The 68,576-nt window shown below is 35.6% G+C and overlaps 11 protein-coding genes, 1 long non-coding RNA gene and 2 other non-coding genes across 26 annotated transcripts in view; 7 read left to right on the top strand and 7 right to left on the bottom strand.

Moving 5' to 3' along the window:
- Window positions 1–300, bottom strand: part of LOC131025510 (uncharacterized) — a 1,947-nt gene extending 1,647 nt beyond the window's left edge. Inside the window, exon 1 of the mRNA XM_057955304.1 lies at window positions 1–300. This exon is cut by the window's left edge and continues 189 nt beyond it. Coding sequence (XP_057811287.1) covers window positions 1–300 — 300 coding nt within the window.
- Window positions 301–5,595: 5,295 nt separating this feature from the next.
- Window positions 5,596–8,451, top strand: LOC130986011 (phosphoglycerate kinase, chloroplastic). Its single transcript, XM_057909266.1, has 6 exons — window positions 5,596–6,253; window positions 6,706–6,783; window positions 6,958–7,218; window positions 7,321–7,638; window positions 7,718–7,876; window positions 8,066–8,451. Exons 1-6 carry the CDS (start codon window positions 5,852–5,854, stop codon window positions 8,273–8,275), a joined length of 1,428 nt encoding a protein of 475 aa, XP_057765249.1. The 5' UTR covers window positions 5,596–5,851; the 3' UTR covers window positions 8,276–8,451.
- A 2,145-nt stretch (window positions 8,452–10,596) lies between these two features.
- On the bottom strand, window positions 10,597–16,216 carry LOC130986014 (uncharacterized). The gene is made up of 3 exons (XR_009089138.1): window positions 15,613–16,216; window positions 10,768–11,939; window positions 10,597–10,733 (listed from the first exon to the last, which is right to left on the bottom strand). It is a non-coding gene; the product is annotated as an uncharacterized LOC130986014 (long non-coding RNA).
- Window positions 10,709–15,338, top strand: LOC130986012 (guanine nucleotide-binding protein-like NSN1). Of its 10 annotated transcripts, none has more exons than XM_057909270.1 (5): window positions 10,953–11,092; window positions 12,429–12,904; window positions 12,997–13,214; window positions 13,835–14,046; window positions 14,263–14,722. In XM_057909270.1, the coding sequence occupies exons 4-5, from the start codon at window positions 13,855–13,857 to the stop codon at window positions 14,602–14,604; spliced, it is 534 nt and encodes a 177-aa protein (XP_057765253.1). In that variant the 5' UTR covers window positions 10,953–11,092; window positions 12,429–12,904; window positions 12,997–13,214; window positions 13,835–13,854; the 3' UTR covers window positions 14,605–14,722. The 10 variants fall into 10 exon arrangements, 9 of the variants coding, with proteins under 9 accessions (XP_057765256.1, XP_057765253.1, XP_057765255.1 ...); XM_057909272.1 differs by having other exon boundaries at window positions 12,429–12,725; XM_057909275.1 differs by having other exon boundaries at window positions 10,974–11,092; window positions 12,353–12,725.
- Window positions 16,217–21,056: 4,840 nt separating the features above from the next.
- LOC130986015 (phosphoglycerate kinase, cytosolic) lies at window positions 21,057–23,905 on the top strand. Its single transcript, XM_057909277.1, has 7 exons — window positions 21,057–21,236; window positions 21,342–21,551; window positions 22,098–22,175; window positions 22,269–22,529; window positions 22,783–23,100; window positions 23,285–23,443; window positions 23,546–23,905. The coding sequence occupies exons 2-7, from the start codon at window positions 21,357–21,359 to the stop codon at window positions 23,738–23,740; spliced, it is 1,206 nt and encodes a 401-aa protein (XP_057765260.1). The 5' UTR covers window positions 21,057–21,236; window positions 21,342–21,356; the 3' UTR covers window positions 23,741–23,905.
- Window positions 23,906–24,498: 593 nt separating this feature from the next.
- LOC130986016 (uncharacterized) lies at window positions 24,499–26,642 on the top strand. The gene is made up of 6 exons (XM_057909278.1): window positions 24,499–25,022; window positions 25,112–25,175; window positions 25,248–25,440; window positions 26,077–26,150; window positions 26,242–26,397; window positions 26,465–26,642. The coding sequence occupies exons 1-6, from the start codon at window positions 24,806–24,808 to the stop codon at window positions 26,586–26,588; spliced, it is 828 nt and encodes a 275-aa protein (XP_057765261.1). The 5' UTR covers window positions 24,499–24,805; the 3' UTR covers window positions 26,589–26,642.
- Window positions 26,643–27,371: 729 nt separating this feature from the next.
- TRNAR-CCG (transfer RNA arginine (anticodon CCG)) lies at window positions 27,372–27,444 on the bottom strand. Its single transcript has one exon. It is a non-coding gene; the product is annotated as a tRNA-Arg (tRNA).
- Window positions 27,445–28,084: 640 nt separating this feature from the next.
- LOC130986017 (thiosulfate/3-mercaptopyruvate sulfurtransferase 1, mitochondrial-like) lies at window positions 28,085–33,979 on the bottom strand. 4 transcript variants are annotated; one of them, XM_057909279.1, is made up of 12 exons: window positions 33,785–33,979; window positions 32,531–32,720; window positions 32,031–32,090; window positions 31,766–31,828; window positions 31,269–31,393; window positions 31,002–31,164; window positions 30,802–30,861; window positions 29,786–29,844; window positions 29,162–29,243; window positions 28,893–28,956; window positions 28,650–28,717; window positions 28,085–28,523 (listed from the first exon to the last, which is right to left on the bottom strand). In XM_057909279.1, the coding sequence occupies exons 2-12, from the start codon at window positions 32,645–32,647 to the stop codon at window positions 28,413–28,415; spliced, it is 972 nt and encodes a 323-aa protein (XP_057765262.1). In that variant the 5' UTR covers window positions 32,648–32,720; window positions 33,785–33,979; the 3' UTR covers window positions 28,085–28,412. The 4 variants fall into 4 exon arrangements, with proteins under 4 accessions (XP_057765262.1, XP_057765263.1, XP_057765265.1 ...); XM_057909280.1 differs by lacking the exon at window positions 31,766–31,828 and having other exon boundaries at window positions 33,785–33,945; XM_057909282.1 differs by lacking the exon at window positions 33,785–33,979 and having other exon boundaries at window positions 32,031–32,100; window positions 32,531–32,671.
- Window positions 33,980–41,629: 7,650 nt separating this feature from the next.
- LOC131025511 (uncharacterized) lies at window positions 41,630–42,079 on the top strand. The gene has a single exon (XM_057955305.1). It carries the CDS (start codon window positions 41,630–41,632, stop codon window positions 42,077–42,079), a length of 450 nt encoding a protein of 149 aa, XP_057811288.1.
- A 1,044-nt stretch (window positions 42,080–43,123) lies between these two features.
- On the top strand, window positions 43,124–49,372 carry LOC130986018 (proteasome subunit alpha type-2-A). Its single transcript, XM_057909283.1, is given in 13 exon segments — window positions 43,124–43,274; window positions 43,621–43,700; window positions 43,802–43,854; window positions 43,857–43,877; window positions 44,335–44,399; window positions 45,037–45,083; window positions 45,432–45,507; window positions 46,205–46,272; window positions 47,671–47,740; window positions 48,073–48,158; window positions 48,680–48,742; window positions 49,018–49,083; window positions 49,154–49,372. Coding segments are annotated over 12 exon segments (705 nt in total). The 5' UTR covers window positions 43,124–43,274; window positions 43,621–43,659; the 3' UTR covers window positions 49,203–49,372.
- Window positions 49,373–50,208: 836 nt separating this feature from the next.
- On the top strand, window positions 50,209–50,282 carry TRNAT-AGU (transfer RNA threonine (anticodon AGU)). Its single transcript has one exon. It is a non-coding gene; the product is annotated as a tRNA-Thr (tRNA).
- A 562-nt stretch (window positions 50,283–50,844) lies between these two features.
- Window positions 50,845–54,113, bottom strand: LOC130986019 (pentatricopeptide repeat-containing protein At3g24000, mitochondrial). Its single transcript, XM_057909284.1, has one exon. The coding sequence runs from the start codon at window positions 53,991–53,993 to the stop codon at window positions 50,907–50,909; it is 3,087 nt and encodes a 1,028-aa protein (XP_057765267.1). The 5' UTR covers window positions 53,994–54,113; the 3' UTR covers window positions 50,845–50,906.
- Window positions 54,114–54,874: 761 nt separating this feature from the next.
- Window positions 54,875–56,274, bottom strand: LOC130986021 (style cell-cycle inhibitor 1-B). Its single transcript, XM_057909287.1, has 4 exons — window positions 55,881–56,274; window positions 55,688–55,798; window positions 55,365–55,420; window positions 54,875–55,207 (listed from the first exon to the last, which is right to left on the bottom strand). Exons 1-4 carry the CDS (start codon window positions 55,933–55,935, stop codon window positions 54,974–54,976), a joined length of 456 nt encoding a protein of 151 aa, XP_057765270.1. The 5' UTR covers window positions 55,936–56,274; the 3' UTR covers window positions 54,875–54,973.
- A 1,842-nt stretch (window positions 56,275–58,116) lies between these two features.
- Window positions 58,117–60,346, bottom strand: LOC130986020 (transcription factor MYB58). Its single transcript, XM_057909286.1, has 3 exons — window positions 59,798–60,346; window positions 59,034–59,163; window positions 58,117–58,839 (listed from the first exon to the last, which is right to left on the bottom strand). Exons 1-3 carry the CDS (start codon window positions 59,934–59,936, stop codon window positions 58,455–58,457), a joined length of 654 nt encoding a protein of 217 aa, XP_057765269.1. The 5' UTR covers window positions 59,937–60,346; the 3' UTR covers window positions 58,117–58,454.
- Between the last annotated feature and the right edge of the window lie 8,230 nt (window positions 60,347–68,576).

Genomic DNA, 68,576 nt, shown 5'->3' on the forward strand with positions numbered 1-68,576 from the left:
CAAGAAACACCCGTCAAGACCAATAATTGGTCTACACCCCTCTAAAAAACCCCTCTTCAATGCAGAAAACCCAATGTATAACCCCTGAAATATACTACCATCACCACACAACAGTTCAAATCTACCTCCCCTATCCACCCTCATCAACTCAAGAATATAACTTCTCAACTTGTTATAGTGACCCTGCACAGTACCTCTTAGCAACTGCAATGAATGTGCCTTAGCTCTATACAACCTCCCATTAGGAATAGCTATGTTAAATCTCCTTTTAACATCATTCCTAAACTCTTCAATACACATCTGAGGTCTAACTCTGAAAACCTCTGTGTATTGTTCCCCAATCCACTTATAACTAGCCTGTTTATTACCCACTGCAAATGAACAAGTGTGCTCCTCCTGTAGAATTTTGACCACCAAAGAACTCTATTTCTTCAGCATACTAGCAAACATTCTCCAGGGACAAGGATCCTCACAAAAAGCCTCACATTGCTCCTTGTTCACTCTCCTGAAATGAATAGGATAACCCTTTACAATGCTCCATGAAATCAGTGCCTTCTTGCATTGAAATCCATCCTCGAAACGCATACCCAACACTAATTTAAACTCAGACATATCTCCCCTAGGATCATACACTGACCTACACTGTTTACTCCTAACAATTTGCCCATCCGAGTCACTACTATCAGAACCATCCCTGTCAGAATCACCATATTCAGATAATCTATCTTCTACAGTCTCCTTCCCCACTTCCATGTCACCTATAACACCTAAGCTCTCCCTTATGTTAGTTCTTGCCTCTTCATACTCTTCATCTCCTGATCCTAACTCTTTATCCCCTAGTGAATCATCTGATTCAACATGTTCTTCTTCAATATATTCAGGAAGAAAATCATCAGCATCCTCATCTGCAGTATCAACCTCCTCCACTGCCATCACAGGCTCCTCCCTACGCAACACCTTCTCTTTCCCCTTCCCCTGCCCACAGCTACTCTTAGTGGTAGTCACAGTCTTTGTAATTGTCTTAGTAACAGTTTCACTGACAGCCTTCACCTTCCCCAATTTGCCCTTCTTTCCATCATCCACATAGACACTAATAGACCTGATTGAAGATGTCATGCATCGAATCATCTGCATGACTTCTTTATCTTCGCGCACATCCATGAACACTAAACTTCGAGGAACCTTAAAAGCTAAACACCTCCAGGAAGTATAACCAAGCTTCTGGATTTCCTCCTCTAAGTCCAAATACCCGAACCTATCCTTATCTAGCCCGAATCTACTCTGCACTTCGCCACCTGAATACAACCTTCCTGAGCCTAAATTGACGAACTTACCTCCATGGTGTATGTACAACCCAAATTCGTCGCTGCAAACGAATGAAGTACCAAAATTCAATGCAATGTTCAAAGAAAATGAAATTTTTTGGCGCAAAAGAACTACTATCTGAACCCTAGAACGGGAAAATTTTTAGTGAAGCTTAGGGCACCAAAAACCCATGGGCGAAAACTCGAAAACAGTGGTAAATCGATATACCTGTCCCCCATTTTTGCAAAATCTCGTCGCCAATATCTCGTGTCTTCTTCGCGCGCAATATGTCGTCTTCTCCGCAGGTCAACTTCTCTCCACAGTTTCAGTCAATATAGTGAAAATTAGTGAGTGTGAAAATGGTGGGTGTGAAAATGGGACGGTGAAAATGGCGATTTAACCCTAACATTGACAATAGATGATAAGAAATGAAACGACGTCGTTTCAGCAGCTACCACGTAAGATCAGTTTCTGCCACGTAGGAGCCAGGTCAGACCGGAGTATTACCGGAGCTGAAATTCATGGAAAAATTGTTCCCGCCTTTAAGTTCAGGGAAAATTTGATAAAAATCAAAGTTCATGGAAAATTTGGAAATGGGCCCAAAGTTCATGGTTTTTGGCGTAATTAACCCATTCTAAAATCGATATGCATTTGGGCTTTGTTGGTGTTGATGGGATTAATGGGCTAGATTTACAAATTGGGCTTTCTTGTACTTGGGCCTTCGACGGCAGAATGGAATAGGCTTCTTACTATAGGCGCACGAGCACTATACGATATTCTCCTTTATTAACAAAATATTTTACTCCCTCCGTCCCAAATGAAATGTCCCATTTCTTTTCGGCACGAAGATTAAAAAATGTGTATAATATAGATAAAGTGGGTTGATGAAAATTATTTAAATATTAAGTATAGAGAGAGAGTGTATTGCCAAAAAAGGAAACATGACATTTCGTTTGTGACAGCCCAAAAAGGAAAACAGGACATTTCGTTTGGGAGGAAGGGAGTATTAATTTTCATTTTGGTACTTCCACGAAATATTTTTCATATATTTACACATATTATCATTAATAGATCTACTATTTTTAAAAATAATTTTATTAACTAGGATTATTTTTTAAAAAATTTGTGAGACTCTCATTTCATTCATCAAATACACAATTTATTTTTGAAAAAACTCGTCTTCATTTTCTTTAGAAATAGGAGTATATTTCGTGGATGAATGGAGTAACAATACAAACAAATGCAGAATGCATTGTTCTTCAATATAGAGTTGGATTATATTTAATATGTATGTAAATAAAATATCGATTGAGATTAAAACAAATAGTCGTCCTATACTTCTTAGCTCTTTCTAACCGTATTTTACATATTTTTGGGACTTGGTATAAATAAAGAAACACCACGACCTTCCATAAAGATATAATGTTTTTATCCGCTATTACCAATACACACTTGTTACTCTCATGTATTTTTATTTAGACGGAAGACTAAAACTTTTATTAATCAATATTGTCCTCGTGAATAATATTCCTCAACCAATGGGCAAAATCATCCCACTCAAAAAAGAGAAAAAGGAAATCATCAACCGCCAACTGGTATCACTAATATGTTTGATCAGCTCATTTGATGTAGATCAATTTAATAAATGTTAAACTTATTTAATATTCGTATAAATATGTTTTAACTATGAGTAGTGCTTGTAAGCTGATTATTTAGACAGATAATTGACTTGTACGAAATGTGGTAGTTGGTTACTCGCTTTATAAAATCTTTTTAATACAACTTTTCAGATTAGTCAGTATTCAGTTTAAGATCAAAAACTGAAATTAAATTTCTATGTTGATACTAATACAATGTATAACTTGTTAGAATGCAGATAAAATAAGCATATAATTAAGCATACAATACTTAAAGTAAATACAAAAAGTAAGTATGGAATTGATTTATATAAAAAAGGGAAATGCTCAATTGGTTAGCTAAGATAAAAAAAAAGTCAATCGCCAGATTAATTTCCAGCCATTTAGATGTGTTTTTAGTTTGGAAATTAGTTTTCAATGCTAGAAAACATTTTTTATACTTATTCCCTTAAAAAATATAAGATGTTTTAAACTTTTACACTAAAATGAAGAAGAATTCATTAACACCAATTTTTAAGAGCTCATTCTCTTTTCTCATACTCTAAATTTAATGTATCTATTCCTCCACAGCATGTTTTAGTAAACTTAAATGAAAGATTGATAGTCATTTCCTTTTAAAGACTGTTGTGAAAAATGAAGAGATAAATGAATTTAATTAATAAACAATTCGGCCCTATTCAACATACAACATCAAATTTTGTCCACCATTTGAAAAAACATAAATTTTGGCCATTTTTTGTATTTCATGACTATTCTACCCTTCTCTCGCTCTCCTCTCTCTTTCCGAATATCCCCATCCCCCTCTCTCTCTCCAGCGGCTCCTCTCTCTTTCTCATCTCCCCCTCTCTCTGCTCCAGCGGCTCTCTCTCTTTCTCATCTCCCTCCTCTCTCTCTCTCTCTCTCTCTCTTTCCAGCGGCTGCGCGGCAGCGGCGCCGAGCTTGGAGAATTCGTCGGAGCTCTCGCAGCGGTGGTGGAGGAGATCCTCCCTCTCTCTCTCCAGCGGCTGTCGCTCTCCCCTCTCTCTTTCTCATCTCCCTCTCTCTCTCTCCAGCGCGCGGCGGCGGCAGATCTAGTCTGATGAGGCGGCGGCGGTGGATCTGATCTGATCGTTGAGCCGCCTCCTCCATCGGCAGATATGATCTCCGCCTCCTTCGATTTCAGCCATGGCAGATCTGATCTGATCTGTGTGTTGCACGTATGGCACTTATAGTGCCATAAGTGCACACTTCTCCCTAGGGTTTAGATATTCTGGCCATTTAGGGTTTAGATTATCCATTTGAGGTTTAGATGTTCCATTTAGGGTTTAGATGTTCCATTTAGGGTTTAAATGATGTTGTTGTTTCTGTATTTGTTGTGCTGCACGTATGGCACTTATGACACTATTAGTGCCACAAGTGCCCAAAATGATTATTTTACTTTATTTTATTTTGGATTTCCGTTGGCACTTATGGCACTAATAAGTGCCAACGGAAATCCAAAATAAAACCAAAGTAAAATCTTGGCACTTATGGCACTAATAGTGCCATAAGTGCCTAACCCGACCCGGCACGTGACCCGCGTGCCTGATCCTACCTGGTCCGCCTCATTAAGGGTAAAAACGTCCAAATCAATAAAAATGGCCAAAATTTGTGTTTTTTCAATGTGTGACCATAAATTGTGTTTTATGTTTCATTTTGGCTACTTCAAAATTTTACTCTTTAATTAATATCTTAATAAGGGGGTTGAAAAGTAAAAAATTTAATAGGGTAAAAGATAATTAATCTTGGTCTAAGGAAAACTATTATATTGTTAAACAAGATCAAAAGTCTAAAACATCTTATATTTTGAAAAAGGAGGGAGTATTTGCTTATACCATTTATTCGACATTTTACTGGTAGATCGATGCATAAAGTTTTTTTTTTTTAGAGGGAAAACGTACGACTTTATTACTCCATATCATGACGTACAATGTCCCTAAGCCACTGTGGATAAAGTTTTAACTTAAAAATAAAATATCAAATCATTTATTTTTTTAAAATTTATTTATACATTTAGCTAAAAAGTACTATAATTTAATGATCATTCAATATTTTTTGCACAATTACACTTTAGTAAAAAATGTGTAAAACTTTTCACATAAAATAAAACAAATTTATCACTAAATTTAGAGTAAATATCACGTTAAACTTCAAACTGTTTTTGCAATATCAATTATATCATGAACTATTTAAAATATTCTTTTGAACTTTGAACTATCAATTTTGTATCAATTGTACCATTCGTCCATTTGTTTTGCTCTGAAAATTTGATGTGGCTTACCGAATGCCACGATGTATTTAAAATTATTATTTTCTTAATCTACATTATATAAAACGATGTCATTATATGGCTTACTAATTACTAAAAATTTGAATGATGAAAAATGAATGAAGGGTATAATTGAACCCAAGACCTTTGGCTTTGGACATTAACAATTTATTGCTTGGCCAACACACGCACGCTAAAATGATATTTGCCCTTAAATAATTCGTGGAGTATAAAACTTTTCAAATCAAACAAATCAATTAGTGGATTTAGACATAGAATACGTCTATAAAAATGAGCATTTTTTGTAAAATAAAAAATAAAAATTAAGAAAATGGCAATTTTTACCCATTTACGCAACATTTATGGCTAAAAAGAAACCAAAAAATGGTGGGAAGAAACTATACGGCGAAAGATGAATAAAAAAGTTGGAAAGGCAAAGAAAACAGGACAAGAAGAGAGTGAACCTGAAAATCATCGAACATCTTCAACCTCAACCTCAACTCGACGATAAGAGAAATCTCAATCCCATACCACAAACACCCACACCCACCCACCACTTCACTTTCTCACTCCAAATACACCCCCCACTTTCTCACTCTCACCACACAATTACTCTCCGATAATGGCCTCCACCGCTGCATCACCGGCCTTCTGCGCCATCCCCAAGGCCTCCACCGCCGCCCGGGCCTCTCTCAACCCCCCCACCACCCGCTTCCTCGCCAAGACCCCTCTCCGCCGCCTGGCCTTCGCCGCCGCCGACCCACTCCTCGCCCACCACGTCGCCACCAAGCTGCGATCATTCTCCGCCAAGCCCGTCAGAGGTGTCGCCACCATGGCCAAGAGGAGCGTTGGCGACCTGTCCGCCGCCGAGCTCAAGGGCAAGAAGGTCTTTGTCAGGGCTGACCTCAATGTGCCTCTCGACGACAATCAGAACATCACTGATGATACTAGGATTAGGGCTGCCATTCCCACAATTAAGCATCTCATTAACAATGGCGCTAAAGTCATTCTTTCTACTCACTTGGTCAGTTCATCTTTCTCTCCCGATTAAACGGATGCTGATTTACTTCTTCTATCACTTCCATATCTGGGATTTTGCTTTGCTCTGCATTCTTCTTATGACTCTGATTTGCTTTATTATATTTAGATTCTTGTTTTCGCTTAGTTTATGTGATGTTTGGGGATCAAGATCTGATTTTGAACTATGTTGTGTTTCTGATATAGCCTTAGGCCTCATGATCCAAGACTAGAAGTGTCTATAAATAAAATAAGTTAATACCCCACGATTGCTTGTAAATGTTTGGTTATATCTACTTCTCATAAATTTCTGTTAATCGCACTGGTGCCTTCTGTTTCATCAAGATAGTATTAGTCATTCTTTATCAGGCCATAGTTATATTACAAAAAATTCCCTGCATAATGACATTAGTCTTGACACTGTGGTTTCACTTATCGTTCATATGCTTGATTTCTCAGGGTCGGCCGAAGGGTGTCACTCCAAAATTCAGTCTTGCACCTCTCGTTCCCAGGCTATCTGAACTGCTCGGTATTCAGGTACCAGTTATAGGAAATTAGATTTCGTTGTAAAGAGGATACTTTTGGAGATGATCATGTTTTTTGCTTTTACAAAGGGCTATCAAAAGTAACTAACTCCCAATTCTTTTCTTTATGCTAATCATTAGCACGAGTAAAGGTTAGCTTTCTTCTGATAATTCATACTTAAAACAGGTTGTGAAGGCTGATGACTGCATTGGTCCAGAGGTCGAGAAACTGGTTTCCGGTTTAGCTGATGGTAGCGTCCTTTTGCTTGAGAATGTGAGGTTCTACAAAGAGGAAGAGAAAAATGAACCTGAGTTTGCAAAGAAGCTTGCCTCATTGGCCGATCTTTATGTGAACGATGCATTCGGTACTGCCCACAGAGCACATGCCTCTACTGAGGGAGTTACGAAGTTCCTGAAACCATCAGTTGCTGGTTTCCTTTTACAAAAGGTTACACTTTCTTAACTCTTACGCTCTTACGACATCCCAACTTACAAACTATATTAGCTTTATGTTTGGAAATGGATGGTCAGTGCCAATTTTCTTCTTCAGGAGCTGGACTATCTCGATGGAGCAGTTAAAAACCCAAAGAGACCATTTGCAGCCATTGTTGGTGGTTCCAAGGTCTCCTCCAAGATTGGAGTGATTGAATCTCTTCTAGAGAAGTGTGATATATTGCTATTGGGCGGAGGAATGATCTTTACATTTTACAAAGCACAAGGACTCTCGGTTGGGTCGTCCCTGGTAGAAGAAGACAAACTTGACTTAGCAACAACACTTCTTGCGAAGGCTAAGGCGAAGGGAGTGGATCTCTTGCTACCAACCGATGTTGTTATAGCCGACAAGTTTGCCCCAGATGCAAACAGCAAGGTCTGTTTCTTTCAACCCTTCTTGATCTTCAATCATGTTGACGACAGCTAAGTTTTTGAACCATAAAATGAAATTGCAGATTGTGCCAGCGTCGGCGATCCCTGATGGCTGGATGGGACTAGATATTGGACCGGATTCTGTCAAGACTTTCAATGCTGCCTTGGACACCACACAAACTATTATTTGGAATGGACCGATGGGAGTGTTTGAGTTCGACAAGTTTGCTAGTGGCACAGAGGTAAATTCTTGATAAAAAGAATTTGCCTTTTTATTTACTTGAGTTATGAATCAGTTCCTGAAAGCTGTCCAAGTGCTTAAATCTTATTAGAGTGAAATCGTGTCAGGATATGTCTTCAACGAGTTTTTGTACTTTTAAAACCTATGTCGTCGTTAATACTTAGAGAGGATCGTATGACACTGTGTGCAGGCAGTTGCAAAGAAGCTAGCTGAACTTAGTGGGAAAGGAGTTACGACGATTATTGGTGGTGGAGATTCAGTTGCAGCTGTGGAAAAAGTGGGAGTTGCAGGTGTGATGAGCCACATATCGACTGGTGGTGGTGCGAGTTTGGAGCTTCTAGAAGGCAAGGCGCTTCCGGGCGTGCTTGCCTTGGATGAAGCCACACCAGTTGCTGTGTAAGCTTATAGAACAGCAGCAGCATTCTTCTAGATTCTTTTTAAACCTTTGTAAAACGAGAAGTGTAATAGAATGCGAGTTGGTGCTATAGATGTTTCTCTTTATCTCTGAACCAACAACCCTCTTCTTGCCATGTTCAGATCACAATAAGGAATCAGGAATCAATCTGTTTCGGAATATCCTCGGTGTTTTCTTGTTATAATTATTGCGATTGGCTTTTTTGATGCTAGTTTTGGAACAGTTTCTCCTATAATTTAATTATCTTCCCAAAACTTATACTCCATTATCCCTTTCCTTATACCTCGCTTGAGGCAAACGTTCTTTGGATTGCTGAGCAATAATTTTAGTGTAGCTTTATTCCATTTGAATGTATGATATGTAATGCCATGATTGTTAATATGCTCAATTTATTTGGTCATAATTATTTAATTGGTTGTGAACATAACGAAATTGGAAGGGCTAGCTTTGAATTATTAGGATTTTATTTTATTTAATACTCTTTCCGTTTCATTAGTGATGTCTCGATACATTTTTGCATATAGATCAAGAAAGGTATATAAATTGAGTTGGTGGAAAATATATAAAGATTATTTTAACCGAGTAGTTTTAAGTTTTAACTCAATGTTGGAGACAGAGAATTGGCAGTGAGTTACCACATCGGAGAAACAAGCATATTTGAGACTCGATATTATGTCTACACTTTTACATGTGATAACAAACCCATGAGATGAAGTGATTGGGTTGTTGTCCATTGCTAAAATGGGCTTAACCCAGGAAAGTCCCCGGGCCCTTACTCCGCAGAGATGCGGGCTTGGAAACAAGTAAAGCCCATGAGCCGGTGGTCTTCGCCTTCGGGCGAGGGGCTGAGACGCGTGTGGAGCCCTCGCGCCGCCGCCATGGGTGAAATTTGGCCGATGCTACACAGTTATTCACTTGGTCCTCTATTCTAATTGGACTAACTAAACGGGGCTTATACTCTCATGGCTTTCTCTTTTGAAGTTTTTCGATTTTCCTGATAAATAACCTACAATATCGAATTATATATATGTATATCATTTATTTTTAGTTATAACTTTTAACGATTATTTATTGAATTTTTGGAAGATGTTGACTATTTATTTTTAAATACCATTGAGGATTTCATATATTGTGAAGATTGTAATATTTGTCTCTTATTGGTGATAAATTATTTGGTATTTTGTAATGTCTTCTGAATATTGCAAATTAGTTATTTGTCGGCGATGATTACAAATGATATATCCATATGTATTCGCCTAGGATTTTATCAATTGCTGATTGTAAATTTGTTGATTAAAGAGTGGGGCACTAAACAATTATATATTGAACATATGATATAACGTATCAAATATCAAAAACCATATTATCAAATATCAGAATAAGTATTTGATTTTTTTTTAATACAAAAGATATCACATCACGAATTGAATATACTACAAAGACTTCTCAATAATTTGTACAATAATAAAATTAATACAGCTTAGATCAAATACAAATAAAACAGAACTTAATAATATAGTATATGGTTTGAATAAATAATAAATATATAATTGAGAGTGACGAAGTGGTCAAATAAATTGTAATGTGAAAATAAATTGGAAGGATTCATGCCTAGGCAGGGGCGGATCTAGGATTCAATGTTAGGGGGGCTGAATCTATTGGACTACGGTGCTTGAAAATATTTACACGGGGTTCGGGGGCGGGAGCCCCCGAAGCAAATTTTTTTGAGCATTCCGTACACTTCATTTCATACATTTTTTCAACAATCACTTAATATAATAAGATAATTGTTCGCAATTCAATTAATTCAACATCAAGTAGATTGAAAGCATATAAAAACGTACTTTTATTCATTTTTCTTAAAAAAAAATTGTTTCATCTTCTAAACAAATAAACTAATTTTCATTGTTAGTAATTAGTAATTTTACTTTTACCTTTAGAATTGACTCAAATTTAACATTAAAAATTAACTAAGAAAGAAAAAATGATAAAAATAATACTATAAATGTAACTACTCAATGTGTTGAGCAATTAATATGGATAGTTGGATACTATAAATAATGTATTACTATATTTTTTCTTGTATTTTTTTATTTATATACACATATATATAGATATAATAAATATATATATCTATAATTATAAAAAAAAAAACTCAAAAATTGGGAGGGGGCTGAAGCCCCCCCTAGCCCCCCCGGATCCGCCAGCCTAGGTAAGATTCCGAAAAATTGGTTGCGAGCTGAAGTAGGAAGTCACGCTTTGTCTCCAAAGTTGACAAACGTATTCTATCTATCAATTCTATAAAACAATACATTTTTGAGAGCCCACAACAATTCTCTATCCTACGTGGCGCTCTCAAAAGTCTCTATTTCGATTTATCTAAATTCTACCTTTTACGCCTTCGAAAAAACTCAGCTTCTCACAGTAATCAATCTGCAAATACCTTTCCTCAAAAAAAAAAAAAAATCTGCAAATACCTTGATTTGGTTTTTTCTCCCCATCGCTTGATCTATGGCGCAAATTTCTCTCTCCATATCAATGCAAATGCCCTAATTTGGTATCTAACGCTCTACCATAGGAGCCTCCGAGGCATGCCAGCTCTTCTCTGACGCCCTACCATATATGCAGCCTCTCTTGCTCTCCCATCGCCTCTCTCCCACTCCCAAATCTATAATCCTAAGTCGTCGCCGCGAGCTTCGTCTCCTCCAGTCGCCGCCGCCGCCGCCGCCGGCTGCAGCTCACCAGGGAATGCCCCATTCTTTTCAACATTAAGCTCAAACACGTTTGGTTCCAGAACCGCAGGTGAGTGATATAAAAAAAAAAAAAAAATTACTCTTGATTTCTAAGAACCATTCATCAATTTAATTATCATTTAGGTTCTTGCTTTTTTTCTGATTTTAATGATGTAAATTTCGATTTTTATGATGTTAAATTTCTTTAAAGTGGGGATCCCATAAATTAATTGGGTAAAAGAATAAACGTACAAACAATGGACGGTCCACGGTTTTAGCTTTCATAAACGAAAATCAGATTGTGAAATACAATTACAAATATGATGATGGAGGTGAGATAGTGCTTGAATTTTGGATTTTCATCTTCAAGTGCATTAGCCGTCTATTACCATCATCATCGTCCATTCATCGGTTGTACGGATCCAAATTGGAAAAGGTGGGTCAAGTTCTTCACTCTTTCCTTTCATATATTGACATAACACCTCAAAATTGGTGCCAAATTTGGGTTTAATTTTTGTTTTCCTCTATAACATAAAAGGATCCCTTGAAATTCAATATTTTGTGCCCTCCCATTTGTTTAGACGTGTGGTTTTTGGTGGGGTTTTAGCATTTCACGGTAATGATATTTATTTGGTCTGTTTTCATCTTTTGGGTTCATTTTGTGATGATTGAATCAAGAATTCTATTGTTTCTGGAATTGATTAAGTTAATATTTTTCTGCGTGGTGTTCATTTGTGTCTGGATAGCGGCCGATTGGATTTTTTGTGTTTACTTTCTGAATATTTGTGGTGGTTTGGGGGTTTTATGATTCTTGACTACACTGAAACTGGGAAGATCAAAGTGTGTTGTGCTTGATAACTTTTTCATCCTAGAAAGTTGGAACTTGTGAAATTTGTAGGGGTCAAGATTTAGCTTATCTGTTATTTATGTCGTTATCCTATCCAAAGTTTTTTATTTAAAAGAAATCATTTCTGAATGCCACCAGGTATAGAGCTAAATCAACAAAATTGATTAATCCTACTATGAGCATGGACTTTACTGAGATTATAAAGAGCAACTTTTAAAAGCTTCGATGATCTCCTACGTAAATACGGATTGACTTCCATCTGTTTGGCTTTCTCTCTGGATTCTTCTTCAGATTGATTCTTTCCTGCTATGTTCACTTTTCGTGCAACTTTTGTTGTTCATGATGCCCCCTCTTTGAATTCGGTGTCTTGGAAAACTAAGAGCATATGTATTCAAGGCTTCCACGTATTTTATGCTGTCACATTTATCTTGCTTGTGAATAATGATTACTACATCTTTTTATGTCTTCTTGATCTTTGTTTAGGAAGATTGTTCCTTGCTCAACTTTTATTTTTAGCAGCATCAAGGGCAGCATTGCCTAATTCAACATCCATGTGCAGGAGAGCAGTAAGTGGCAATCACTAAGCTATAATTGTAAAGTACCATCAGCGTGGAATATTATTTGAGTCCTGCTCACTTAACTTCGTACTTGGTAGAGAACACAGCAATACCAGCTGTTATTTTGTGCATATGATTGAGTGGTTTTATAGTTTGAAGCACAAAAAAGATGGGCTTGAAAGTGAACCTGCTTCTTTTGGTGTTTCTCTCGGTTGTCATATTTGGTCATAGTATAACAGCTGAACAAGAAGAGCAAACTCTACAAAGAGTGATAACTGCTCCTCGGAGGAATGCAGAAGGTGGTGTTTTATTAGCCTATCAATTCTATAAAGCAATACATTTTTGAGAGCCCACAGCAATTCTCTATCCTACGTGGCGCTCTCAAAAGTCTCTATTTCGATTTATCTAAATTCTACCCTTTACGCCTTCGAAAAAACTCAGCTTCTCACAGTAATCAATCTGCAAATACCTTGATTTGGTATTTTCTCCCCATCGCTTGATCTATCTAGCAAATTTCTCTCTCCATATCAATGCAAATGCCCTAATTTGGTATCTAACGCTCTACCATAGGAGCCTCCGAGGCATGCCAGCTCTTCTCTGACGCCCTACCATATATGCGGCCTCTCTTGCTCTCCCATCGCCTCTCTCCCACTCCCAAATCTATAATCCTAAGTTGTCGCCGCGAGCTTCGTCTCCTCCAGTCGCCGCCGCCGCCGGCTGCAGCTCACCAGGGAATGCCCCATTCTTTTCAACATTGAGCTCAAACACGTTTGGTTCCAGAACCGCAGGTGAGTGATATAAAAAAAAAAAAAATTACTCTTGATTTCTAAGAACCATTCATCAATTTAATTATCATTTAGGTTCTTGCTTTTTTCTGATTTTAATGATGTAAATTTCGATTTTTATGATGTTAAATTTGGAGATGGAATATATGTGACAGCTGAAAAGGCATAATAGATTGCTATTATAGACACGTCGAATCCACTCCCCTTGGTATGATAAATACAATATGATGCCAATCCTGCAGTTGTTATTGATCAGGTAAAGAGGTGGATGAGAGAATGGAAAAGTGTATTTGAGGTTTTAACAAAGAATTATCCAACAAATTAACCAAGAGATTTACTTGGATGAAATTATTTTCTTTCTGATTGAGAATAGAACTATGTTGTAAATGTCAGTTTTTTTAGATAAAGCATGACAATCCATGAATGATTCAAACATATCTTTTGTATTCACTATGATATTCAAATGAATGATTATTAATTTTTGATGCAATGATATGCATAGCCAGTTATTAAAAAATAAACAAAAACTTTCAGTGGAAAAAATTTTCTTGGAATTATTGTGTTTGTTTTATTAGCCTATAATGCAAAGCTCTGCTAAACTTTGTTTTTCTTTACAACTGCAGGTAAAATTCCGTATTATACCATGCCTCCCAAGAGGAATGCAGATGAGCCTTCTGAGGCAAGGATCGTCACTGAACTTGGGAAGGAATTCAACATAGATGAAGTTTATGGCAGCGAATCAACTATTATAGGCAGTTTGAAATCAGTGAATGACTTCAATCCAGTTGAAGTTCCTTCAAATTCCCCTTTGAATTTTGATATGGTGATGCTTGAGGTTGGCTTTCTCTCTGAAGTTCATCTCATATGATAGGGCCTCGTGTGTACCTGTGTATCTCCTCAATAGACTCCAGATCAGCGTGATCTCTGCGTCTAATTGACTTATGAAATATGATTAAGGGTTGATCAAGAAAGCTCTTGGTCATGTTAACCGATTAGTGATTTCCATTTCTGCAATTACTACTATTTATTCACCATAATCAATGATACGCAGGACAAAGAACCACCTCAGGGCAATGATGACGATCAGCCCATGGCATCTGGAGAAGAAGATGGAAAAGTTAATGCAAAGGAGAAATCTGCTACTGTCAAGCAAAATGAAAAGTTGTATGCTGAGGAGGGCATGCTAAATACAAAGATGAGAAAAACAGATGAGAAAAGGCGGAAAAAGAAAAATCAGCCATCTGCGATGGAACATGATGGAAACGATGATTATGACTTCAAGGTTGACTACACGAAGGACTCAGCCATGGAAACTGGAGATGAGGTTGAAGATGATGAAACTAAGAAGAATAGATTCGAGCTACCTTCTGGAGTAGAGTTGGACAATGAATGACCAAAAAGAGAGATAGCCATTGATGACTGTGAGTTTGAGTTTGTGAAAGTGCTATAACTTTTGGTAAATTACTATACCCCTATTTTTGTTAGTGAATGGATTTGAGTTACATTGATTCATTGCATTGTCTAATCAGGCGGAGGGGTGATATTCTTATATTGTATGAAGTTTCAATTGCATGAAGTTTCGCTTTTTATGATGTTTAATCCTCAAACATTATATATTGTCCACATAGGCAAGCTGGAAAGCAAATACTAGGTGTCATAATCTTGCTTATAAGATATAAAGGCAAGCAAGAGCTATGCAACCTGCCTCCATCCTATCTGTATTTGTGTATACACCGAAAAATGCTTCATGCACTCATTCTTCTCCGTATCATTCTGTGTATTGGCAATTGTTCCCATTTTTCTGATTGAGAGACATCTGATACTTCAATTTGGTTTGTGAAATTGCTCCAGGCTTGAATGATGCTCTTAGTGGATTCCCAAGTAGAGAAGCATCTTGATTTCGAACAGAAGTCAGACCATTTCCTTGACTTTATTGTTTACACACATGACCCCAACAGGAATATTTCTTTAATGTGGCACTCATCTGTGCCTAGGTGAGAGTTAGTGTCTTTTCTTTCTTTTACTATTGACGGTTAATTCACATATCATATTGAGTTACTTTGCTATATGTTTCATTGGATTTGTTTTAGTGTACCGATGAAGATAAAATGTTTGATTTTTGCCACATTATGTCTCTGCTGAGTTAATTTGTGTTAGTTTCTTGTAGGGTGAAGAATGTTAGATGATTTCTGTTACTAGAACATATTTTCATCTTCTTCATCTCAACATATATTTTGTAAATTTATGCTCATATTAGACTGATGGAAATGGTAGGAAGACTGCTATGAAGAGGCAGAACAAGAAATTTTAGAGGAGGAAAAAGAGGTATGAATCAATGCGACTCAACTCCTGTTGGCTTTATAAGAAGTGTTTGAAAATGTGGATAGCCAAAGGATTCCACGACATTTGACTCTTATCATCAATTCATCATAATGTAGAGATGAAACACTTATAAAACTTTTTTTTTTCATAATACCTAATGGAATTCTTACAAGGTCCACACGAGATGATGCTCACAAGCCAATTATGGTCTCATGAGTATTTTAGCTCCAAACAATGTAGTGCTCATAAATTAGAAGTGGTTTGTCAAGATCCAAACAAAATGATGCTTATAACTTAATTTCGGTCTTGAAACTTCAAATGACATATTGCTTAGCATTCATTTGTGGTCTTTCAAGCTCGAAATGTGTGATGCTTAGAATTCAACTTTGATCTATTAAATTATAGACGAGATGACGCTCACAAGTCAGTTATGATCTTTCAAGCTCCACACGAGATGATGCTCACAAGTCAGTTATTGTCTTACGAGCTCCGAATGAGATGTTGCTCACAAGTCATGTTTTATCTTCAAGTTACAGATGAGATGATGCTCATAAGCCAAATCACATATATCAAACTTCAGATAAGATTAGAAGTTCGACATACAAAGTCAAATGTTATATTTCAAGCTACTGACAAGATGATGTTCAAAAATTCTGTAAGGTATAGATGAGATGATGTTTATATATAAGATGTGGTCTTAAATTTTGTCTATCAATTTATAAAATTATACTCCATTAAAATTTGTAAATCTTTCCTATATACGATTAACAAAAAAATAAAATGTGTCAATCCTTCATCACATCCTATGTCAAATACACCTAAATCTCCAATCTCACATCAAATAAAAATTTATATAAAAAGATAATTTACTTTAACTCTCAACAAAAATTAACATATAACTGACAAAAATTGTTGAGATTATTATAGCTTGAACTGTACCAATAATTTATTTTAATCCAATAAAATTTAAAATTTAAAATAATTTATATAAAAACAATTTTATATGCTATATTGAAAAATAATATATAATAATAATTATAATATAAAATAGTTCCCCGTCGAATTTCGACGGGTTATACACTAGTAATTTGTGTATACAAATTTAGTGAGGGTCACATCAAGAAGCTCTCGCGTTGACATAATACTTCCTATGTTGCCTAAAATAAAGTTATAAAATGGAATGTCACAAATTTTAATAAAAATAATTGAATATTAATATGATCGAAAAAAATTTCTCACCTTAAGGATGGTGTTAATAGTGATTTTAATTGTATAAGAATGGATAAAAGGATTCACCATAAAATACGTAAATAAGTCGATATATTGAAGGTAATATGTTATAAGTAATGTCTATAAATAAAAGATATTTTAGTAAGGGGTTATTGCCAGAAAATACATATACTTTGTCAATTTTCTGGTTTATATCATGACCTTATAATTTGGCTAGAATATACATCAATTTTCAATTTAATTGCAATTATAACATGACTTTATAGTCTGGCCAGAAAATACATCAAGTTTCAATTTATTCTCAATTATAACATGACCTTATAATTAATTTAGTATAATAATATCAAGTTTAATACATTAAATATTTTTAATTTTCTTTTCATCTCACAATATACTATATATAAATACATATATATTTGATAAATATATATCTATATGTAAATAATATATAATATTATTTACTTTTTAACATAGTTTCTATTATATATGTACGCAATTTTTTTTATTGGTCCTAATATTTTATAATTTCATAATTTAAATAAATAAATACTTATTATATATATAATATATTAATAGAACATTAAAATCAAATTTATATATATATATATATATGCATTTGTGTCTTGAAAATGTAGATATATATATATATATATATATATATATATATATATATATATATATATATATATATATATAAAACAAGATATTATATTGATGGCTTAAAAATACATATATATATATATACATATATATATATTATGAAATAATTATTATGAAATAATTAATCATCTAACTTAATTTTTATAAAAATTAATCAATCAATTATAAATATTTTGTACATAACAATTTAATATAAATACAATAAATATTAATACATCTATGATGAAAAATAATCTAAATAAGGTCATGTTATAATTGAGAATAAATTGAAACTTGGTGTATTTTCTGGCCAGACTATAAAGTCATGTTATAACTGTAATTAAATTGAAAATTGATGTATTTTCTGGCCAAATTATAAAGTCATGATATAAACCAAAAAATTGACAAAGTATATGTATTTTCTGGCAATAACCCCTTTTAGTAATATACTAAAATCATAATTTAATTATGAAAGATATTGATTAGAATATCTAATTCACAATTTTTTTAGCATATTCAACTATATCGTATAGAACATCGTTCATCTAAACTATGTAGCTATTTTAGATATTCATCTTAACATTAATTTTGGAGTTATTGAAAATTGAGTGAATGATTTGAACAATAAAAATTTTATGTATTTGAAAGTATAATTTTTAATTTATGTGAAAATTTAATTTGAAGAAAATTCGTATATTTTGACATTATTATCTAATTTAATAAAAAGAAATGAACAAGTAAAATGCTGTGCAAAAAAGAATTACAAGTAAAATATCCCATTAATAAAAAAATAGATTTACCCTCTCAAAAAAAGAAAAGAAAAAGAGAGAGATTTACAAGTCGAAAGATAAAAGGAAAAGAAGAAGGGAATATGCTCCTAGATTCCAGTTTCCAACTACAACAAATTAGAAAACCACAAAACCACATTGAAGTTTCCCCGGGGTGAATGGCTCGCCCATAGTGTCTCTTTAGACAATCTCCATTTATTTATTTATTTAGGGAAAACTCCATTTATTCTGAACCACATAACAGGCTTTCTTTTGGCAACATCATCATAAAGCTTCCACTCATTTTAGTTACACTTTATTTTCCCTCCGTGTCCGATACTCCCTCCGTCTCATTACATACATATCAGATATTCTCTTCGTCTTATTATTATTGACTTATTTCTTTAGATATAAGTATTTGAAAGAATAGGATTATAATGTAAAAATATATAAAGGTATGTAAAACCATATTATTTATAGTGTAAAATCATTACTAAAAATAAAAACAGAGCAATATTAATGAGACACCCCAATAAGAAAAACAGACCAACAATAATAGGACGGATGAAATATTTAACTATACAATGAAATATCATATAAAAAACTATACATGTATATTTAGTACTCCCTCCGTCCCAAAGGAAATGTCCTCCTTCTTTTGGGCACGGTTATTAAGGATGCATAATCTGCTTAATCTAGTAGAATATTAAGGAAATTTCAGTTTCTACTAGATTAGGCAGCATATAAGATTCAATGACAGATTATGCATCATTTCAGTTTCTACTAGATTAGGCAGATTATGCATCCTTAATAACCGTGCCCAAAAGAAGGAGGACATTTCCTTTGGGACGGAGGGAGTATATATCTTTGTACTTTTTATTTGTACAGATTTAATTATATGAGTAGTTGAAGTAAAAACTCCATTTAATGCAAAAAAAAATTACAAATCGCTTGCATATAACGTGTTTTGGTGGTTTGGGTTCAAATTTCAAAGAAGTGGTATGAAAATGCAATTGTCCTATACTTATTTGAAACAATAGGGCCGGATGGCCCTATTGGTGATTGAAACTTAAATTTTGTCCACAAAATTTAAAATATCAATATTTGGCCATCTTTTATGTGTTCTACATAATCTACCCTTTAACCCAATAGATCCAACAACTTCCTTTGACCCGGATCCAGATTTAGGGATTAACCCATGCCTTGTCTACCCTCCAGACCCCCGACCCCACCCCCCCACCACCCACCCCAAGCCATTTTTTTTTTTTTTTACTTCCCCTGCTTGTCTACCCCCAGACCCCCGACCCCACCCACCCCCCCACCCACCCACCCCCAAGCCAATTTTTTTTTTTACTTCCCCTGCCTTGTCTACCCCCCAGACCCCAGACCCCCGACCCCACCCACCCCCCCCACCACCCACCCCCAAGCCAAATTTTTTTTTTTTTTTTTTACTTCCCCTGCCTTGTCTACCCCCCCCGACCCCAGACCCCCGACCCCACCCACCCACCCCCCACCACCCACCCCCAAGCCAATTTTTTTTTTTTTACTTCCCCTGCCTTGTCTACCCCCCGACCCCCGACCCCACCCACCTCCCCCCCACCCACCCCAAGCCAATTTTTTTTTTTTACTTCCCCTGCCTTGTCTACCCCCCCAGACCCCCGACCCCACCCACCCCCCACCCACCCCAAGCCAATAATTTTTTTTTTTTACTCCCACTGCCCCGCCTACCCCCTGACCCCCCACCCACCCCCAAGCCAAAAGGAACTTTTTAAACACTTCCCCTAGGGTTTAGATATTCCATTTAGGGTTTAGATTATCCATTTAGGGTTTAGATGTTCCATTTAGGGTTTAGATTATCCATTTAGGGTTTAAATGTTCCATTTAAGGTTTAGATGATGCTGTTGTTTCTATATTTGTTCTGCATGTTTGGCACTTATAGCACTAATAGTGCAATAAGTGCTAAAAAGACCATTTTACTTTATTTTATTTTGGATTTTCGTTGGCACTTATGGCACTATTAGTGCCATAAAATAAAATAATAAAGTAAATTTTTTTGGCTTGGGGGTGGGTGGGGTCGGGGGTCTGGGGGGTAGACAGGGCAGGGGGAGTAAAAAAAAAATCCGTTGGCACTTATGGCACTAATAGTGCCATAAGTGCCATAAAATAAAATAATAAAGTAAAATTTTTTGGCTTGGGGGTGGGTGGGGTGGGTGGGGTCGGGGGTCTGGGGGTAGACAGGGTAGGGGGAGTAAAAAAAAAATTTCTTTGGCACTTATGGCACTTATAGTGCCATAAGCTTGGCACTTATGGCACTAATAGTGCCATAAGTGCCTAACCCGACCCGCGTGCCTGATCCTACCCGGCACGTGACCCGCGCTCCTGACCCTACCCAGTCCGCCCAATTAAGGGCAAAAACGTCCCAAAGCTATAAAAATGGCCAAAATTTGTGTTTTTTCAATGTGTGGCCATAAATTGTGTTTTATGCTTCATTTTGGTTACTTCAAAATTTTACTCTACTTATTTTATAGGGTAAATGCAAAATTTATACATAAAATGAAATTTTTACTGTAACTTAACTCATACATTTATACATCTCTCATCCACGAAAATTATAGTCTTTTTGTTATTTTCACTTATTCATGAAAATTGTGATGTTTCCATTTTAGTACTCATATTTAATATTTATAAAAAAATGTTTCCATTTTTTTTTTGCATTCAGAAATGGAAAAATGTTTCCATTTAATACATCAAATTTCATAAATATTTTTCTCCACTCAACTTTGATGAGTCATAACTTTTTTATTTTTTAATTCGTGCTTAGAACCAAACCATTTTATGAACTGAAAGAATTGTTATATAAATCGTTTGTAAAATAAGAAATTATAGTATTCAATTTCTTTTACCGAAATGGAAAAATGCAAACCTGGTCGGCTGGTCCCATGTAGCATAATGCGCTTAACCTACGCCTTAACTTTACATATAAAACTAAAACCCTCTCGATTCTTCCACTCTCCATCTGCTCGTGACTGATCTCTTTGCTTCGATCCATTCATTGATTTATATCAACGTAAGCCTCGATCTCTCTTATTTTCGCCCATATATTCGCGTCTAGCCGGATCTATATGCTTATATTCTTAACTGATTCTTATTTGTTCGATCGGTTTTTGTTCAGAATTTCGATCTGAAAATGGCGACGAAGAAGAGTGTGGGCTCGCTCAAGGAAGCCGATCTGAAGGGTAAGAAAGTTCTAGTCAGAGCGGATCTGAACGTGCCATTGGATGATAACTTCAACATTACCGATGATACCAGGATCAGAGCCGCCGTCCCCACCATTAAGTATTTGATCGGATATGGTGCTAAAATTATCCTCACTTCTCACCTTGTACGTATTGATTTTTTGATATATTACTGATTCGTAGATCAAATTTGAAGTATTCGTACCTGTTTTGTACATATGCTGCTAGACGTTTCTTCGGATTCGTTTCTTTTTATTTGAATAAGTTGTGGATCTTTAGTATGACCGGATGTTCACATTTCTATACATTTTCAAAGTTGGAGATGTAATCTTGAGATTTGATTTGGTTAGGGCGTTGGAGTGTGGATCTTGCTTGCTTAATTGCGCTTTCTAGGTTGATCAGATAAGGCACGTAGTTATGAGTGCTTGATATTAGGGCTGTGTTAGATATAATTTGTTCATGTTATCTTCACTGTGTCTCCGATTTTCATAGATACATCATATGTTGTTGAATTTCGTTGGAAAATTTGTTTGTATCTACTCCTATTTTCTGTGCACTAGTCTCCAAAGTATCCTTACTGCGAACTAAATTAATTTTGCGAGCTTAATGTGGTGATTTTAGTATTAAATCAACTGCCATGTATCATGTGTTGCCTAGTTTCTGATTTGTTATTGTATAATGTTGGTTTTCAGGGCCGTCCAAAAGGTGTCACGCCAAAATACAGTTTGAAGCCTCTCGTTCCTAGACTATCTGAGCTTCTTGGACTCGAGGTTCTTAGTACATCAATCACATTTTCAATTCTGATCTATGCCTTTTTTTTGTGGCAAAGTGTTTTGCTTATCTGAGCTATCTTATGTTGTCAGGTCAAGATGGCTAATGACTGCATCGGTGAAGAAGTTGAGAAGTTGGTAGCTGGATTGCCAGATGGTGGTGTTCTTCTCGTGGAGAATGTTAGGTTTTACAAGGAAGAGGAGAAGAATGATCCTGAGTTCGCAAAAAAGCTTGCTTCTCTTGCAGATTTGTATGTTAATGATGCATTTGGAACTGCACACAGAGCTCATGCCTCAACAGAGGGAGTTACCAAGTACTTGAAGCCATCTGTTGCTGGATTCCTTATGCAGAAGGTAAGCGAACTATCTTTTGTTGTGCTTCTGCACACCATATTATCCTTTTCCACTTCACCAAAGAATCAAGCCAATCCCGCATGGTCTATGTAGAATTTCAAATTATTTTTGTGGGCTGGCTGATAAAATTTCGCTGTTGGGTTTCTAGCTTTCAGTTTTAGATGGTTGGATCACATTGTCAACAGTGCAATTGATGGTTGTATCAACGACCTTGCATTCTGAATTATGATTATGCCCATTTAATGATTTTCAGGAACTTGATTATTTAGTTGGAGCTGTGTCTAACCCAAAGAAGCCTTTTGCTGCCATTGTTGGTGGCTCAAAGGTCTCATCCAAAATTGGTGTTATTGAGTCACTGTTGTCCAAGGTAGACGTCCTGATTCTTGGTGGTGGTATGATCTTTACTTTCTACAAAGCCCAGGGACTTGCGGTGGGATCTTCACTCGTGGAGGCTGACAAGCTTGATCTTGCAACTTCTCTTATGGAAAAGGCTAAGGCTAAAGGGGTATCCCTTTTGCTGCCTTCTGATGTAGTTATTGCTGACAAATTTGCTGCTGATGCCAATAGCAAGGTATACAGTTTTTGCCAGAGTGGTAAATACAAGCTCAGCTGTAGTTTGGTATTTTATCATCTGAATTGTTTTAAGTTTGATCAAGGGTGATTATTTCCATGTCTAACTTTCACGAGCAAAGTAGAAACAGTTGAAGCACCCTTTGCTGCTATCTCAAAAATTAATTGCTGCTTTTTTTTTTCAGATTGTTCCAGCATCTGCCATCCCTGACGGATGGATGGGCTTAGATATTGGACCAGATTCTATTAAATCGTTTGGCGAAGCACTTGATTCTACCAAGACAATCATCTGGAATGGCCCTATGGGTGTATTTGAATTTGACAAGTTTGCAGCAGGAACAGAGGTATTCATTCAGTGTTGAATTGCTTTACAATATATATTAGGTCTAGTGTCATTTCGGTGGACAAGATTTTAAAGTAAATTATTTGCAATCGTTCCTGTCCAGGCTATTGCGAAGAAGTTGGCGGAACTCAGTGGCAAGGGAGTGACAACAATCATTGGAGGCGGTGACTCAGTTGCTGCAGTGGAGAAGGTTGGACTTGCAGAAAAGATGAGCCATATCTCAACTGGAGGTGGTGCGAGCTTGGAACTTCTCGAGGGAAAGACACTGCCTGGAGTGCTTGCCCTTAATGATGCATAAGCTATCTTGTTTTGGTGTTAGTTGGCGTGTCTGGTTTTCTGCCAAAACACATTGTTGAGACGTTAGAGTTTTTCTTGTAGAGTGGTAGGCTTAAAAACGTAATAATCGTCGCCACCATGACTGGATATATCTTGGTGCAATAATGGAGTTTTTTTGCTTTCTTGACGATCCTCTTGATGGTAGTAATGTCTTGTTTTTTGGTGTGTTCCAAGGCTGCACACCCCCTCATCTATTACCATTCATTCTCTTATTAACTGATGGAAGCGTGTTGCATTTTGATAATATCGTGTAGATTTGAAACAAGAAACACTCGTGTATGTGCGCATATGTTCGGGACAATTGAGGCTCTACATATTGTCGATTGTGGCAACACGCCATAAAGATGAATATATAGCATACAGCAGTACTCTCTCCAATCACAAAAATATGTTATAGTAATTTGTTATTTTCATTTATTCATGAAAATGTCATAATTTTTTAATTTTGTAAATAATCTCACCAACTATTATCCTTAAAATTAGAGTATATTTACACGTATTGACTATTGTCATTCATGAATTCACCATCTTTTAATTTGTGGGTCATTTTTTTTTTTAATGGAATTCTTTCTTTAATCACTAAATTCATAAAAAAAAATAAACAAAAATTCTGTCAACTTCCTTGTGATTTGTTTTCATGGACGAAGAGAAGACTACTATAAGCTGCGGTTGGGATGATCGGTAACTTGCCTCTTAGTTCTCAGTTCTCACTTCTCACTTCTCACGCACGGTTAGCTTGTGTTTTGGCGTGTGTAATATGAACGATGGTCGATACGGCTTTAGAAAAAAAAAACAAAAAAAACTTTGCTGTTTGCCAAACACTTTCCATTTACCAGAAAAGCCCAAAAAGAAGTGATAATCCTATTTCTTAGAAGAAACGAAAAAAAAAAAACAGAAATAGAGTTTGAGAACCCTATTGTAAGTCTGTAAAAGATAATCCCGTGAAAAAGGGAAGCGAGAAAAAACACAAAGGAGAGGGGCACATTTCTTGCTCAAGACTCAAGTGTGGTTGGTTCAAACTTGCGCCATGGCTATGATGAGATGCTGCCCAAATCCATACCCTTCAGCGACCCGCAAGATTACTCAACTGTACAACAATCTCAACCTCTTCCGCTCCACTCCGCCGCCGTTATCGTCCACAAAGTTACGCTCTGTCTCAGTACTATCATCAATCTCGACGCATTCCGTTGCTCACGACGATCTTCAAGCTCCCTCTTCCAAGCACAATGCCTCCCCCTTTTCAGGTCCTAGTCAGATCGTTGATTGCTCAAATATGACTTTCAATTTTCCTCCTCCGGCTTCTCCTTGAGTTAATTTATTGAATTATGATTAGGTTTGGATGAGATGATGACGGGATTCATATTCGGGAAGAAAAAGGCAACTGAGGTTGCTCACGCGTAGGTACAAATGTTGTTTTATTTCGTAAGCGTGTTCATTAATGGTAGCTTAATTGGGCGATGTTGCATTAGGGTGTGGAAGAATGTTGTCCGGAAAGGGGATATGGTGATTGATGCCACTTGTGGCAATGGTTACGACACATTGGCTATGTTGAGATTAGTTGCTGATGATGAAGGCAGAGGCCGTGTTTTTGCAATGGACCTTCAGAAATCTGCTTTAGAAAGCACTTCATCTTTGCTGGATCGATCACTCACTCCTCATCAGGTACTCATCTCTTGTTGCTTTTTGGATCACATCCCAACATATGATTTTGTTTAGCACCGTATATTGATTAATGCTTGGGGCATTTTGTTCTAATTCATAAGTCTATCAAGAAACTTCAACCTTGTTCAACCTCATGGAGCATGGTAGAACTATAACACTTTGATTCCTCCGACTTATAATTTGGGAACATGTCCTTGAATGGTTTTATGCATCGCGTGTCTATTGATGCTGCTGTAGGTATATTAGCTGGTGCTCACGATTTTAAGAGGCTAACCAATGCTAAAAGCGATAAGGGATTGGCCGTTGAAATCACTTATGCACTTAATTTTGTTTTAACTGATTATATATGAGCCTTTACTGTATTAGTCTTTGTTTCGACATATTGGTATAAGAGAGCATCAACCCTGAGGCTGCTTTCAGTATCTTTTATCTTTTCTGAATTTTGAGCAATCCTCCATACTGGTTCTGCTCAAGTTGGTCGGTAATATTGTCACTATCAGTATAAGGTTCATGCTGCTTGGTTTTTCCTTAACCATCTTCGGTAGACTACTTTTATTCTTGTTTGTGTTGCCTCATCAACCGAATTTCTGTATCCGTCTAAACTGTTAGTTATTGTTCCTTAATTTGGTAATGCAGAGAGGACTCGTTGAACTTTATGCTATGTGCCACACTAAAATGGAAGATCTTGTTCCCAGTGGTGCTGCTGTGAGGTACTGTTTTGTGACACTATATGATTATGAGGTGCTAGTGGTTTGAGTATCAGTTCAAAGAAACTGTATATTTGTTGCAATTGTTGTTTAGGTTAGTTGCGTTCAATTTGGGGTACCTACCGGGAGGCGACAAAAAGATCAAAACGGAGTCAGAAACAACACTAGTTGCATTAGAGGCTGCCAAGAGAATCCTTGCGCGCGGAGGTCTCATCAGTATACTGGCCTATGTTGGCCATTTTGGTGGAAGGTAGCATAGAGCTTCAGATTATTATCTACTGCATTTTTGCTGTTCATAAGCTTAAGGTGTTTTGTAGGGAGGAGTTTGAGAAGGTGCGGTCCTTTGCAGCTGAGTTAGATGTTGATAATTGGGTGTGCTGCACACTCCAAATGTTAAACAGGCCATCAGCTCCTGTACTTGTTCTATTATCTAAGAAATGACTCACACTGCACATTTCTCTACCATAATCACAGACATATCAAATTTTCTCTTTATCTAATTATCTCTACTCGTGGCCTCTGTTAAAATATAAATTGTATATGCAAAACTTTAAAAATTTAATCAAATTTACATGACATGCAATAAGAGCTTATTTAGTATTACCATGCCAACAACATAAACACAAATTGTAAGGATGAAATATCTCCCTAAAATCTTCCAAAAATATTCCAAATTTTAGATAGTGTCGCAAGAATGTCTTGAGTCGCATTTTCAGTCATGTAAAATGAGGTGTCAAGCTGGATGGTGATGTTTATTTGCACATGTAATTTATGAGACATAAGAATAAGATCTCTAATGAAAAGAATAAAATACTAGTCTTGATTATTTCTTAGGAATTAATCACATGTACTTGTGAATTATTTGCAAATTTTTGGTTAAAATCCTTAATGGACTGAATTGATTTTTGAATTAGTTAATGTTTATTGATGCTCAAGCTAAAATGTTTGTGGATTACAAAATTAAATAAAGAACCACAACAAGAGAATAAAAACACCAAATAATAATAATAATAATAATAATAATAATAACAATAATAGAGTAACCAAAGAGAGGGCAATACTTCAATATTATGAATAAATATTCTAAGAAAATGGAAAAATCAGCAAAATATACTGGGGGGGGGGGGGGTGGAATGGTGAATTGAATTTAAAAATTATGTTTGGGGACGGAGCGCGTATTCTAAAAAAAGGAAAAAATCGTGAATGAATTTAAAAAGTAAGAAACGACCGCGATGGGACTCGAACCCACAATCTCCCGCTCCGGAGGCGAGCGCCTTATCCATTAGGCCACGCGGTCCTTGATGGTATTGTTTCTCGTATAAAAATGGATAAGCAATGTACATGTACCGGATCCGATCAATCATCTTCAATGAATTTAATGGGATTAACAAATGATAATATGAGCCATATAATACAACTATAAGTATATAACTGATATCGTGTTTTCTTTCTGAGAAAAATATACTCATATACACTGCTTAGACATATAAATTCATCTTCACCAAATGAAACAGAAGCTACAACATGATTTTGATTTTGACAATTTCGAGTATAAGAACGAAATTCAAATATGTTTGTTGGTAAGTGCCACCTTCATTTTGTATTTTAATTACTCCATGCGAGTAAAATGGAAAAAGTGCGAGATCGGGTTTTAAATGTATCAGTTTTAATAAATTAAAATGCAAGAATTAAAAATGTAGGACAATTTTCGTAATTGTTCCCAGCTAAAGCCAAATGCTATCTATATTTTTGAGTTATGAAATCTGATCAATATTGTACAGTCATCAATCTTTCCAAGAGTATTTTGAACCTAGTGAAATTAGAATATAATGTGTTCAAGATGGCTAGGATTTTTTTCTCTTGTGATAAATGGCCTTTATCATGATTTTTTTAGTAAAAAAACAGACTTGGCAGCGTAGTCACTAGTCACATTGTGGTGAACTGAATAAACAATTCATGCGTTCTGTACCATTTTTCAATATTTTTCTGCCAATTACCAACACAAATGCTTCTCGAAAGTAACAGTAAGCATCGCATGAAATGCACCCCATTTAAGTGGAGGAAGGGAAAATAAAACTAGAAATTCTTTAGCGTAAAAATAAAATAATTTATGATGCATCATCTGAGAAATGGAGTCAGAAAGGTAGAAAACGCAACGATTTCCTGTATTACTGCCTCCGCCACCCTCCATCGTCTTCACCACCCGAACGCCAACCAGCCACGAGCAGGGGACAAAAACTTCACGTTCTCGGCTGTCCACATGCTTTAAAGGGTCTCTAGATTTTCCTTGCACTGCGGTGTATCTTGAATTGTTACCCATTCTGTCCACGACCCATCATATACCGGAACATCAGTCTTCCCTAGTCGATGAAGACCCTGAAACAGCAGCTTAACTGTGTTAGCTTGCAATTTGCCACCCATCCATGCTCAATATACAATTAGATGTAAACCCCTTCCTCTTTCTATTGGTGATACAGCTGAGTAAGGGAGGCAGGCACTCACCAATGCCACAATACAAGCAGTCACACCAGTGCCGCATGATACCATAACAGGGCGGTCCACTGAGATCCCTGTAACAGATCAAGCGCCCCAGTCAAATGTTGACGAGCAACTGCAGATATCTATGGATAGCTCTGTTGCTTCCACGTAACACAATAAAATCAAACTTCACACACACTATGTGATGACTTAGCAATATGAGTTCAAATAAGAATCGAACAGATGCAGGAGGACAGTATTTCTTACCTTCTTGATCAAGTATCTTCTTCAGCTCATCTGCAGATAGGAGCATCTGAGAGTCATCTAACACCTGTAAGGGAACCCCATATTGAACTGAAAAATACTCAACTGCTTCGAAATTTATATTTCAACAAGGAATAGCAGACAGACATGCCAACCACGGTGCAAAAGGAAAAAAAATGAAGATAAAACAATAATAAAAACCAAAAGTAGCAGCTAAACTTTTTTCACGTATTACATATGAAATTAATTGGCTACAATTAGAGTCTTATTACCTGGGGGAAGGGAAGACATTTGCTCCCTGGAATGTGGCCACTTCTTATCCCCTTCCGTGGCTCCGGTGCAACCCCATCAAATCTGTGAGAAGAAAAATATAAAACAGGGTCGAGGTAGTGAGTTTTGTCTTTCATATGCTTGCTCATTCTTGGCCTTCTATACGCTAAAAGGGAAGAGGTATTTGAAAATCTTATACTCCCTCCGTCCCATTAAAAGTGGCGAGTTGCTTTGTTGCACGTAAAATAAGGAGAAGGTGTAAAGTGATTAAAAGTGGTAGGGCCTACACTTTTTTATGAGTTAAATTTTGCTATTTATGGAACAAACCACTTATAATGGGACAGCCCAAAGTAGAATACAAGCCACTTTTAGTGGGACAGAGGGAGTATTTTTTTTTTTATAAATGAACAAATAAATTTAAAGATCGCGTGACGGTGAACTCGAACCTAAGACCTTTGGCCTCACATTAACCACTCTACCACTAGACCAACAAGCACACTATATAGTGCAAATAACAGATAAAAGTGATCTTTCACACAGAAGTATGACAAATGTATTTAAGGCAATGTTTCTCTAGTGAGAACAAGAAACATTACTCATAAGAAATGGCCATATATGAGAACTACCTAGCTTTTGAGCGAGCATCCACATGTTGATATGTCTGTTCGTCAATGTTTTTACGAACCTGAAAAACAAACAGAACATATACCTTAAAACATTCAAACTAAAAGTATCATATTTTAGTCCTGATCTCATGGTAATTATCCCTTTGACAAAAACTTGAGTCTGATATATCTTAACCTGCATACTCCCTCCTATTCATATTATATGTCGTCCTAAGCTCGTACAAACATATTAATAAAAAATAAGTTTACCTAAATTAACCTTATTTATTGATAAACAAATAACTAGTGGAGAGAGAAACTAACTATCTTCTCCATGATGCGCCATCACAATTGTGAATGCATATGCATGAGTAATTAATGAGAGAGAAAATAACTAAGGGCAAATATGGAAGAAAATTCCAAAACGACACTCAAATTACAAATAATTTAAAAGCTTAGAACGACAATCATTTAGAATAGGAGGGAGTATTAAATAACGGTGTCTCCTGTACAAGACGCCGCAATTATCCAGCAGTGAATCAGGATCCAAATAACGACATAGATATAATGGTGACACAGTTAAAAAGCATGGAAGTGTCAAAAACTAATAAACTGTCCAATTTATCTGTTTCCTTATCAAGTCTTTACTTTTACCAACAACAGAAATTTGGTTAGAAGGAAACTGCATACACCACTTGCTTAACAGTCTCAATCAAACCTCTACTATTGCGATAGTGGTGAGACTACAATGGCAATGTATTTATCAGACAAGCTCTTGATTTTAATTAAAGCACTATAATCTTTACTGAAATTATAATTGGTAGGATGCAATCCAATCTCACAGTTCTTAATGTGGAAACTCACAAAATGCATATATACACGACGCGCTCACTAACCCCACACCTTGACATACAAGTAAATGACATTACACATTTAAGAACTTTGTGCTTGTGCTTTAATAGAAATACGTTGCATGGGTATCATATTTACATTAGAAATGTTAGCAGCAAATAAAATAGAAGGTAAATCAAACATGCCTGCTCCATCATCCACACCAGATGCGGTTGAAACTTGGTTTGGAAGGTAATTAGTTCAACCTGTAAATTATGAAGTGTTTAGTCCAATTTCTGACATATAAAATGAAGCATAAAGTTTACATGAAAAATCAAAATGTAGAAAATTGACCATAGGGAGCACACCGACCCCAACATTGGTAGCATACAAGTATACAACATACCCTATGCCCTTTGTACACTTCCTCTATCGCTTCACTTGCAGCACTAGCCTTCAATATAGCATCATTTGACACACTTGATTCAACATCAAACCCTAAAGCACGCCATCTAGGTAAGCCACCATCCAAAACCCAAATCTTCTCATGTCCAAATACACGAAACATCCTGGTTAATTAACAAAAGTACAATTTATTTGACCTAGTATTGTCAATGTCGTCTTAGATTGATATTCTTATGGCATAAATGTTATATCAAACTTCAAATCTCACCACCAAACACGAGCTGCACTGAAAATTCCCTTCCCATCATAAACAACAATATAGTCTTTATTCTCAATGCCAAGGGCAGAAACAGCAGCAGCAAATGCTTCTTTTGATGGCAACATATGCGGCAACTATATACAACATTAAGGAGTGAAAGAATTTTAGATTACTACACATGCAAATGATAAATGCATCTATAATAAGTAAACTTCAGAGTCAAAGTTCAAATGAACATTCTACTGAGCATGGATGGACCCTGAGACCACTGGCTATTATACCACAATGAAAGAACTCATAAAATGAAGATCAAAATAAATTCAGTGCTCTTATTTGAACATCCAAATAAACTTACGCAGGTCCTGGAGAGGTACTAAATACCCAAGAAGCTTTACCAGAAGAGAAGGCAAATAAAAACTAAACAAAATCAATTAATATCTGTATGGAATGAAACCACACCAAGGAGCATTATTAAATTTATATTAAAAAAAAATAGAGCATCTTACATCAGTAGTTTGATCTGAGATGCCATCAATATCAAATAAAAGTGCACCAGGAATATGGGCAACCTGAAAAAAAGTACAATGAAATGCTCCAAATATTAGACTAAAGAAGGGGGAATCAGACTTTCAAATACAAATAATCTAATCATTGAATTTAATTTGGGAAAATCATTAGCTCTACAGCATATAATAGGCATATATATGAAGCCTTTAATGGTACAAGTCAAGAAATGAGTAAATAAATAACATGTCTATAATTGATCAGCACCTGATATTCTTGAACTGGATTTCTTCGTTCATCTGGCATGTACCAGGATGCATCCAACACCTGGACATAACTGTGCATGAAGTTAAAAGATCTAGATTTATAACTCGAGTGAAAGTAGAATGAGAATTTGCAACTCAAACAAAAATTTCTTTGTTCTCTCAACATCACTATGGAAGAGGTTTCCGGAATCAAAGTTTGAAAGAATAGGCAAATTATTGAAAGAAAGTAAACACAGATAAAGTCTAGCAAGCTGGATTAGCAGGGCAAGGAGGGAAACAGAACATGGATAGTTCACTAGCCAGAAAAAACTATATTATGCATTCATCTCAGAAAGAGAGAGAAAGATTAAGAAATCGGATCAAGTATATAAGATGCATTTTCCAAAAGTTATTCTCAATAGATACTATTAAACCAATTTGACAATGAATGGCATGGAAAAACATGTAATCAGTAGCATAGCACACCAAGTGAAAACAAGATTGTTATGCAATGCCACAAACCTTCAAATCCGGTTCTCGTAGGTTTGCGTGAAGCCAGTTAACTGAAACAACAGGCTCACTTGTTGACAAGGACTGCATGGTAAGCAAACCTTGCGATGCAACAGCTGCTTTAGACATGTCACGTGAAATTTGAGCCCGGAGTCTTATACAACAAATGGGAGGAGACCGAGCATGAGCTCAATTGTTCTTTCTGCCACCAGAGAGAGAGTGCTAACATTTGTTAGTGAACAAAACCAACACAACAAATAAATGGTCACAGCCATTATTCCAATTTCCATCTAAAGAAACCAAAAGCTTCTAAATTGGGTTTTCCTGGCGCCAGATTATGTATCTCAATAAGTTCCCCATCTAAAAATATAAGCAACTTCACTAAATACGAACATAGTGAAATGCTTCTTCACCCTCAACCAAACACTAATGAAAAAGTAAATTGAGAAGCAATGACACTTCTTATTACCATTGCAACAATATGGGCCCTCGACTTAAGAATTTTCAAATTGAAAGGTCTAACAAATAGATTGAACATAAAAGCAATCTAACTGAAAAGTACAACCTCACAGTTAAGTTTCATTGAATTGTGATGCTTTCTATTTTAGTTTATTTTAATTTATTTTTTCCAGCTTCACGGCGTACAACAAACAAAAAATTTATATCACCTTCAAAACAAAAACCAACGATTTCACACGCTCCATGAATTTAAACTAATGGAAACAGAAAATCAGAATTTTCAAATTGAAAGGTCTAACAAGTAGATTGAACATAAAAGCAATCTAACTGAAAAGTACAACCTCACAGTTAAGTTTCATTGAATTGTGATGCTTTCTATTTTAGTTTATTTTAATTTATTTTTTCCAGCTTCACGGCGTACAACAAACAAGAAATTTATATCACCTTCAAAACAAAAACCAACGATTTCATACGCTCCATGAATTTAAACTAATGGAAACAGAGAATCAGAATTTTCAAATTGAAAGGTCTAACAAATAGATTGAACATAAAAGCAATCTAACTGAAAAGTACAACCTCACAGTTAAGTTTCATTGAATTGTGATGCTTTCTATTTTAGTTTAATTTAATTTAATTTTTCCAGCTTCACGGCGTACAACAAACAAGAAATTTATATCACCTTCAAAACAAAAACCAACGATTTCATACGCTCCATGAATTTAAACTAATGGAAACAGAAAATCCAAAACAATCAAATCAGCAGTAACGGAAAACCCAATGCACAGAGTCGTGGGGTTGACGACTTACAGTGAATATGAAGGTAAAGCATTGGGAATTTTGGAAGAGAGATGAACAAGAATATGAAGAGTGAAGACTGCAGTGTGGTGAGAGGGCCCTACGCAAAACGCTAAATGCCATTTAAAATTAAAACTCATGAATCGGCTATACCATTACCATACAAAATCTGCTTTGTCTGATAACATTAACTACAGGTATCATTTGGAGTACTAGTTTTAACTTTTAAATCTCTCTTATATTATTATTAACACATTTAATTAGAATAAACGTTATGATAAATAAACTTATTATTGAAAAATAAGTTCATAGTATTACATTTTAAATTAGGGTTATTGACGCCTAAATACACCAACTTTGGGGGTAGTTTGATTTTGCACATGAACTTTGAAAGGTGTAAAAAAATTCATGAACTTTAATGTTGTAGCAATTTTATCACAAATTCAAATATAGATTTTCAAACTCCATAAAAATCTTATGATTTACGGGTTTAAAGATGTCTTATACGATATCTTTTAGAGATGTCCTATACGATATCGTTTTTTAAAACGTCCGATGAATACACGTCGATATTTCGACTTGCCACGTCAGCTAGAATTTGAGCAAAAATTGAATTTGTGACATCGTATAGGATGTCTCTAAAAGATATCGTATAATACATCTCTATATCGTAAAATTGAATTTGTTCAATTTAATCTCCATATTGTAATGATTTTGGTGTTGGGCTTATCCATCTTTTATGCATTTTATAGGATTGACTAGTGTACCTCCCGCACAATGCGCGGTGATTGTGATTTTACATTCACATAAATTATTTATATACTTTATGATTATTAATACTTTCTCCGTCCCATCGAAGGTGAGACGTTTCTTTTGGTCCGAGATTTAAGGAGCTAATATTTAGTGAAGAAGTGAATGAAAAAGTAAAATGAAAAATAGGGTGAATGAAAAAGTAGATTTAATTTTTCTTTTTTAAGAAACGACTCAACTTCGTTGGCACAGCCCGAAAATGAATACAACTCAATTAAAGATCTTCAGAATTAATTCAAGCGATGGAAACAATTGCTATTAAGCATATTGGTCCCTCACATACCACATCTAAACACATATTTTTTTTTAAAATATTAGTAGATATATACAGATATCCAAACTTAATTTAATATAAATATAAAAGATAATTGTATGGATAAAAAATGAAAATAAATCATATTTAGAAAGCAACAATAATTTTGAACAAATTCAATCATGTATGATTTTCTTTATATCTTATAACTTTTGATTCCATAAAAATTGGATTATTTAACTTGAATTTAATTTTCATTCATTTGATGATGAAATAAATATTGAAAATTAAAATCAAAATTAAAAATAATAATATTTGATAACCATTTTTATAATTTTTTCATGTAAATAATCTTACACATAATCTTATTTATTTCACTTTGAACTTCACTCATTTTCAACTTATTTTGACAAACTAACTACTAAATAATTGATCAATACCCTTTATTTTTAAAATTTAATTGCTCCTAATTAATTTTATTAACTAATTAATTTATAATTATTTTAATATTTATTGATTTAAACAAATAATTAATCAATTCAACAAAAATAGATCATGAATTATTATCTTAAAAAATCGCAAACATTCTTTTATAAGGTGACAACTTTATGGTTTCCTTCTTGAAATAAATTATTTGGGTACTTTTAATTCCACCCCATAATTATACTCCCTCCATCCATGAAAGAATTTCCTAGGAGGGAGTGACACGAGTTTTAAGAAAAATGTTGTTGAATGTATTGAGAGTGGAGAAAAGTTGTTGAGTGTATTAAATGGTGAAAGTGTTTCCTTTTGCGTTGTGACCCTGCCCCGTCCGTCCTTTCTCCGTGGTGGGGTCTCGTTCCCCCCTAGGTGGCCGTTTTTTTTTTGTGCCGTCCCCGGCGCTCGGACCGTTCTTTGGTGGCCGGCGCGCGTAATATCTCCTCTCTCTTCTTCTAATAGTGACATTGTGTGCCATTAACAAATTTTCAATGTAAAATAAATAGGATTGCATACTATGAAATTGAAATGATATAAATAAAAATTAGGAAGAAAAAAGAACATAAGCGTGTAAAAAGTATTAATATGTTTCTAGGTTTCAAGGAAAATAACATTAAATTCATTTAAATATATTGTAAATCTAAATTATAATAACTTATTTATTTTAAATTCATTTTTACATATTATATATTAATTTAAAAATATTCTCATGAATTCATTTAAGTTACATGTTACAAATTTTATCCAAAACAATAGAATAATGTTCTTTATGTATAAAATGAAAAACGAAAAGAATATTTGAGATGTTAAAAAATAAGAATTACTATAGATGTTAAAAAATAAGAATTACTATAAGTTACTAAATTAAAAATAATAATAATAAAAAATGAAATTATGCATTAACATTGACAAAATGTGTACAAACGTGGTTTGTAGTTTTAATCTACAGCCACGGTTTTGTAGACCGGTTTAAGTTGCAGAATTTTCTCCTTGATAAATATTTTTTCCAATTCCAAATTACCCTTCAAATTAAATTTATTGGCATTTACTTTGCTTTTTATATATATAAAGATGTTGCTGCTATCACGTACTTAAATTGCAAGCCTGCGGTTGGAAGTGCAGCTGAAACAAGTAGGAGTTTTATAGTCGACTCCATTTAACTCGGACATCATCGGCATTTTGCAATGATGGGACACAAAATATTGCAAATGCAGGAACTGTTCGTTTACAAAATTATGTCCTGTTCATTTCTAAATTGTATTATGTTCATTTACAAATTGTGATTCTTTGTTACATAATATATTATGAATAATATACTTTTTTCAGTGTACCATTTTTATTATTTATACTTTATGAGTAAAATATTGTGTTATGTTGATTAAAAAAAATATGTTTCGTTTATTGAAAAATTTGTGATTATTAGTTAGATATTATATTCCTGAATAATATTACTAATATTTGATTAAGAATTATAAAAATATTTAACATAAAATATTTTGAACAAGCGTAAAAAAATTATGAACATTTAAATAAAATATTCAAATTTTCTTGTTGACATAAAATATTGTGTTCTGTTCATTTTCAACTATATTCTGTTCATTTAGAAATTGTGTTATAGGAAATTAATGCTGGCATAAAATATTTAGCACATAATTTTTGAACAAGCGTAATAAAATTACGAACAACTAAATTGATGAGGAGTAATATGTGCAGAGCATATGATTGGTCTTGTCAGAGGAATGGTCTTCACCAGAGAAGTCGCCTCCATCAGAGAAGTCACTCCCGCCAGAGAAATGGTTTTCGCCAAAGAAATGACCTTCGCAGAGAGATCACCAAAAGAGCGGAGAAATCTCCCGCCTAGGGGCAAATTTACTACTATGCCCTCAACCACGCGAGGCGCATGTTTTAGCAACGAATTACTATTTTGCCCTCAACATGTAATCTATAAATAGCCATGCACACGCACCTTGTAATCTTACGCTATCTTCACTTGCAATACTACTGCAGTCTTGCTTTCGTGCTCTCAACCACTTAGCATTTCTCTCGCTTTTCCAAACAACACTAGGTATAATTCATAATTCATCAATAATGCACCGATTAAATCTATGTCCGTTCAATTATACATCACCATCATCAAAACAAGGATTAGAATATTTCACAAGGTTCCCAACAGTTATGGCACGACACTGCCATCCATTACCAACCTCTTTTTTCGCCGATGATAGCCTAATTTTCTTCAAGGCTACGGAGGATGTGGTGACAAACTTTGGGTGTGCACCACAACTCTATGAAACTGCATCGGGGCAGACCATCAATTTTGAGAAGTCAGCAATTACTTTCAGCCCCAATGTTCCCAGCTCGACATTTCTAACGGTGACGTAAGTTATTGGTATTTCAGAAATAGCTGGACATGCCGTTTATCTGGGCCTTCCTACTTTTATACCAAGACAGAAAAAGATCCACTTTGATTACTTGAGAGACCGAGTGATGAAGAAGTTAATGCTCTCAGCGGCGGAAATGAGACGTTGATAAAATCAGTTATTCAATCGATCTCAACGTACACGATGGCTTGTTTTCGTATTCCTGTTGGAGTTTGTAATTATATTGAAAGTGCGTGTGCCCGTATCTGGTGGGGTGACACTGAGGTGAAACGGGAAATTCATTGGTCAAAGTGGGAGAAGTTATGCCAACCAAAGTCTCGGGGCGGTATCGGATTCCGTCCAACTGATCCCTTTCAACCAAGCTTTACTTGCAAAACAGGTTTGGAGAATTATAAAACACCCACAATCCCTCTTAGCTCGAGTTCTAAAGCAACGTTACTTTCGAAATGAGGATATTATGGAGGCCCGAATCTCGCCTAATTGTTCATATGTGTGGCGCTCAATTTGTTGGGGATGGGAGCTCTTGCAAAAAGGGATGCGGTGGAAGGTTGGGAAGAGGAATCAGATTTCAGCTTTCTCTGACCGGTGGATTCCGGGCACGGGCATCTGGTCTCTGCCTACTGAATCTAATGTTGACAGGGATATGAAGGTTTCTGAATTTTTGGCTGAGGATGGTACGTAGTTTAAAGACAAGTTGGAGTTGTTCTTTCCAGATTATATTATCCATGTTATTTGCTCGATAAAAGTCCAAAGAGATAATGCAGTGGATAATAGGTTTTGGGGATTTTGATGAGAAAGGGAAGTATGAGGTTAAGTCGGGCTATCTATGTGCAACAAATTTCTATCAACAAGATCTGAATTCGACGGGCACTACTACAAGAAAGTGGTGGAAATTTTTTTGGGCTCTCAAACTTCCGCCGAAGGTTTTACATTTCGCTTGGCGTACTCTACACAATCTAATCGCCATGAATGCGAACTTGGAAGCTCACCATGTGCCAACTTCAGCTATATGTTTTTTGGTGTCAAAAGGATTGGGGAACCACATGTCATGGCCTCATTTGGTGCGACATAGTGCGACACGCGTGGAAGCAGACGGTCTTTTGGGAACATATTAGAAATTTGAAACAGTTGGATTTACATGATTTAAGCCTTATGGTGGAGAATAACTGGGGTATGGAAGGCTTGGAGCTGTGGTTTTTCTTTCTTTGGCTTACATGGAAATATCTCTGTGATTTGAAACATGGAAAGAAAGATGAGCAGACGGTGCTTGAGTTGAATATGGGGGAGCGCTTGCTTCTTTCTTATCAAAAGGCGATGGAGCAGTTACTCATTGATCACCCGCTTGTTGCCTAAGGAGGGATCACGACGGTGGTATACACCACCTAACGGAGTGCTTCAGGTGGACGTCGATATGGCTCATCAGGATGGTGGTTCTCGAACTGGAGTGGGGTTCATTGTGAGAGATGCTCATGGAAATATTTTTGCTGCGGGATGTCAGAGGATTGGCTACACAGCTACGGTTTTACTTGGCGAACTTCATGCTCTTATGCTCGCTATTGGATTCTGCTTAGAGACTGATACGGGTCCAATTGTGATGTTTACCGATTCCGTTCTTGCGGTCCACGTTCTTAATGAGAAGCACCATGCTTCGGAGTCCCTCTGTGATGAGTTATGGGAGGTCTTTGTTCATGCCCGCCAAAATATTGTTCTTGATTTTCTTCATGTTCGACGTGAAGCCAATCGAGCAGCTCACGAGCTGGCTCGTTTTTCTTTTAGTTCTGATGATGTATTAGTCCTGGAAGGTCGATTTCCCTAATTGGCTTCTAGAGATTGCCGTTTCCGATTTGGCTTAATAATATATCATCCTTTCGCTCAAAAAAATGTAAAAATGATGTTTTGACAGAGTAAAAGTCTCTCAATTTTATTCAATCAAATAGTTTAAAGAGGACATACACAAAATGACCAATTTATTATAGTAAAAATAAAAAAATGTTAATGGGTAAAAATGATCATATTTATAACTTTTAATAAAAAAATGCCCACTTTTATAAAAAAACTTGATGTCATGTCCAAATTAAAGTGAATGGTCGAAATTGTCATGGGATGTTGATGGTTTACATAATTTTTTGTGAAAAGTCTTACACTTTTCTGACACAAAGTACAATTGTGTAAGAAAAGTGTAAGAAAAAATAGTTTGAAATCGCATAAATAGTTTGTCGCTTGGGTGGCAACCTACTTTCCAACCGACAAGCTAACTTTTCTCATAGTAAATTAAAATTTTCAATCGAAAAAATAGCTTGTCGGTCGAAAAAATAGGTTGTCGTTCCTAAGTAGGTGCCGTCTGGGTGACAACCTACTTTTCTGACAACAAGTTATTTTTGTCTCTGCAAGTACATTGATTGAGACATTAAGGGTAATTTAGTCAATTTGAGCATAAACACAATAATTTTATAAAGTGGGCATTTTTAATTTGTACTCAAATAAAAATCATCCACTCACATAAATAGCTTAAAATTAGTCATTTTTTGTACATAAATACAAATTTACCCCTAACGCTAAAATTGTATCACTATTCTCTTTCTTTCACAAGCACTTCCCTTCATCTCCTCAAACCGATCTCTCTCTTTTCTATCCCTCTCTTTTCTCTCTTCCGCGGATGTCTGCTTCTCTGCGATCGAACAAGAACACTTATAATACAACGAAAAATCTATGTTGAAATTTCAAGTGATGATCTGAAATAACACTTATACAAATTTCTTTGAACGTTGATTCTCATGGTTACTTGTTGGCTTTATGTGAGTTGAGAGTTCTAAGAGTTTTTGGTAGCAATTCTAGTAACCTCATATGTTAGAATTCAATGTGTATTTGTAGACAAATAAGATGATAGAGCCATTAAAGGAGCTCATTTAACTATCAAAACATTGAAATTCTCTCCATTTGAATTATTATGTGTTGTTTTCAACATCTGCAAATATAATACATCGATTTCTGCAACAACGAATCTATTCTACAAATTCTATAGGTTCACCCTTACTTGGAAACCTGTGGATAGGAAAGAAAAGAAATTTTTTTCCTGACAAGTGAATTGTAAATCCATGCTATAGTTAGGCCATCAAATAATTAATGGGGTTTTAAAAGTAACTAGCATTTGTATATGCACGGAAAATATTTTTATATTCTATATTTATATAAAATTGATACGAACTCAATTATCACATTTATAAATATAATAAAAAATTAATTTTAACTAAATATATTTGAGTTGAATTTGTATATACCAGGAAAATATTTTTATATTCTATATTTATATAAAATTGATACGAACTCAATTATCATATTTATAAATGTAATAAAAATTGATTTTAACTAAATGTATTTGAGTTGAATATTGAAAAAAATAAAAAAATAAGGGTAAATATCATATTAAACCTTGAACTATTTTCGTTTTATCAAAAATACCCTGGAAGTTTCGAAATGCTCTCTAAACCCTCAAAGTATCAGGGTTTTATCAAATATATCCCGCATCTATTTTCCGATCACCAGAAATGTGACGTGGCTCGCCGGATAACACAGTGTAATTTAACTTCTATTTTTTTAATCCATGTAATTTTATATTCTATTGTTTTAATTCATGTCATCTATACTCTCTCTATCTCGTTCCCTCTCCCCCTTTCTCTACCGTCTCTCTCTCTCCTCTCTCCGGTGAGTGTCGCCGGTTTTCGCCGCCTTCAGTGCGGCGAGGCTGGCTTCTCTTCTTCAAAACTGAGAGAGAAATAGAGAGAATTGCATTTTCTAAACCCCAATTCCCAATCTCAATTTCAATTTCAAGTTTTTGCAATTCCCAATCTCAATTTCAATTTCAAGTTCCTGCAACAATGGTGTTGCGCAATCCAATGAAAATGGCGATGCTCCTCATCACCGCAAATAACCCTAGCTATGGCGGAAGAAAATCCGCACCCCAAATCAGCGCAGCTGGTGATGTTTTACGACATCCTAAGCTCCCACGGCCTTCCCATCGGTATATTCCCCAAAAGCATCTTCGGTTTCTCCGTCGACCCCGCATCCGGCGGTTTCCGCCTCCGCTTGCCGTCTCCTTCGCCGTGCGACACCGTGTTCGAGACCCACCTCCGGTATGAATACGACATCACTGGACGTATCAACTACGGGAGGATTTCTAATTTGACGGACATTTTGGCTCAGGATCTGTTTCTATGGCTCCCGACGAAGGGAATTCAGGTAGATATTCTTAGCTCCGAGTTGATTTACTTTGATGTGGAGGTGGTTTCCAAGCAGTTCTCCCTCTCGCTCTTCGATACGCTCAAGAATTGTAGTTCTGCGGAGGATGTCGACGGCTATGGTGATTTGCTGAAAATTCCTCAGGTTTGATATGGTTTCGAAGCAGTTCTCCTCTGATTTCGAAGAAGATGAGTCGTCCTCGCCGCGCCGGAGGCGGCGAAAACCAGCAACACTCACCGGAGAAAAGAGAGTGAGAGAGAAACGGTAGAGAAATGGGGAGTGGAAACGCAGAGAGAGAGAGAGAGTATAGATGACATGGATTAAAAAATAAAATATAAAATGACATGTATTAAAAAAAATAGAATTTAAATTACATTCGTTTCTGGTGATCGGAAAATAGATGCAGGATATATTTGATAAAATCCTGATACTTTGAGGGTTTAGAGAGCATTTCGAAACTTTAGGATATTTTTGATAAAACGAAAATAGTTCAAGGTTTAATATGATATTTACCCAAAAAATAAAAAAAAATTCACAATAATAAAAATTGATATTATGAAAAGGCAAAAATAAAAATAGAAAATAAATGAAAATATATATTTATTAAAAAAAAGTTGAGAGATGAGAGAGAATGTTTTAAAATTTTAATCTTTAAATAAATATAACTTTTACAATTAAAATCAAACATTTACATAAAATATGTCAAATTAAAGTTCTTATTGTAATCTTTAATTTGATATGCATATTAAATATTTTATAATTAGTCGAATTTCATAATTTTAGAAAGCAATAAAACAAAATAGAAAAGATAAAGAAAAATATAGTAATTAAAAGAAAAAATATAATTTAAAAAATAAATTTTTAATTTTTTTATAACTACAAAATTGCCATTCACTTTTCAAATTAATTTGAAATTAATTTTCAATTGAAAGTTGCCTTTTTAATATAGTATAGATAGGTTTTTGAGGATAGCGACAATTATTTTTATTTGTATTTTTTTTATGTTTTACCAAAAAGACACTTGTTTAAAAGTCACGGTAATTCTGAATTAAAGTGTTTTCTCCAAAAAAATTCTGAATTAAAGTGAATGATTTTGAATTAAAGTGATTGTTTAGATGAACAAAAATGTGAATGAGTTTGGTTTTGGGTCGGATGTCAGTTGGGTTCAAATCCGGGCTTTAGATTGGATGGGCCTATCTGAATGGGCCTACACTTCACCCCAAAATCATCAAATATTCAGAATCGTCTTCTTCTCCTCCAAGAAACCACTATAAAGTGCCTTCCCTGCTCCGGCAATTCACACACTACTGCATTTCCGGGAGCTTATTTCACAAGTAATTTTCAGGTAATACACGAACGTTTCGCGTCTCATAACAATATATTCGATTAATTAGCTGTGAACTCTGTTCGGACATTTTTGGCTCTGTTTGAAAGCAAGTTGTTTCTATCAATTTTGCTCGTAGCAGGCGCATTTGATGTAGATCACACCGCTCTGCTTTATATCCAGCATAGGGATTTATGTTGTCGTGAAAAATCTTTCTGTACTTTTTCGCGGTCGAATTTAATTTCTGCGCTTCTTTAGGGCACTAGTTTCAATTGTAATTATATTTCTTACTTGCATAACCAGAAAGATCCTTTGCGGTGTGCGTGTGTATGAGAGAGTGCTTATCTGGGTTTAATTAATTCTGCAGCTTGCTCATCTGGATTAGTAAAATTGTGTCGAGAAATCAATGGGTGATAGTCAGTACTCTTTCTCCCTCACCACTTTCAGGTATGAATTAACCGGCTGCACTAATGATATATTCTGATCTATTTCTTAAAAATGGTGGCGTGGTGGTTATAATGCATTGTTCCTCGTATTCATTTATGCAGCCCTTCAGGAAAACTTGTTCAAATCGAACATGCTCTGACTGCGGTTGGATCTGGTCAACATCTTTGGGAATTAAAGGTGAATTGTGCTCTCTGCCTCTGCTCATAGTTTAATCGGTTTTATGAACACTGAGCATTCTCTGACAAGACTGTCCAAATGATTATTTGGCTTATGCATATGCTGATAACTGATGCAAACTACAACTGCAGAAGCGTATGATTTGTATTGTTGAGTATGAATGAGTTATAGTCACAAGGGGGCTGCCATAGTTTCTGTTCTTATCGTTTTTTATTATTTTTCTAAAAAGATTTATCATTTTTAGAGGGTCTTATTGAGTTAAGCTGAAGATTATATTGTTACATTCTCTGCTCCATATAGTTAACAACAAGCTCTTCATAAAGAACAGTATGGCCTAAAAACTGCTATACTGGTGTTTTGCGGAAAATACTTGTCCTGCTTCCACACATACACAAACAAAAAAAAGACGTATCAATTTTTTTTCAAGACTGAGAATGCTTACATGGGGTTGTTGCAGCTGCTAATGGCGTTGTTATTGCAACTGAGAAGAAACTGCCATCGATTTTGGTTGATGAAACATCTGTAAGTTTTACATGCTCTCACCTTTCTGTTTCGACTCTTTTTTTCTATTTGTAACGTTGAAATAGATTCTATCTATTTATCTGTTTGTGAAATTTACATGCTCCCACTCTGGCATGCTCTCTGCTGGATTGGTCATATGGTTGATTTTTTTGAGGTTCTAGTTTTGATAAACTGGAGTATTAGTTATGCACATAAACAGCTAATATTATGTATTAATATATACTTCCCATAGGTTGTGGTTTTTTTTATTTTGCCTGTGTGAGAACCTCTTTTTATTTAATTTAATTGTAACTCATTGAAAACCAGATAAAGGTCAAACCCTTAATGCTTCATGTTGTTCTATTTGAACGTTGAGCTTGTCAGATGTATTTTCAATATAACGTGAAACATGAGAATCTTCAATAAAAGTTTGAATTTTGACAATTTTATGTTAACTATTTTTTATCCATTCATCCATTGCATACAAATGTTCTGTATGGTGCTTAATGGTTCATATATCAACTGAATTATGGAATTTGCAATCAATTAGCTGTTTCAGAGCATTGATTATTTTTCAACTTGATTTCAAACTTGTATACAGCTGTTAATTATGTTGATGTGCACCCTTTGTTTCTGAGGGTTCATCTACTTCTTTCAGGTGCAGAAAATTCAGATTTTGACGCCAAACATTGGAGTTGTATACAGGTTGGTATTGGTATTGATATACTCTTATAGCTCCACAATCCCATGCTTTATTTCGATGGAACCTGCATGGCATGTAAAGAGAATGATCATCAGAGGCCACTAATGATATAATTGTATTTTGAATTATTAATGTGTCTGGGTTTTCTTGTTGACTGCAACTATCTGATTGCTTATGTGCTGAAAAAGAGTGACCACTAATAATATAATAATGAGTTATGTTTAATTTAAAACAGCATCTAATAAGTTCTTCTTGAGCTTCCATCTTAGTATACAATCATTATATTTTCAGGGATTTCCATTCTCGAGAGTTTTCTGATAGCTTGATAATATATTTTCTCTTATGTGCAGTGGCATGGGCCCTGATTCTCGAGTTTTGGTTCGAAAAAGTAGAAAACAGGCGGAGCAGTATTACCGGCTCTATAAAGTATGTTAATCCATGTCTACCGATATTTCTGTTATCTGATAAGTGATAACAATATTATTTTGCATGCTTCCTTTGTTTCTTCTATAGAAATATCTCAATGATAACTCATCATGTATTGGAGTATGTGTATGTCTTTGAATATTTCAGCTGAAATCTTAAGCACATATCATGAGTAGAACTTTCAAATTTCTTTTAACAGTGAAAGCAGTCAATTACACATTGCAAGAGAATCTGGCCGCTGCATATCTTATTACTGAATTAGTATTTCCATGCTTGTTCAGGCTTAATAGAAGATCTGTGAATTGTGGAAAGTTGGGTGAACATGTAGGAAGTCTTGTGGCATCATTTTATGCTAGTTAGTTTAGATCGTTTAAAATCACAGTGCAGATCGAGTGCCCCTGGGATTCCAATACACATCTGTAGTAATAAATGAGAAAGAAAGGCAAGATGAACGCTAGGGACATTGTACTGTAAAAAGTTGCAGTTTACTTCTTGAGGAACCCTGTGGTTCCTCCTTCTTTCTTTTAAAAAACCCCATGGTTCCTCCTTTTCCTTTCAAAAATTCAATTATCTTGCACATAAATTCACATAGCTAGTGCTAACTGTATGCATTTATGTATATATACATTTTTGCCATTTGGAGACATGGTTATAGAATTTTATGCTGACCCTCAGTTATTTGTCAACAAAATTCTAGGAACCGATTCCTGTGACTCAATTGGTGAGGGAAACCGCTACTGTTATGCAGGAATTCACTCAGTCAGGGTATGCATTACTTATTACTTTATTGCTCTTCTGTTCTGAAACAGCAAGGGTCTTTTATTTATTTTTGGTCCCTTTCATCTTTTGGCTGCACTTGCCTTTCATTCCTTTTCTTCATTTCATTATGTTTGTTGCTGTTAATTTCATTATGATCACTGCCACTTCTTTTTCTACTTTATTACAGTTTAAAGGTTGTTTCATTTTCCCAAAAAATTGGCTGCATAGATAGTTTAATGTTCATTTCTACATTTTGTTGTACAGTCAGTATATTCTGCAAATTAGCTGTAATTTGCATGATAGGGCTCCAGTTACTCAAGGAATTAGTTCCAATTAGTATCTGATTTATACTCACTAAAAGATAGCCTTCATTACACCTTTATCTATTCCAGACTTTTATTCTTCTTTTAGTGCATAATATCAAATCTGTTCACCTGAGTGTTCTGATTGAGCCTTTAGCACAATGGACATGTGGAAAGAGTATAAGTTTTTCTAGTAGTTGGAGATTTTTGCTCTACATTTCCTTGTGCAAATGAGGTGAAACATTAAAAACTAGAGTTGTTGTAGGTTGAATTGAAGAACACATCCTCAACAATGTTACCTATATCTATGGTTCCTTACTCCTTAGATTCTCCTAAATTGACTAGGCTGAAGCTGAACTAAAATTCTGTAGTGTATGCTTACAAATACTTGAAGGGGGCGTTTACTTTGAAAGACTAGTCTTGATACATAAAAATAGTAAGACTAATCCCTTGTTTACTTAGAGGATGTTTGGCTGAGCTTATAAGCTCTTTAAAACAACTTATAAGTTGTTTAAGAGCTTATAAGCTCCTTCAAAGTGTTTTCAAAGTGTTTGGCAAAATAAGCTCTTAAAGAGCTTATAAGCTGTAAAAATAAGCTCTAAGAGCTTATAAGCTCCTCTGCCCCAACTTATTTTCTTATTATCTTATAACTTATAAGCAACTCTCATTTTACAAAAATAACTCGACTATAATTTTTTATTTTTATCATATATCATTCTAATTTCATTTTTTTCTCTCTAACAAATATTTTCTCTCACTAACTAAAAATTCTCTCTTTAGCTTATAAGCTCAATCACCCAAACACTTTAACAACTTATAAGCTCTTAAGAAACTACATCTTATAAGCTCTTGAAACATCTTATAAGCTCCAAGAGCTTATAAGCTCTTTAAAATAAGGTTAGCCAAACACCCTCTTAGATGGATTGAAACATTGGGATATCTCAAAACCTTGATTATTTATATCATATAAGCTAGTTTTGCTTGATTCTTATCATACATCTTATCTATCATGCAAAGTAAATGCCCTCGCAAAGTACTAGCTATTAAATAACATTGATCCTACTAAATTAAATTTCTAATAGCTCTCTGGCATTTGTGATAGTGGTGTGAGGCCCTTTGGTGTATCACTCTTGGTTGCTGGATATGATGACAAGGGCCCACAGCTATATCAGGTATATGAACCACTTCTTCTATTGATTTTTAGTTGTATTCTTAGGGCCATTTCTCGTTTTTTAGTTTGATGGCGGACATTATATTTATCTTGTATTTGAATATTTCCCTTGCACTTCATTTCATATTTATTTATTTCCTCTGAAATGTACTGTGGGTGTGCATGATGCCATGCTGTGTCACACACATACTTGTGTTTTGCTATAATTTGATTGCCTCAGTTTGTAATCCCACTTGCATGATACACAATTTATCATGAATGGATTTTTTTTTGGTTATACGGTAATTGACCAAATCAAAGTGTATACTGAGATGTTAATTTTTTCTTCTGTAGGTCGATCCTTCAGGTTCATACTTCTCTTGGAAAGCTTCAGCCATGGGAAAGAATGTTTCTAATGCAAAGACATTTCTGGAGAAGAGGTGGTTTATTATTAGATTTTTTTGGGGCGTCGTGACTCTTCCTAAACGACAACAATTATGCATAATTGCTCAAGCAAGCTGTTAATAAGTTATGCAAATAGCTAAACAAAATCTTACTTCTCAAAATCACGAGTCGTAGTTAATGTCACGAGTTAGAACTCCTTTGTAAATTCTATTTGAATTTTATGAGATTAGATGCAGTTTTTAAAAATGTGTTCCTTGCATAAGACCTACCATATACTATATCAGCACTTTTTTATGGGTGACCTAGAGCAGCATATGTACACGTGTCTTAACATAGGCTGGCTTAATTTTCTTTGAGTTGCATGTTGGCAACTAGATTGTGCTACTCTATCTATTTCATGTTACCTTAGCCCATTTTGAGAAGCATGGTGCACTCTACATATTTCTGAGTTGATCAGAGTTTTACTGTTGCAATCAATCTTGTCCTTAGCTATTTCTTTGACTGCTCTCTGATACTATCAAGTTTTAGTAATTTATACATCTGGAATTCTTTGCAGGTATACTGAGGAGATGGAACTTGATGATGCTGTTCATACAGCGATTTTGACGTTGAAGGAGGGGTAAGTGCTGTGTTTTCTATCTCTTAGAAATTTGTCTGCATGTGAAACACTCTCTCTCTGTTGGGGAAGGTGTTGAATTGGATGTTGTATCTTTCGTTCAACTTTTCTGGGAGAGAAATCACATGTTTTTTGCTTGTTTCCCAATTTTCACTTGTATTAGCTACCACCTTGTATTGTATGTTCAGGTGCTACATTGTTTATAATTGCTCTAATTGTTCTTTTGTGTACTTTTGTAACTTGATGTGGTATTAATAATTGTCACATTTGATTTCCAGATTCGAAGGGCAAATTTCTGGCAAAAATATTGAGATTGGTGTGATTGGCAGCGACAGAATATTCAAGTGAGTGTTGTCTGCCTTTAAGAAGTTTGTGGAAATAGCATGCACTGAGATGTTTATTTTTTGTGGGCAGGGTTTTGAGCCCATCTGAAGTGGAGGATTACTTGCAAGAGGCGGAATAGTTGTGTTCCAGCTTCACTCTTACAACTATCATGTATTGCCTTTACCTTTTCATCTACATAACTTCACTTTCCATTCTCCAGTATTGTATTTGAATCAAATATTTTAGATTTGTGCCCACTCAAATTCTTATTGACTTCTAATTTCTATTACTTTGATCATGTATTTTAAATTTGTAGATTCTCTAATCTTAAGGTTAAAATCAATCAAAGCTTTTGGTGTTTCTGTGAAAAAAAATGAGTGTTATTGGTGGACCAGCCTCCCATCTTGTTCTATAGAAATTCAAATTCAATAATAATAAAAAAAAAATCTAAACTAACAAGATAATGGCTATTGATTCTGTACTTTAAACTTTGCTTCGCAACGTTCATTACCTATACCATTCATTAGTTTGAAATAAAGAAATATCGTCCTTTTCTATTCTACTCATCCAAACAAATATTGAATCGTTGTTAAGTTCAAGCTCGAATATAATATTTAAAAGTTTAACAATGATGTTCAAATCCAAACGAGTTTAATTAAATTTGAAGATACTCAGTAGTATAAATTATAATTTGTTTAATTATTAAGTAATTTAAAGATACTTACTATACTTGATGGGAATATAAATTTAACAAAATAAATTCTTTGAGATTGGCATGTTTATACAATTAAAGCAAAAGGGATATCGTTTCGTTCTTTATGAATTTGATACGTTTTTAACCGACTGACCAGTTATATTAAAAAGAGTAGTTATTCCATCCTATTGTTTAATACTCTCTCATCCCCCTTCAAGCTTCCTGTTTTTTTTCGGGTATTTAAAAAAAAAATTAGATTATCAAGTGGTGTGGTGTAGAGTTGAAAAAGTGATGTTGGCTCTAAGAATTTTCATTTTTGGAGATAATTTTTTTTCGTACAAGGAAAACAAGATATTTGAAGTGGGACAGTTCAAAATGGAAAATAAGGCATTAGAAGGGGGATGGAGGGAGTATTAAATTATTTGTTATATTGTATGAAACAGGACGTGTAGCTCTTGTAGCTCAGTTGGTTAGAGCACCCGTTTAGTAAGCGGGAGGTCTTGAGTTCGACTCTCAACAAGAGCATTTAATGGTTTTTTTTTTTTAATAAATTTGCTTTATATTTTTATGTTTCTTAGATTATGCTGTTTTGTTTTCAGTTATTCCTAAATATGCTATTTTTGGTTTGTCAGTTTTTTGCACCGTTTTTGTTGAGCAAATGTAACACAGGGAAAAACTCAACTGACAGCAGCGTTTGATTATCTACACTTCAGGCATAAGAGCTTAAGAGCTTAAGGCATCCTAAGATACAATTTGTGGATTACATATTTTACCTCTATTATATATTTTATTTTAAAGTTATTTTACATATTATATATTTATAAGAATATATTAATTCATTAGATAGTATCATAATACACTTAATCTATATGATTTATATCTATAGCTATTGATAAGACTTATAGATAAATATATCCATTCAATAAATTATCTAATAAAAGTAATGAACTACTTAATAATTTTTTTAAAATAATAGATTATCAAATAAAATAACATTAATTACACGTTCTTTTTGCTAGTTAATATAAAAAGCTGAAGTGTAGGAACGGGTGCACTAGAAAGAAAAGGAAGAAAGCAATGAATGAGATTTGTGAGGCAAGAAATGAGGATGTATTGAAAATTGAAGGGCAGGGCAGCATGAACACTACACTACCAATAGTCATTGCAAGAACAGTTGCCCTGAGTAAAATGGTGGAACCTGTATGGATCCCTTAGTATGATCTGCCTGCGCACTATAGTGCTCACCAACTTGTAAACTGCGTGGCAATCTCCACAAACACGAAGATTCTTGAATATCCGAAGTGTCGAACCTTGTTCCGTGCTCAGCAGCCCGTACGCCAGAGCCAGCCTCTCGCTATGCTTCCACAGATTATCCTCCTTCTGTTCCTCATCTGTGTCGTGCAACGCACAGCTTATGTCAGCAACATACCCTGCTTCCTTGATTTCTCTCTTCAGCTCCCATAATCTCAAATATATCTTCTCCGAATCCGGATGCGACTCATCTCCTGCGCCAAACGTGCTCACTTTGTTCCTCACGTTGAGCCAGCTGTAGGCTGGCTTCTTTCTCACATTTTGAGACTCCATTTTCCCCCTCAGTCCCGCCACATCTTGCCATCGTCCTGATGTTGCACATGCATTCGAGTAGAGCACGTAGGCAGAGTCGTCACACGGGTTTGCTGCAAGGAGGCGCTCAGCTGCTTTCTTCCCCAGCTCAAAATGACCGTGGATTTTGCTTGCTGCCAACAGCGATCGCCATATGAAGTCAGTAGGTGGAACTGGCATCTCTTCAATGAATGCTTCGGCTTCAGCAATCCTTCCTGCTCGTCCGAGTAGATCAACAACGCACACACAATGCTCTATAGCAGCTGGGACACCAAAGTCAGTAGTCATCGAAGCAAAATAATGAAGCCCCTCATCTACAAGCCCACCGTGGCTGCACGCAGATAAAAGTGAGACGAAGGTGACATGGTCAGGTTTCGCTCCCTGTGCCACCATTTCGTGGAAGGTCTCTCTGGCTTTCTGGAAGCATCCATGCCTAGCAAAAGCAGATATCAGGATATTCCATGATAATCTAGACCGCGTTTTTGGCTCTGGAATCAGTTTCAATAGATCATCAAGCTCTCCGCACTTTCCATACATATCCATGGCAGCATTTGCAACAAAATGATAGTTATCAAAACCGAGTTTAATAGCTAAACCATGAAGATGCTGACCATCCTCCAAGATAGCCAAGCTAGCTGAAGCCGAAAGGGATGCAGAAAGACTAAACTGATCAAAATCTACTTCAGCCCTCTGCATGTTGAGGAGAAGTTTCAACGCCTCCTCCCAATGGCCGTGGTGAGCGTTGGCAGCAACCATAGCATTCCAAGTTGCAGGGGTCCTGTTTACTAAAGCACAAAATATGGAACTACTTGAACTAAGATCACCACAGTTGGCATACATTGAGATCAGTGAGTTTCTTACATACGCGTCCGACTCAAATCCAGTAGACAAAATATGCGCGTGCAGGGGCATTCCGTGCTTCAGAAGGTTGCTCTGGTCACGACAGGATCCAAGAACATTAATCAGGGTTATGTAGTTTGGATTGGCACCATTTTCCCTCATCAACTTATACGCTCTTATTGCCTCGTCAACTTCTTGATTCTCAGCATAACCACCAATCAGTGCATTCCAAGAAACCAATCCCTTTTCTGACATACTCCAAAAAATCGTATGAGCTTCTTGTGTCATGCCACACTTCCCATACATGGTAACTAGAGCATTCCCAACTACCTCATTATCATGGAGCCCGGATGTTATTACAAGTGCGTGTACAAGTATCCCTTCAGACAGAAATTCAGCATTTGTACACGCAGACAACGCACTAGCAAAAGTAACGAAATTTATCATGTTCCCCATGTGGAGCAGTTCTCTCAATACCCTCAAGGCATCTAGGCTCTTTCCGGCCAAAACATATCCTGCCATCATTGAATTCCAGGAAATCAAATCCTTCAGTGGCATACTGTGAAACAACTTCTCGGCATCTTTGCATTGCCCTGTCACGAAATACATACTAAGAAGAGTGTTAGATAAGCATATGTCATAGTCCAATCCCAGCTTGAACAGAAAACCATGAATCCCTCTTCCCCAACTCAAGTTATCTACACAATCACACACAGACAACACTGTAGAAAGTGTACTCTGATCCACTTTCCCTTGATTAAGACGCATTAAGTGGAAGTATCTAACTGTCTCTTCTGTGAGCCCATTATGAGCGAATGCTGCGAGTATTGAGTTCCACGATATGGTGTCAAGTTCATTCATATTGTCGAAGATATAACTGGCGACCTCAACCCGGTTGAAGCCACCAAAAACTGATATAAGAGAATTTGCAACAGAAACATCGGTCTCAAGGCCGGACTTAGTAACATGACCAAGCACTTGATGAACCAGATTTTCATCATCAAGTGCTCCACAAGAACTAATAACTGTAGTGAAGGTATTCTTATTGCAACTCATCCCTTCGTGCCTCATTCTCCGGTACAAATCAACCACCTTATAGAACAATCCACTATTTGCACAATTAACCATCAAAGAGGTCCAAGACACCACATTTCTATCAGGCAATTGTTCGAACAGCATCTCTGCATCAGAAACAAGGCCATACCCACCATAGAAATGCAAAAGCGAAGTCGCTATGAACACATCATGCGACAAACCCATCTTCAAAACTAAGCTATGCATTTGCCGCCCTTCGAGGAACATACTCCCCGACCTACTAAACGCAGTTAATAAGCTCGGGATATTATAGCCATTCAGCTCAAATCCTTGACGCCACATATCAAGAAACAGTCTGCAGGCATCTAGATTAAACCCCGCTTTCACAAATCCAGAAATCATGTTGTTCCAAGAAGCTTCGTTTCTCTCAGGCATTGTGTCGAACACCTGCTTGGCATACGTAATGTTACCATGTTTCGAGTACATATTTATCAGTGTGTTGGTGTGAAAAATGCTTAGATGAGTCCATCCCTTGACGCACACAGCATGCACTGATTTTCCCACGGCTTCGTTTGTGATAAGCGAAAAGCCTTTCTGGAAAAAACCAGAGATTTCTGGATGAGGATTGTTTATAATGCATTGAACCATATGGTTGTTGGGATCTTTTCTGCATTTTAGAGATGAATCTGTAGTTGAGAATTTGAAGGAAGACTCAAACTTGAAAGGTGAGAGCTTCTTCTTGGTGTGCCTAACCAGCATAAAATCGTCGTAGAATCAAGGAAGGAAGTGTTTGAAAAAACAGCAAGAAATGGCGCATTCACTTCAATAATAACTACGGAAGTGTGAATAGCTTTTACATACGAGATCATTTAGGCACAATTCCCCTCTTCCTCCTTATAAGTATAACTCAAAAAAGAAAAAAAAAGGTTATTTTTTAATAAGAAAATGGAATAAGTTTGATATATTTTAACAAGAGCGCTAAAAATTGATTTTTTTGTTATTTTACTTTTCCCAATGGTTCAATTTGTTTGTTTAATTACCAGGTGCCAGTGTATAGGAAGTCATCAATTTGTTTACACAAATATTTTATAGTTTGAGATAATCTCGTTTAGTTCCAACTTAATTTAATGTCACAATATTAATATGTATGAATTAAATTGCACTTCTATCTTAGAATGAGTAACAAAATACTAGAAAATTACTCCCTCCGTCCACTAATTCAAGGTCTAGGAGGCAAAACACAGGTTTTAAGAAAAAGTGTGTTTTTATTAGTTAAGTGGACAGTGGAGAATAAGTATATTATTTACTGGGATCCACTAATTAAAAAATGAATAAAAAATTATTAAAAATAGATAGGTCTTGAGTTGGTGGACGGACTAAAAAGGCAAGTAGGCCTTGAATTAGTGGACGGAGGGAATACTATTTTAAAAGTCAAAATAAATTTATGCTGTAACTATACATTCAAGTTCTCCAAACCTACATACTTTTCTCAGTTTGTCTTGTAGTATCTACCATTCCATTTTGATCTGAGTCATTGAGCTCTCTTGTTTTGGTTAAATTTCAACGACTTAACAAATGCATAAATACAAGTCGCAGTGAGCAATTTTGCAGGCAGGCAAAGTGCAAAAGTTAACATGGCATGATCGAAAACGACTTTTGATTGTTGCAAGATAGCTTATCATCATCTACATCTCATGATGATGATCTCAATTCTCAATTACAAACACTAAAATTAGAGTCTAGTTTTTGATGTTCCACTTATGTGACGTTCGCGGCGCGGTTGCAATCCCTTGGTAGTATTGGGGTTGAAGTTGTTGGTTGTTCCATTCTGCCACAAATTCCGAAAACAGACTCCGTGCTGCATCCGATGATAGATCCGAGAAGAACATCTTTTTCTCTTCTTTTAGCCATGTAGCAAACTCGTTGTTCTTCGAGAAGTAATCTTCATCGCTCAATTCTTGGATATCAAGTTTCTGTGGAGAGTAGATCACTACATCAAAACTTATGCAGCCTACCAAAGATCAAACTTCACTAAACAGCATCTCATTTTAGCATACACAAAAACCTAACCAATGCAAACATTTTGAACATAACTCAAACAAAAGAGGCAGATATGCAGGGGGAGCTTACTGGAAGTTTATCATGTTTGTGGCCTTTATGCTTGCGCTTCCCACTAGACTTGTCTTCTAAAATCAGCAAGGATCAATCAGTGCAATTGAAAAACACTCCAATTCATCACAACCAGTGACTAAGAGTGCCAAATAAAAAATAATGGAGAAAATTTGCGACTGTATCGAATTTTGTTAACATTTAAACAATGTTCATAAACCCTAGGATTAACCATATACATTAGCCAGAATCAGCTTATATTTGAAGAAGAAAATGTGAAATCAACAAAAGAGTGCAACAATTAGACAATCGACTTCAAATTTCAAATTAGGAGGAGCAAATACCTTTACGAGAATGGTGCTTGGAAGAACTATGAGATTTATGCTTCTTACTCGACTTGTGTTCCTTATCATCATCATCGTCCTTACTTCTACGCTTTCTGCTTCTCGATTCATCTGCACGACAATCCGCCGTCACAACAGTTCGACGCCACACAATAGAACCAAAAGAACTAATGATTAAACATAAAAAAGGCACCTCGCGGAGAAGAAGATGATCTTTTGAGCTTGCGATCATCTTTGGATTTACCCATCGCTGAAGATTGATTGATTTCCCTCTCAAATCAAACCTGACCTAATCGCATTTTCTGAAAAATCAAATAAAAATATAAAACGATTGTTTTATGTCAAGATTCGACTGGGTTTGGGCTATGGAATATTGGGTCTGAAACCAGCCCATAATTTCGACAAATAATTTCTGGGTACTTTTAAAAACAGCCCCAAATTTACTCACTATAAGTCTGTGACCCCTTACTTTAAAAATTATAAAATTAATTATAATCATACTATTATGTAAATCGTATAACTCTCATCCAGAATCTAACATTAAGAACATCAAGCATAAAAAGAACATAAATCCTAAATTATTTTATAAAGTGAATTTCCCACCTACGCCTTCCCGTCTTACATATGTGTTAGGATTTTACGAGGTTATTATAAAGATATTTTTTTAGAGCAAGAAGGATTTTTTTTAAGAAGCAGAGCAAGAAGGATTTGGTTAGGGACTACATTATGAAATTAAAGCGCTTGAAGCGGTCGCCTCGAGGATTCATCACTTTTAAAAATAATCCCGCTAATTATCATATTTTTTTATAATTTGTGGGACGTCTTCATTCTTATTTGATCTTCTATATATATATATATATATATATATATATAGGGAGAGGTTCAAGAAAGAACCATAAATAAAAAAAGAACGGAGAACCATTTTCAGCCATTCGATCATCAAGATCTACGGTGGATGCATCATCTTGTTGGATGAATATAGAACCTGAGTTCGAATCCTGAAGGGAGCATTTTTTTAAAATTTTTTAGTGCATTAATTTTAACATCGAATGCATTGATTTTACAGTGAATGCATTAGATTTGATGGTTCTCTCGTTCTCACAAATAATGTAGTTCTCTCTAGAACCACACCATATATATATATATATATATATATATATATATGGAGAGGTTCAAGAAAGAACCATAAATAAAAGAAGACCGGAGAACCATTTTCAGCCATTCGATCATCAAGATCTACGGTGGATGCATCATCTTGTTGGATGAATGCAGATCCTGGGTTCGAATCCTGAAGGGAGCATTTTTTTTTTAGTGCATTAATTTTAACAGCGAATACATTAATTTTTACAGTGGATGCATTAGATTTGATGGTTCTCCCGTTCTCACAAATAATGTAGTTCTCTCTAGAACCACACCCTATATATGTATATATATAGGGTGCGGTTATAGTGAGAACCACACTTATCGTGAGAACATAAGAACCATTAAAATCAATGCATCTACTATATAAGTTAATGCATTCGCTATTAAATTTAATGCATCCGAAAGTAATAAATTTTTTGCTCCCTTCAGGATTCGAACTCAGGATCTGCATTCATCCACCAAGATGATGCATCCACCGTAGATCTTGATGATCGAATGGCTTAAAATGGTTCTCTGTTCTAATTTTATTTAGTGGTTCTTATTTGAACATCTCCCTATATATATATATATATATATAGGGGGCTGCTCCAATGAGACCCCTTAATTTTAGTGAGATCTAGGACACGATCTGATGCGTTTATTTTGTCAATCCTATGGCTGATATTGTATCTGGAGAGTGATTTTTTTTTCGCAGGGTTCGAATCCTGGAGGGAGCAGAATATTTTAAATTTTGTTATTCATCAGTATATACTGCGTTGTTCATTAGTATATACTGCGTTGTTCATCAGTATATATGTCTTATTCATTACGAATTTTTAAATTTTTATTTTTCATCAATATATACATCTTGTTCATTAGATATGCGTTTTGTTCATTAGTATTATATGTCTTATTCATTGTACTCATGTTACACGAAAAATAGGGGGTCTCACTGGAGCGCGCCCCTATATATACCCCTATATATATATAGAATCAATTACTTGTATGTGGTTCAAGATAAACGACTAACTTGCTTGAAACTTAAGATACTTATACTTACGGGTACATTCACGATAATGACCTCTTGTATTAGGTTCGGATTTCAAACTCACCATCCTTCCTCTTTTCTAAAATTAAAAATAAAATAAAAATAAGTGAATACTTACATTAATCGTAATATTTTTTTAACGTTCTTTTTGTCGAAATATGTTATCTTATTTTAAGGCATATCATTATTAATATAGAAAAAAAGTGTAGTTGTTGACTTGTGACTTGTGAGCAACAACTTGCATTGCTATATTCATACATAATATAATACTTGCTTTATAATATCATTTCGATCGGTATCATCACATCACCAAATTAATTAGGATGAATACACATTTAATGGATGAAACTAAAATGTAGGAGCAATGCGACCTCCCATCCGGACACCTAAGTAGCTAGTTATCACTTAGATAACGTTAAAAAGAAAAGAAAATAAAAAACATATAGATAGAGCTAAGAGAGACATGTAAGTAGGTAGTTTAAAGTGTGTTGGTTGGAAATTAGTGCAAAGTGTAGACTTGGACTTGGACTAGTGTGTGTATATATGTATAGTTGTTAAAAGTGAAAAAGGAAGGGGAAAATGGTTGGTAGGTTGGCTCTAGATGCCGAGATAGTGATGATCAGATTGAGAAGCAGAAAAATCCACAAGAATTTCTGGTTGGGCATCACCAGATAGTCCGAGTTCATTTTCCAAGATTCTCAACCACTTGCCAATTTCGACCTCTTCTGCACCAACATTATCATCATCGTCATCGTGTAATAATGGAGCCAGCACGTGCCAGAAGTCGTCGTCGTCTCCCACCTCCGGCAACGCATGTTTAGGGCTGTGCGACACCGAAGAGGCTGCTTGTTTTTCAGCAGGACTAGAGTCTTCATCATCGCTCTTCTTCTTGCAATTGCCTCTCTTCTTCAAGTGTGTGTTCCACACATTCTTGATCTCGTTGTCGGTTCTTCCCGGCAGACAAGATGCGATCTTCGACCACCTGCAGATGCAACAATCTTTCGTTATATATAAATTTCCGTTATGTATGTACAAATTTCGATTAATTCTTCAATTAAACGCTACATATTTATATACATTATATTGAGAAAATAATACATATATGTATATATTGTTGAAGAGAAATATATAAATACTCTATATTTTAACGTGGGTTAGTGAGTTACTGTCAAGTACTTGTTTCCAATAGAATTATGGAGTTGGATTATTGTATTTTCTTCTTCGGGTGTGAAGTTGCCTCGTTTGACGTCAGGTCTTAGGTAATTAATCCACCTCAACCGACAACTCTTTCCACATCGCAATAGACCTGCACACCAAACCCCATATTAATTAATTAAGATTAATATTAATGCTAATCATGTTTAATATATGGCCACCCACTTCTCTTATTAATTAACTCCAAACCGGCTTAATTTCCTCTCGCTCGTGACGAAAAACAAAGGGATTAATTATGTCATGCTTTTGATTGTTAGAGGATTAATTTGTTACCAGTAGCCAACTAGTCCTACTTTCCCTTAATTCTTAATTTAATTCCAACATTTTCTGCAAACCTACAACTATACCACTCTCGTGTCTTAATCTAATAGTCTTGTTCTATTGTATTTGCTTTCACACAATGTCAAGGATATTTTACGTTTGCTCATCTGATCAGTTCGAAATGCAAAAAATTAATGAAATTACATGCTTCCAAGATTTTTTTTAAAAGAATAACTTAAATTAAAATGATTATTAGTATACCCCTGAAATTTATTGGTTGGATCATGAGTGACTCTAATATAGAGATCATGCTGAAGTTAAAACGATTAAATTGAAATGCAGAGCTTCCAATGGAACAGATGATCACACTAAAAATTAAAAAAAAAAAAAAAATTGAAAGAAAAATGGCATTTACTTACATACGTGTATTGAGAAATGCGTGTGAAAAAAATAGAGATACGTACCGGCTTGTTTAGGGAGCGCGCGCCAGTTACTGTGACCATGTTTTTGGATGAAATTTATAAGCCTCAAGTCCTCTGCAGGGCTCCATGGGCCGGTCCTCACCTTTGTCTTATCGCAGCAAGGGGCTCTGCCTCCGCCCATTCTCTCTCTCTCTCTCTCTCTCTAAGAAGAAGAAGAAAATGTCTAGACACAGAAATCTAAGGTAGAAGTAGCCTCGAGTGTTGTTGCATGCTGGATTCTTTCACCACTTTACCTTCTCACTATATATATATAGAAACACAGCGGATTTTCCAATTTACTATTCTTTATTTGTGATTGGAGGATAATTACAGAAGACTTGAATACCCATAATTCCTCACTGCCGCTTTTGGAAGATTCTCTATATCGATCGCCTCATTTTTTTCAGAATATTCATTGTTTAAATTACAAATCACCAAAATAAATTTACATTTGGAGTCGTATGGATATGGAAAATAATATTGTTTTTTCTTTATTCTAAAATCAATAGAGATACCTAAATTGTTAGAAAGTTTAGTTTTGCCTATTTACGTACTTAAATATTACGTAAGACTGGTCTTATTTATAAGGCTTACATAATGGGCCAAATGTTATGGTTATAGGGGAACAAGGAAATTATAGTTGATTTAGTTCCACAACTATTTTTTTCCACTAAAAAATTTGCCCAATCATTTTACGTGATTTGTTCCGTTGTAAGCTATCTTCAACTATTTGCATACCAATTAATGGGACAATACTACAGTTTTTGCACCTAATTGAAGACACTTTAATTTGTGTTATCAAAATGAATATCTTCTTATACATTACTTATTATTTTCTGTAACACTCACTTCCACTAGTTGTCTACTTATGAATTATGATTCGACGAAACACTGCATATTCAACTTGTAATCGTTTCTTTATGAATTATGATGTTGTTTGAATTGAAAAACTTGATTGGAATCAAAATATTTTCGATAAACTTTAAAAGAGAAAGAAGGAAAACAAAACCATTCTCCAAATATTTGGTGAATTGCGTAAATCAAGTGTTGGGGACCGAGGGACCACGAACATTATATATATATAATGAGTTAGGTTACATGAAAAATTAGATTTTCGAGAGAATGAAAAATAACAAATAAATTAATATGACTCATGAACATGCGTATTTAGTAAGTATGATGAAAATTTCGTTCGCTCAAAATTTGAAATTAGGCCAAAATGCTTGTTCATAAAAATTATTGACTTGTTCGTTGTTCTCTCACGTATTCTTCATTCTCTAAATATTTAACATTTTTATGGAACCTTTCTCTCTCTCTATCTATATATATATATATATCTTAAGAAATGCTCTTATTTTAGCCCTTTCCTATATATATATGTGTGTGTGTGGGTGGTGGGATACTGTACAAAAATAGAAATATTCATGTTTTTGTGAAATAATTCAAAATGAAAAAAAAATTATTTTTTGTGAGACGAATGAGGGAATAAATTATTTCTTATTTAACTTCTCTCTCCACACTATCTATATATTCTATATATTGTAAACTTAACTAGTCAATAATTTTATTTTTTAGCTTTTCATCACTACCAGCGAAATACTCTTCATTATTACCCACTTTTTAGTCTATGCATTATTATATATATGTTTGACCAAAACTCTTGCGCGGCCGCAGTTTAATTATGGTTAATTAGGGGTGTTACGATTAATTTGGATTTTATAATAATTTATGGTTAGAATTTAATAATTCACAATTATAATTTAATTAAACTTTAGTTGGAGTTTAATTAAACACTAACTAACAAATAATTAGGGTGACCGCAACCTTTACCTTGTAGTACTCCCTCCGTCCCATGAAGCATGACCCAGTTCTTTTCGATACAGGAATTAAGAAATTGATATTTTGTGTGTTAAGTTTGGTAGGTGAAAAAATAAAAAGATGAATAAAGGGTATATTTTTTTGCCATTTTTAGAAACAGATCAAAATTTGTGGGACAAATCAAAAAGAAAACTGGGTTATTCTTCGTGGGACGGGGGGAGTACTATGTGTTAAATAATCGAATCTCGAATCTAAAATCTTAAAAGAACTCAAAAGCAAAAGTTAAAAGGGATCACAAATTCTCCACGTCAGGTAAAAGAGATCACAAATTGTCTTGTGACTTAGGTGACCGGTTTACGTTATTTCTCATTATATTAATTACAAATTTAATAGATCACTGGTTAATTATAGTAATATGGGATTTCGTCGTTACTACGTGATAAGCCATTTCAAATGCAAAAGTCTTTTAGATAAAAGTCTTCAGTTAGGGAAGCCAACATTTATTTTGTAATGTTGTGTATACCTAATTTTGACATATTCATTTTTGGAGTTACATCAGTTTTATACTTAGCTAGTTAAATAAAACATCCCAATTATTCCCACTATTTTATTTTATTTGTCAAGAAGATTCACACATAATAATATTCATTCATGAATCTGGACCAGGTCCCTTGAGATCTTCTACTTCTAAATAATGCTCTATCTTTAATCCTAATTGTAGAACTGCAACTTATATATATATATATACTATATTTTAAATTACATGTTAACTTAAACTGATTGGTATAATTTAAAAGAAAGTTAAAATACACATGGTGGCAGTTTGGACGATTAGAAAAAAAAAATTGATTGATTATGACATTGGAACTAAGAATCTCATTTGTCAACCTCGGCATTTCTCTTGATTTTTATATATCAAAAAGTTTAGGCTACCATTATAAATTTAATTACCTTTTAATGATATATGAGTTTCTCATATTAATATTTTTCAGTTCCCACCATTAAAATTCTGAATCCAACAAACTTTTTCTATTTGAAATATGCATTTGTGGCAATACATATACATATATATATATATATATATATATATATATATATTAATTGTATTTATGTAGGCGTATCTTTTATTTATGTCATGGAAATACACAATCGTTATTTTTACACAAAATCTCCTGTACACCCGGGTGTACCGTACATTCGGGTTGACCCAAACCCAGTTCCTGACCCGCGTGCTAATTGAAACCCGCATCCTGACCAAATCGTGTAAAGTACACTATTCAATTATACAAATAACATTGCTTATAATTGGTATTATTCAATTTTATAAATGACACTGTAACATTTTAAAATGTTATAGTGTCATTTTCAATCCTATAGTGTTATTTAAAATATTATAGTGTCAATTACAGGAAATGTCATTTATATTTTTGAATAGTGTCAATTATACACAATGTCATTTACAATGTTATAGTGTCATTTATACGCAATGTTATTTGTATAACATAATAGTGTCAATTACAGGCAATGTCATTTGTATAACCGAATAGTGTCATTTACACAATTTGAGTCAGGATGCGAGTTTGGATCAGGATACGGGTCAGGATCTAGGTACGGATCAACTTGGGTGTACGGTACACTCGGATGTACCAAAGACCACCTCTTATTTTTAAGTGTGTTAAGAGTAAACCCATGCTCATGTGCAATAAAAGTGTGTATTCCTACAAATTTTGACATGTCAATATTATCCTTATTTATTTAAATTTCTAATCATAGTTTAGTAATTCTATGTCTATTATACTTATTTAATGTGGATAAGAGAGTCTTTTATATCTAAAATTCATTAAAATTATACTCTATATGTCCCATTATTCATGGCTCATATTCCTTTTTGAGTCGTCCCATGTTACTTGGCTCGTTTCCTTTTTGAGCCATAATTAGGTGTAGATTAATTACTTAATTAATAGTTGAATAAAATCCTAAATTCTACCCGGATTTTCTCCCCATCAATTCTCTCTCTTCTCAACCGCTCTCCGGCCCCTCTCTCCATCTCATTTCATCTGCTCTCTCCACCAGTCGCCGACCACCGCCTCTGCCTCCGCCGCGTCCGCCACATCCTCTACCATGTCCTCCGCCGCATCCTCTGCCTCCCCTACAGGCTGTGGTGCGGTGGTGACGGAGATGGAGGGTGCGGCGTCGCAGCAGATCAGTGGCTCTTCACCTCGAAGGTGTGGCGGCGGCGCGGCTTGGTGGCGCTGCAGAACAGAGGTGGATGGGATTGCAGACTAGAGTGGAGAGGTTTCTCTGTAATTCATTTTTTTCTTTATGGAATTTCTTTCTCAGAGCCTGATTTATGGTAATTTGGAGCTTTTTGTATCATAGCTTCATTTCTGGTAATTTGGAGCTTTTTGTATCAGAGCTTAATTTTCCCAAGAAAGGGGCTGGCCTCGCCGGCGTTAAGATTAGCGGCGGGTTCGTGGCGGCTGCTGAAGCCATAGCGCCTCCAAACCCTAGATCCTTCAAATCGCAGCCCCTGGCCTCGATTCTCGGCGATAGCACGGTCGAAAAGCCACCGCCGCGTGAGATCTGCCACCTCGCAGCAAAGCCTCCACTGCCGCCTCACTGTTGCCGTCCTCTCATTTCCAACACCAACCATTTCTTGTCGCCGAACTTAGGGCAGGCGCAAGAGTCGAGCGCCACCTCGTAGCGGTGGAATTTGGTCCGCCGTTAAGAGCAAATTTTCATTTCTGTTCCAGCCCCATTTTTTGGCTGAATTTTCAATCATTTTTATTTATTGTATTGTATAAAGCACTTTATTAAGCAAAAGTGTTAAGGAATAAAATAGTTGAAAGAAATACCTTAATCTTGTGGTCCCTACTACTTTTACCACCACTTTAACTCTCCTAAATACCCATGCCGAAAAGTTTTGAGCCATGAATCATGGCACGGAGGGAGTACTAATTGACTTTATCTATATAAAAGTTATTATTATTATTATTTAAATTCTTTTAGTTGTGAATTCGAATTTTTAAGTTTGAATTCACAATAAAATATTATTCCTAGTTATAAATTCTAACTTTAAAACTCGAACTCACAATCAAAACTATTTATAGTTTGTGAATTTTAGTTTTCAAACTCGAATTCACAACTAAAATTATTCCTAGTTGTAAATTGTAGGTTTAAAACTCGAAATCATCGAGTTGTGAACTATAATTTTAAACTCGAATTCACAACCAAGACTATTCATAGTTGTGAATTGTAACTTTAAAACTCGAATTCACAACCAAGACTATTCCTAATTGTGAATTGTAGCTTTAAAATTCGAATTCACAATCAATCTGTATTCGATTTGTGAATTCTAGTTTTAAAACCCGAATTCACAACCAGTTGTCTTGGTTGCGAATTCGATTTTTAAAACTTGAATTCACAACTAACACTAGCGATTCAGTTGTTAATTTATCGATTCAGGTGGTAGTCTTGATGTTGGCTTCTTTAGCTTGGTGGTTGGTCGATGAAGTGTCAAACAGTGGGTTTTCGCAAGGCTCTGGTGCGCTAGGCCTTCGCTCGGGTTTGGTCAGACTCTGTTGGGTTGCTCTTCTTATCTTTTCACGTTGCCTGATGTACCAGGCGTGTGCATGCTTCATTTTTTCTTTCTTCTCTCTTCGTTGTAATAGACGAGTACTCTTTTCCCTTATCTGTTGTTTTTTCCTCTGAGTTTTCAACGATAAGGTTTTGACGAGACTCGGTTCATTAGTTTGCGTTCTGTGCATTCAATGAGTTCTTAGGTTTTCTTATTTTCTCTTTCGCAAATAAACTCCAATTCAGTCGTTAATTTATCGAACTGGTTGTGAATTTAAAAACATTAACAACCCAAACTCACCTCGTAAGAATTTTAAAAATATCTCCCAATTCCTGTTGATCATCTTTCTCACCTTCTCAAACACTATATAACGTTGATAAAACTTGATCCTCTTCGTTCCACTAATTCTCTAACACAATTCTCTACAATTTCCAATTAATTTTCTAAATTAGAAATCATGAAATTAGAAATCGTGAAATTCAGAATCCACAAATCCAATTCAGAGGAGAGTCTCGGCACGCCGCTTCTCTAAGTTAGTTCGCGCCTTCAACTTTAAGCTGTGGTGGCACTTTCAGGTTAGGGAGTCTCTTTGGGCTAGATACATATGGGTCAAGTATTGTAATGGCCGTTTTTCACAACGCTCGCATTACACTGTGCATGTGAGTCATACTTGGCGTCGTATGATGCGCATTTCTGAGTTTGCTCATAGTTATATTATGTGGTCCATTGGAAATGGTAGGATCAGTTTTTGGGATGATATATGGTTTGAGGATCGCCCCTTGAGCTCATAACGTCATCCTAGAAATGGTCACACTTTTTCCTTGAGTTTGTGGTTTTTGGCATGACTTTGCTTGGGATGATACTTGCTTGCATGATTTATGTGATTTGCATTATATGTTTGTTGATTTGATTGACGTTCTGAGCCGGACACCAATTGTGATGGGGATAAAGTATGTGATGCATTGGGATTTGATCAGCCACACCAATTGTGATGGGGATAAAGTATGTGATGCATTGGGATTTGATCAGCCACAGTAAGTTCTCGACTTCCTCTGCTTGGGATCTTGTTAGAAGACGACTGCCTAGGCAGACTTTGTTTGCTGACATCTCGAGTGACTGTCTTACTCCCACAATTTTTGTTTTCCTGTGGCGTCTGTTATTTGATCGTCATCCTGTTGATTCTTGTCTCCAGTCGCGGGGCATTTCTCTTGCCTCCATGTGTCTATGTTGTTCGTCTCCTCAATCCGAGTCGTGTCTGCATGTGTTCTTGTGGAGTGAGGCTACTTTGAGTGTCTGGGCTCATTTTAACTATTGGTTTCCTTCTGTGCACACACCTTCTCACACGAGCACTGATATTGCACGTAGACTAGCTCATTGGTGGCGCGCCTTCCCTAGAGAGGCCAAGAGGCATTTTTTTTTTCCTGATTTCTTGTTTGGTTATGTGGTTCATTTGGACGGAAATGAATAGTCGTAAGCACAGGGCTATTCCTTTCTGTGCTTCTCACGTGATTTCGCAGGTTACTTATCATCTACGTCTTCTTCGTTGCGGCGGGGCCACTCACCGACACTCATTAGCGAGGATGCGTCCCTCGGTTGACTTCATGCCACCAGCTCCCCCCATGATGAGGTCTCTTCGCTCAACTAGGGTGCACTGGATCTTCCCGGAGTCCACATGGGTGAAGCTGAATACAGATGGTTTTTACGACTCAAAGATGCAGCTCGATGCGGGTAGATGAGTGGTCCGTGATCACACTGAAGCTGTACTTATTGCTTTCTGCACCCCTTGTGCTGCCACTTCCAATTTTGAAGTTGAGCTAGCTACTCTTCTCGAAGGTCTTAGGCTTGCTATTACTGTCTCAGCTCATATATGTGTTGAGCTGGATGTTGCAGCGATTGTTAAGGGTGAGCAAAATATCCAAAATCCGAATATCCGATCCGAATCCAAACCAAAATTTAAAATTTGATTCGATTTTTCGGATTTTCAGATTTTTGGATTGAATTGAATTTTAAGCAAATTTTATATTTTCGGATCGGATCGGATCGGATCGGATCGGATTGACACTTTTAAAATTAGAAAAAAAAATCCGAAATCCGAATTATATTTATAATGTAAATAATATTATGATATTATATATAAATATATATTTATTAATTTTTAAATAGTTAAATATTTTAAAATTCTAACCATATACTCTCATCTTGGTTAATTATAATTAATGACTTGTTAATTAGGACCTTAATTCTATCGTAATTATCTAATTGGTTAAGTTGATATGTATTTCGGATTTTGTGGATTTTTTTCGATTTTCGAATTATTATTTTTTCACATTTCAATTTTTTTTTTTCATATTTCAAAATTTTCAGTTTGGATCGAATTTTAACTGATTTTTTTTTGAATTTTCGTATTTCGAATTTTCAGATAATATGGTTCTTATCAGATTGAATTTTAAGAAAATTTTGGATTTTTGGATCGAATCGGATTAGGCAAAAATTCGATCTGAAATTTGAATGCTCACCCCTAGCGATCGTTTTGCTCATGTACGCTGGGAATCACGATCATGCTAGTATCCGTCATACTTTTGCCTTGATCCGACAGCTTATTCGGCACCGACGGGTTCGTTTCACTCACATTCATCGCAAGAAAAACCGACCTACTGATTTTATGGCTAGGAGAGGGCATCAGGTCTAGGCATTGACTACTTTCGATTGTTTATCCGTTCCTCATTATTTTCTTACTCTAGTTAGGGTGGATCAACTTGGTCATCCTAACTTTAGATTCAGATACCATGCTGATAGTTAGTTTTATTATTGGTTTGTTCTTTTTTTTTATGTTGTTTCCTTTGTCCTCTGTATGTAGTCACTTTTGGACTACATCTATGTATGGTTTTGTTCTGTCTGTTATCTATTTTTCCTTGTGGTTTCTGTTAGGCGTTGTCACTTTTGGGCAGCGTCATGCTTGGGATAATTGTTGATGTCTTATTTACAGGTGGGGGGTCTGCCTAACCCCTCACTCTTCAGGTGTGTGTGTGTGTGTGTGTATGTGTTTTTTTTTTGTTTTTTTTTTAAATCCAATTCACAGTAATTCAGAAATCGTTAAATTGGAAATCGTGGTGTCCGAGGTGTAATTCTGAGTCAATGGATCCAATTCGCTCTCCGATCGAGCCCAATCGAAATTCGGATTGTCGTTCAACAAAACGGCATCGTAATCAATCAAAGACGAATCCCGGCTTTAAAACTCTTGACTCAACTCCCTCATTGATGAGGACAAGCCTAGGGCGCGGCAAAACCCTAATCGGTTCAAATTAAGATTCGACTTTGATTCCATCGATTTGAATATGAAGCTGGCAGCGGGTGAAGATGGAGGCGGCAGCGATGGAGACCACCACC

The sequence above is a fragment of the Salvia miltiorrhiza genome, chromosome 5 (assembly GCF_028751815.1).
Source record: "Salvia miltiorrhiza cultivar Shanhuang (shh) chromosome 5, IMPLAD_Smil_shh, whole genome shotgun sequence".
Classification (NCBI taxonomy): Eukaryota; Viridiplantae; Streptophyta; class Magnoliopsida; order Lamiales; family Lamiaceae; genus Salvia; species Salvia miltiorrhiza.

Bases quoted from the DNA above. Each gene is read 5' to 3' on its own strand.
- LOC130986011 (XM_057909266.1), top strand. From the start codon at position 5,852: ATGGCCTCCACCGCTGCATCACCGGCCTTCTGCGCCATCCCCAAGGCC. The intron at 7,219-7,320 runs GTTACACTTTCT...TTTCTTCTTCAG, and splicing joins CTGGTTTCCTTTTACAAAAG to GAGCTGGACTATCTCGATGG. The intron at 7,877-8,065 runs GTAAATTCTTGA...CACTGTGTGCAG, and splicing joins AGTTTGCTAGTGGCACAGAG to GCAGTTGCAAAGAAGCTAGC.
- LOC130986012 (XM_057909273.1), top strand. From the start codon at position 13,855: ATGCCTCCCAAGAGGAATGCAGATGAGCCTTCTGAGGCAAGGATCGTC. The intron at 14,047-14,262 runs GTTGGCTTTCTC...AATGATACGCAG, and splicing joins TTGATATGGTGATGCTTGAG to GACAAAGAACCACCTCAGGG.
- LOC130986015 (XM_057909277.1), top strand. From the start codon at position 21,357: ATGGCGACGAAGAAGAGTGTGGGCTCGCTCAAGGAAGCCGATCTGAAG. The intron at 22,176-22,268 runs GTTCTTAGTACA...TTATGTTGTCAG, and splicing joins CTGAGCTTCTTGGACTCGAG to GTCAAGATGGCTAATGACTG. The intron at 22,530-22,782 runs GTAAGCGAACTA...AATGATTTTCAG, and splicing joins CTGGATTCCTTATGCAGAAG to GAACTTGATTATTTAGTTGG.
- LOC130986016 (XM_057909278.1), top strand. From the start codon at position 24,806: ATGGCTATGATGAGATGCTGCCCAAATCCATACCCTTCAGCGACCCGC. The intron at 25,441-26,076 runs GTACTCATCTCT...TTGGTAATGCAG, and splicing joins GATCACTCACTCCTCATCAG to AGAGGACTCGTTGAACTTTA. The intron at 26,151-26,241 runs GTACTGTTTTGT...ATTGTTGTTTAG, and splicing joins CCCAGTGGTGCTGCTGTGAG to GTTAGTTGCGTTCAATTTGG.
- LOC130986017 (XM_057909279.1), bottom strand. From the start codon at position 32,647: ATGTCTAAAGCAGCTGTTGCATCGCAAGGTTTGCTTACCATGCAGTCC. The intron at 31,394-31,765 runs GTAAGATGCTCT...TGTTGTATATAG, and splicing joins TCTCAGATCAAACTACTGAT to TTGCCGCATATGTTGCCATC. The intron at 28,718-28,892 runs GTAAGAAATACT...GATCTGTTACAG, and splicing joins GAAGATACTTGATCAAGAAG to GGATCTCAGTGGACCGCCCT.
- LOC131025511 (XM_057955305.1), top strand. From the start codon at position 41,630: ATGGCGGAAGAAAATCCGCACCCCAAATCAGCGCAGCTGGTGATGTTT.
- LOC130986019 (XM_057909284.1), bottom strand. From the start codon at position 53,993: ATGCTGGTTAGGCACACCAAGAAGAAGCTCTCACCTTTCAAGTTTGAG.
- LOC130986021 (XM_057909287.1), bottom strand. From the start codon at position 55,935: ATGGGTAAATCCAAAGATGATCGCAAGCTCAAAAGATCATCTTCTTCT. The intron at 55,799-55,880 runs GTGCCTTTTTTA...ATTGTCGTGCAG, and splicing joins ATCATCTTCTTCTCCGCGAG to ATGAATCGAGAAGCAGAAAG. The intron at 55,208-55,364 runs GTAAGCTCCCCC...TACTCTCCACAG, and splicing joins ACAAACATGATAAACTTCCA to AAACTTGATATCCAAGAATT.
- LOC130986020 (XM_057909286.1), bottom strand. From the start codon at position 59,936: ATGGGCGGAGGCAGAGCCCCTTGCTGCGATAAGACAAAGGTGAGGACC. The intron at 59,164-59,797 runs GTACGTATCTCT...TTTGGTGTGCAG, and splicing joins CGCGCTCCCTAAACAAGCCG to GTCTATTGCGATGTGGAAAG. The intron at 58,840-59,033 runs GTACTTGACAGT...TTGCATCTGCAG, and splicing joins CATAATTCTATTGGAAACAA to GTGGTCGAAGATCGCATCTT.